General features: G+C 38.3%; 2 protein-coding genes across 3 annotated transcripts; one reads left to right on the top strand and one right to left on the bottom strand.

The window, feature by feature from the left end:
• Positions 1 to 1,223: 1,223 nt before the first annotated feature.
• Positions 1,224 to 16,372, bottom strand: ELMOD2 (ELMO domain containing 2). 2 transcript variants are annotated; one of them, XM_016206937.2, is made up of 9 exons: positions 16,236 to 16,372; positions 15,040 to 15,188; positions 13,115 to 13,143; positions 10,716 to 10,810; positions 8,978 to 9,107; positions 6,893 to 7,026; positions 5,396 to 5,464; positions 4,250 to 4,383; positions 1,224 to 2,261 (listed from the first exon to the last, which is right to left on the bottom strand). In XM_016206937.2, the coding sequence occupies exons 2-9, from the start codon at positions 15,179 to 15,181 to the stop codon at positions 2,116 to 2,118; spliced, it is 879 nt and encodes a 292-aa protein (XP_016062423.1). In that variant the 5' UTR covers positions 15,182 to 15,188; positions 16,236 to 16,372; the 3' UTR covers positions 1,224 to 2,115. The 2 variants fall into 2 exon arrangements, with proteins under 2 accessions (XP_016062423.1, XP_016062425.1); XM_016206939.2 differs by lacking the exon at positions 16,236 to 16,372 and adding an exon at positions 15,269 to 15,773.
• A 9,226-nt stretch (positions 16,373 to 25,598) lies between these two features.
• On the top strand, positions 25,599 to 51,186 carry MGAT4D (MGAT4 family member D). The gene is made up of 11 exons (XM_087816492.1): positions 25,599 to 25,747; positions 30,181 to 30,339; positions 32,925 to 33,062; positions 34,252 to 34,385; positions 37,023 to 37,069; positions 38,023 to 38,136; positions 39,839 to 39,914; positions 41,223 to 41,337; positions 43,546 to 43,676; positions 45,574 to 45,681; positions 51,020 to 51,186. Exons 1-11 carry the CDS (start codon positions 25,654 to 25,656, stop codon positions 51,032 to 51,034), a joined length of 1,131 nt encoding a protein of 376 aa, XP_087672618.1. The 5' UTR covers positions 25,599 to 25,653; the 3' UTR covers positions 51,035 to 51,186.
• Positions 51,187 to 60,309: the final 9,123 nt, after the last annotated feature.

The following is a 60,309-nucleotide window of genomic DNA, read 5'->3' as shown; positions in this document are numbered from 1 at the left end:
CTTGGAATCTGTTGGTGGCTTAGACCAGTTCACTACAGAGCTATCTGAAATGGTTACTGATTAGTTTAAGCAAAACAGAACAATATCTATGCTATACAAAAAGAGGTGGATTTAAAGAACATAGTATTGAGCAAACTTTTTAATGACATTTAAAAAATATTATCAAAAATATTTTTTTCCCTAGAAAGGAAAAAAATTATTTAAGAAGTTTCCCCTTCCATACTTGAGTCATTCTTTCATAAAGATACTGACAAAGGTTTAAATCAGTTCAAGACCTCAGCTGTTGAAAGATTAAAACATAAAGGTAAGTATTTTCAGCACAAATATTCAAAGACTAACAGAATTGCTTTCCATGCAATAGTAAACACAGTGATAACAAGGACTTAAATGGTTAACACTTGATCCCTATCAGGATTCTGCTACATCTCAGAAATCTAGTTGGATGATAAAGCATTAAAAACATGTAAAAAAAAGTAAGATACTCCCAAGGTTGAGTCCCCTACCAGAAACTGATTTTTAAACCCCTGTAATACTGAATAGCTAAACTGCCACGATTATAATAAAATGAACTCAGTTTTTTAAATAGCTTTATCTTGTTGAGAAAATCATAATTTTAATGCATGTGCTTTTAATGTGCTATAACACCACCTCTGTTATTTTCCAATCAAATATTTTTTACCACTCTTCTCTTTGGCAAGTTTGAAGAGAGGTTTGTTAATAAGCATAAACAAACACTTGAAAGTCTCAGGTCTTGATGAATCACATAAGAACCAGTTCTTAAACACTGGATATAGACCACGTTAGAGGATGTACCAACTGTCATCGTGTTTTAGATTAAATTATGTCGTTAACAGGCTGGTTTCTGTAGGATTTAAGGAGAACTTAGTAATCACTTGAACCTATCTACAAACTCTTTCAGTTTTGCTACAAGAACTAATGTCTAAAACACACAAAGAAGAAACCATTCTCATTAGAATCTCATCATTATGTAATCTTAACATGCTTGCTGCTCTCCTGAGATTTTAGGAGGATAAAGCTATACAAAATGCACAATCATCATCCTCAGGCTACTTTAGGATCCCACAGATTGTTAACTCAAAGAATATCCATACAGCCCATACGTCATCATCTAGAAACACTATGGAGTAAAGCAAAGAAGCAAAAGTTAACAGTAAGTAAAATAAACCAATGATGTTTAGCTGAGATTTTAAATAAACTTTAAGTTTTCTTAAGTTCAAAGACAGCTTTATTAAAACAGCAACTGCCCTTTGAATACAATCAAGATATTCTGAGCAAATACATCTCTTTTCATAAACACACATAGGTAGAGAAGCCCCATAAAAGGCTCTCACACCAGGTACTAAGGTTCTTTTCTACAAATGACAAAAACCAAAGACTGAAGATGAGAAAACATCTTAAAGATGTTGAAAGCTTTAAGTTTCAAAATAACATTGTAATATTTTAAAGTGTGTGTTTAAAGTCAAAAAAGCTAGTCACCAATACTGTCATTCTCTCATTATCTGTTATGCTAAATAGGCAACCCCAAAAGGAGGCCAAGAGTGTTCCCCTTCTCTGACATACCGATGCTCTTGGTGCTACTAATGAGGCAACACATGGGAGTGAGAGTCCTACAAAAAAACCACGAAGAACCCCTCTCCCTCCTAATTAACCTACAAATAAAATAAGAGAAAGAAAATAAAGAGCAATATTTCCAAACTCAAAAACAAAAAATTTTAAGAACTCTACAAAGATACCAACTTGATGGCTACAACACATAAAAGTGAAAACTGATATTTATACATTATAATTAACCAATTTAATACAAATACCTGATCTGTACTTTTATAGTAAATGGGCTAAGTCCCAAGTTCCAAACTGCAGTTGCCATGACTCCATAGAGGGATCTTTGGAAGGATAAGGTACCTTTGGAGGACAGTGTATAAACAACTGTAAACATACACTGATTGTCCACTAGCTTTCTTAAATAGAATTTCTGAAATATTTCTGTAGGAAATTATATATATGCAGTGTAATTAATCAGATCATTTCTATTACAACATATAAATTCTGTTGTGTGTGCAAAATGTGGTAGAAATAGAAGATACTAGAAATGATTCATATTTTTAAAGTAAGTGATACGTTATAATCCAGTAAGAGTCCTTTAATCTTTTCATGAAACTTCTCTCTATATATGTTGAAATACATAATGCTTTCTGGCTTTTCTTCAAACCAAAACTTGTCAAATTCATAGACAAGATAACCTGTAGGCAAAAAACAAACATATAGTACTTAATAATGATGTCACATCCAAACCATCTCATTTTGAAAGTATATAACCATCCATTAAATTCCATCATATAATAATCAGAAATCATCTTAAACTAGAAGAAATCTGAGGAATTTTATAAGAAATATTTTTGTATGTTCAAAATAAACAGCAATTTCAGCAAAATGCCTCAATTTTAGGAGCTATAATATTGTCAAAAGATACCTTGAGAATAGGGGAGAAAAGTTATCCCCAGAGACCCCTGAAACACAAAAATGAAAGTAACAAGAAAATGTTGGACATGGAAAAATTACAGGAAAGCTGTTTTCTATTTGATTTCTAAATCTCAGAGATATTTCTACTTTTTCCAATGAATCAGCAACCTTTTTAAAAAGAATACATAACTCTAAATAGGTTTAATATTTTTATTTTTCTATATCCTCATTACAGTAGCCAATTTAACCCTGAAAATGTTAAAAGTGTTTAATGAGACTAAATATTAAAATAGATATATTTATAACAAAAAGTGTGAATTTAAAACTACTCCTAAACCCTATTTAGACTGAACCTATAATGACTTTTTTTTTACCCCAGATATTTCTTTGATGCTCATCCTAGACAGGAGCCAAACAAGATGCTGGTGTTGAGGGCACTGGGGTCGACAGTAGCCAAAGATGCTCAAGTTAGCCATCTTTATGGAAAGATGAATAGAGAAATGGATAACTGAAGGAAAAGAGTCTCTGATAAGACTTCCCAGGGAAGGTCACATCTAACTGAGATTTGAAAGATGAGTAGACAACACATGGAAAGAATGGAGGAAGCAGGAACAGTGTTCCAGGCTGGGTGAAAAGTCCAGAATCAGAAGACAGCATGATATATTTGTGCAACTGACAGAGGACGTGTGCCTAAATTTTAGGCTGCAGGGAGCTGGTGTGGGGTAGAAGATGAGTCTGGAGAGGTGACCAGGTGGGTTATGCAGGGCCTTGTCATGGGTCCTTTTGGAAAATTGTAGGCAGTGGAGTAAAATGACTAGATTTCCATTTTAAATAACTATACCCTCAATGTGGAGAAGAACCAGGAGAAGGTCTTCACAGAAAGACTGGTGAAAAGGTGATTACAGTGACTCAGTAAGAAAGGCCTGAGGTCATCCAGTTACAAGGGGGATGGGAAAGAGTGGACGAACACAAGAGACATTTAGGGAATACAAGAGAAATTCAGAAACTATACAAACCTGGAATTAAGGATTAAGTAAAGATGGGGAGGTTATGGGGAAAAGAGGCCTGAATGACACCTTCAACCACTGATTTGAAGAAGTTATGATTTGGCCATTTATACGTAAATAGTTTCCTATATCCTGCAGACATGCAAATGACATTCTAAAGACACAAAAAGATCAAGAAAAGTAGAGCATAAAAGCTAAGCTGGATTTGAATTCTTTGCTTCTGAGCAGTATCTTCTGAAGATGGGGTTCATGCAATTAAATCTTCAGTGTTCAAATGTCATCAGAATAAAAGTTAATGGGACAGTGGTAATATGACTGCTTGAGGAAAAGTTATTAAGTAGCCCCAATGATGACCTAGACTTGAAATAAGAAAGGGAGGGGGGCTGAAATTTTTTAAATTAAATTTTCTTACAAGAGTAACAAAATAATCTGCAAATGGTCTGTCCTTGATCAACAGCATTGATTAACCAGTATTCAAGAGGGAAAATTCATTTTATAGTTGATTGAAAAATGGATACCTACAGAAAACTGGGTAAACACTACATTTGTATACATGTGAAAAAACTGCCTCACTGAATATTTTTAATCAGCTAATATAGAAATTGAAATACAAAATACTTCAGTGAACCCATCTTCTCTTACTTTCCATTTTTCCAAAAATCCTAAATAACAAAGTGATAGAGGTTATTATACATTATACCTTCCCAATTATTAAAAAATTCTCTTTGAAATATCTAGTTTTAACTCCTTTTAATACTCACAATAAAACTGATGAAAGTGTTCCATTGTTGGTACACCAGGAACAAAGTTGTAGAGATGAAATTTCAAAGCTTCACTCTTCAGCAAGCTATAAGCCATCTCTGTTAGATTGATTCCAACTATTGCATAAGAATACCTACGTCAGAAACATTACTAGTTATACCAACTAGCCAAATAGTTCATAAAATAAATTTGAAATTATGCAAGAAAGTAGTATGTTATTTTGATCCATTTCTAACACAGTACTGACTTTACAATAATCTCTACATATTAAGAAAAATAACCAGAATAGATTTAAAAATTTTGTTCTTTAGAGGCTGTTGACTTTCTGGATATAATCTAAGAAATAAAAATAAAGCTCTGGTTACATGAATACCTAAAACCAAAATCCTTAAAAAACCTAAAAGGACCACAATATATATATGTATATTATTTTCTCATTGATTTCTAAAATACACTGAGTAATCTGACATTTTCTCTTCCATTATCAAGGTATTTATTTTTTTATTTAATTTTATTATTATTTTTTAAATATGTTTTTATTGACTTCAGAGAAAGAAAGGGAAAGGGAGAGATAGAAACATCAATGATGACAGAGTCATTGGTCGGTTGCCTCCTGCATGCTCCCCACTGGGGACTGAGCCCACAACCCGGGCATGTGCCCTGACCGGGAATCATACCTTGATCTCCTAGATCATAGGTCGATGCTCAACCTCTGAGCCACACCGGCTGGGTAGGGTATTTATTTTTAAGATGTAATATTGTTATAATGATTTTTCAAAGCTAGGTATCATTGGAATATAAAAATGGAATAATATTATATGATAAAACTAATAATATGATCTCAATTTGCATTTCATGTCAGAGTTCTCAAAGCTATTTCTCATATTCCTAAAAAAATCTTTATAAAGGCCTTATCCCATTTTACAGATAAATTATATCTTGTGATAAAAAAAACAGTGAAATACATATAAAATTGGTTTATGACCATAGGCAGCCTTAAAAATAATGTATCATGCAATATCCTTTAAAGTTCTTATCAATTAAAATAATCTCATTTCTAAAATACCTTGAAATACTTTCAAATCCAGATGATCTAATCAACTTAAATCCAAGAGCTTACAGTTTCTTTAACACATCTGGCTTACCCTAATTTTGGATGATTTGAACGGGAAAGAATCTGATGTGCTTCCCTGGTGTAATTTTCACTAAAATACCTAAAAAAATTTAAGAAAATAATGAAATTAACATGAGTCATTCAAACTGAAGCTGTCCAGAAGCAATTTTAAAAGTTGCTGTCAAAATGATACCCACAATCATCCCGATTAATCTCCACCTCAAATCATCTCAGTGACTCAGAAATGCTTTTGAATCAATCAGAATTTAATTCTGAGCTATCAGGTCTATCTAGCATGGGACATGGGCCCTTGGCAAGGCTTTAAGGTATTTTAACAAATAAGTGATCTACCTACCTTAAAAAACAAACAAACTAGAGTTCTTTTGTTTGTTCAACTTAAGTCTGTACTGTTTAATGTCACCAGTGCAATCAGAAGAAAGTTAATAAACTCCATTTTGCACTAAAAAAACCTCCTTGATATGTGGCATCACTAAAATACTGGCCATAAAACAGAAGTATGAGGAGAAATAGATACAGCTATCTATTTGTAGGCTCATCTATCCTGTTGGCTTGCACTCATGCAATCTCTGAGTTCTTAAAGATAGAGACCAAATCTGTTCAACCTTTGGATCTCCTCACGATGCACTAGGAGTCATACACACGTACGTATATGATGATTGACTGGATATTGATGTGAGAATAGGAAGTAAAATAAAAGTGAATTTACATGTTTTATTTAAATTTTAGACAGCAAATCACTGAAATTTTCGTAAAGCAAACAAATTTCTAACCAGATTTCCCTTCTCTACTTTTTCTCAATAGTAACAGAATATAGCCCAATTTCAGGCCTAATTTCTTTACAGTAACTATCTAAACCTTGTTAACGGTCAGGGTTCCCATTCCAGGTATTTTGCGGTCTATAAATCACAATTCAAGGACAGACCCCCACACTAGAATCTCTTCATCTGCATATCCTTAAAGGAGAAAAGTAATCTTCCAGTTTACTTTCTAGAATAGTTTTGGCTATCAATTGTGTTTTTAGTTCCATATTTTGCAATTTCACATATATGCCCAAGAATAAGTATTAAAGAAGAAAAGGAGACAGAGTCCACATAGGCTCTGGAAAGCCTGGGATTTAGATCACTTGTGACATATGGCAAAGAGTAAGTGTGAAGAGACTTCATTATCATCTTATCTGGTTACGTTTCCCCAAATGGAATCAGAAAGCCAAGACAGAAGAGGCAAGAGGATTAAAAATAGCAATATAACAGTGTAAAAAAGCAATATAAGAGTGTAAGTGGTATCAGAAGGGAGGTCAGGAAGAGAAAGGAAGAGGAAGGTATTGGTACGTAAAGAAATCACACACACACATACACAAGTACATTTCCAAATGTCTTCCTATTGTTGCCAACACATTCGTAAATACTTCTAGCACTGCAGCTATTAAAGTTCAGAAAGAGTAGGAAACTAAATTGGAGATTACATGTAATTTCATTTAGAGAAGAAAAGACAGTTTATTTTCACTTACACAAGGTTGATTAATCCGAGTATGCCCATGCCTCTGAAGTCTGTTTTGGGATCATCACCCTGGAAACCAATGTCAGCCCACTGCTTGGAGATTCTAGCCTTCAACTTTTTTGTGGGCATTAGAAGGTTCCAAAGCTGTACAAACATGCTTCCATGTTACAAATAATAGTGATGTTCTTAAGTTACAAAGATTTTTTTCCTTCTCATAGCTGATACAACTAGTAAGTTGAATGCTTTCAATTAAACAACTTTTGTAGACAAATTATAGGTTCAACAAAGACTGTTTTGAGAACTTTTTAATTATCGTAAAAAATTTAGCATGTTTATTCCAATTTAAAAGACTTATATAAAGAATAGATTTTGAAACAATACACAGAAATCTAAAATAATGAGATGTCTGTATTTACTAATACATATGTATTATATACCAGAATTGGTAAACTATTTCCTTGAGAATAGTGTTATGTACTTGGCCCTTGCTTCTGACACTATACTTAAGTAAGCTCTATTCTAAGAGTGGGTGATTTGTCCCTAATCAGAAGAAGGAAAATAGGTCTGAATTGGGGAGGGGATCATGAAGAAATAATACAGACAGTATTCCAAATCATATGATTATTATTTTATAAATTTTCATAGTTTTCATTTTTTTGTGGGACCTCTTCCTTAAAGCTAATATATTACTACTAAAGACTGTTAATAATTTTTTTAGCATTCTTAGTGCCAGATCTGAACTCTCATGTTTTTTACTTTAAGATATTTTTCTAGGCACTCATAATTGTAAAATGTTTCATTTCTTCTATGTTCCCTTTGGTCTTTCTTAGTTCAGTTAAATGGAATTGCCTATGGTCTTTCCTGTAATCCTGTTTCTTGATGGTCAATATCTTAATTTTATTCTCTCAATAATCTCAGTTAAGGTATAGAAACCTGAATACTCTAGACTTTTCCAGTAGAACCACTTGACTTGAATATTCGAACCATTTAAACAAAAAACAAAGGTGAAATATTTAGTGTCAATACATTTTTTGGTTTATATGATTTGTTTAATTAATGAGGTTTGGAACTCCTTATTCAACTATCTTGCCCCCAAATGGGGAGGTTTACTACTTAGTTGCAAGTAAACTACTGTGTGTTTTTTCCCCTTGATCTTTTTTTTTTACTTATTTTTTCAGTTGAATTTATTGGGGTGACATTTGTTAATAAAATTATAAAGGTTTCAGGTGTACAATTCCATAATATATCATTTATATATTGTATGTTCACCACCCCAAGTCAAGTCTCCTTCCATCTCCATTTATCTCCCCTTTTCCCTCTTCTATCCCTTCTACCCCTTCTTGCCCTCTGGTAATCACCATACTGTTGTCTGTGTCTACGAGGCTTTTTTTTTGCTTTAAAAGAAAAAAATAATATAATGGCTTTAACTGAATATATTCCTTAAGACTGAGATAAAATATCAGACAGCTATCATAACATAAGACAGCTATCAAGTGTTAGATAGCAACAAACTAATTAATGCAAAATAAATTTTAAAATATTTAACCATTTTCTAAATTTGACATATGTCATCAAATGAGAGACTCACAAAAGTTGTTAAGTTTATGAAAATCTGCAGAACAGAAATACTTGGACTTTTTTTTCTGTTTCACTACCATTTCAGGCATTGTTGAGTAAAGGGACTCATAATAAAAGGCGTATCCCGCTATCCCAAAATAAAATTCGAAGACCTGTGGCCCTGCTTTAAAACAGTCAAGACTCTGCTGGCTCTGAAGCTAAATGAATGATTAGGCTGGGTTTTAACTGGTCCTTTTAAAAATTACTAACAGATTTCCCTTTATATGTTTAAAATCTATTTCAGAATTAAAAGCATTTCAAATAAAATTTATTTGAATATATTTTAATGATACTTACCAGAAAATTATAAAAAGAGTTAACTAAAACTCTTTCACCAACAGAACAAAATTCTCTAAGGGGCAATGAAACTGGATGGCTGTATAAGCCTCCAGAATTTGCACAAAGACCTTACTAGCTCAAGCCTGGTTTATATTTTTCCAGTGTTCAGTTAACTCCAAATGCAGAAAACAAAACTTACCTTGAGAAGCAGCTTTTCATGTTGCTGGTTATCAGAATCATACGGTCTTTTTCTCACACTTTCTACATCCAAATAGAGCTGTTTATAACCAGATATCTGAAGTAAGCATGCCTTCATGCAGATTTTAAAACTGAAAATGACAAAATTATTATTTTAAAAAATCATTCCTCCTTATCACAATAAAGTAATGCCTCCATAGCTTGTGATTCATATGTCTATTTAGTTTACTAAACTCCTAGTTTTCAGTTTAATACAATAAGCACCAATAACCTCTTTAAACATAAAACTTTATATGACATATCAGGAAGGATATATCAGGGTCTAGAAAGAGGACACGACATGGTAGGAAGGGCAAACTTTGCAACTGTTTCTTCTTTTCATGTTTTCCCTGGGCAATCTCATACATTCCCAAATCTTTATGGCCAGTTATCACCAACAGACTTAAATTTTCCAAGAATATATACATAACAAACAGGTCCAGGACAAGGTTATCTCAGTTCTCCCAAGTACAACAGCTTATCTTCCCTGAGGAAACATGCTTTTTCTTAATACACCCCTAAACCTATAATGGCATCATTAATCATTAGTTCCCCAAGCTAGAACCCTCCCAGTTGTGATTTTCCTCTCACCAAATACATCAAAAGATCCCCAAGCCCGCATCCTTTTTATCTCTGAAATGTCCCTCAAAGCAATCATCATATATTCATTTATGCTGATATACTTATGGCTTTGTCATCTCTTGCCTGAGTGACTCAGTTTTCTAACTGTCCTGTCTTTATCCCTTCTGCCAGCCTCCCACATCCCCAAATTTACCCTCCATCATCCATTTTCTTTAAAATACCTATCTGGTAATATAGCTTGTTTGCTTAAAAAAAAAAGAAGAAACCCAAAGGAAAACACCTGTGTGTCTGTGTGACAGCAGTCTAACACTCCATGCACTTCTCCAACCAGGGCTCTGCACGAGCTCAGTGCCCCAGCCACAGGCTCCCCGACACTCCCCGATGCTGCTCCACTTTGTGCCCTGTTGGCATTCTTCCTCTGCAGGGCAGGTCCTCCCTACTCACTCAACAAGGTCCAGCTCACATGCCACCTCTTCTGTGGAACTATCCTCATAGTTCTCTCCTGTCCCATTCCCTATTCCACCCAAAATAAACGGCGCCTTCCCCTACACTTACACAGAAAATGCTAAAGATCGAACAAATTGCTGAACCCTTACAGGCCCAGGTACTGGTCCTGAGAACTCAAAAATGGAGTAAGTCAAGTCCTTCTCTTATGGAACTTAACACTTGTTAGGGGAAGAACAAGAGAAAATCAACGACGACAGTACAACGGGTTGTGCTATGTGAAGCGCTCTGTGACAGGACAGAGCAAGGGCCCCTAACTCAGACTACGGGACCTAGGGAGGACCTCCCCGGAGAAGGGCAGAGGAACTGAATTTTGAAGGACAGGAAGGACATAGTAACTGAAGTTATTTAACTTTGGGAAGGTAATGGTAAGTTACCTTAAAAAAGGCAGAAGGTAAACTGGCAATAGCACTGGGCTGGGAACCAAGAGACACAGGCTCTAGATCTGCCCCATCACTTGCCTCTCTGGGCCCCAATTCCTCACACACCAAAATGAGCAGGTGGAGTCACACCATCTCCACAACGCCTTCGGCTCTAAAGCTTCTGACGGTGTGTGATCTCCACCATCACAGGATGTACGCACAGAATGAAAAAGAAGCCTGCAAACGGCATACCTGACATCCTTCTCAGCGCTGATACGCTTTTCTCTCATTATATCTTCTACGCACTTGTCCACTTCACTCTGAACAACTGTCGCTTTCTGTAAAACCTATTGATGTGACAAAAAGCTGATTGAGAAAAATCCCTTATTGCTGAAAAGAACAATAAGTTTTGAGATATTTAGTCAACTCTACAATGCCAATATTAAAATGCAAAATGAAACCAAATTTGTTTCCAATTTTCAGTTGGGCTTAGATCACTCAAGCAATTATTTAATTAACTGAGAGAGCGGTAACACATTCAGATAAAAGCTTCCTTAACTGAGAATCGAGAGGTTCTCTTAGTGAATGAGCTAACACCATAGTGCGCTTATGAAGTACAGACTTTTTATAAAATTCAAAAATGACATAATAAAAACATGTGCAAAAAATTTTAATGCAGAAGTAAAAAAACTTTTAAATGAAGAAGAGCATAAAGAATAAAACACGAATAATCTTATAATCTTACCACCAGTGACAGGCACTGTAATAGATCAGCATATATGCTTGGGGTCTTTGTTTTATGCATACAAAACAGATTTCTTAAATAATGCATCCTATATATGTCCACTGGATCCTTCCTTCCATCAAACAAGCACATGCAGGCCTTCCTTATCCTTGAAGTTTCTTTAACTCTTGTCCCTCTCTGGTATCCTTTATACTCCAGACGAAATACTCCAGTCATTTCTCTGCTTACCCTGTGCTTTCATATGCAATGCTCCTTTCCTTGGTCTAGAAACTTATCAGTCCTTCCCATTTTTAAGCTAGCTCACATACCAGGTCCAGGAAGCACTCCCTCATTCTATTCAAGTGGAAGTAACCTCTCCTCTCTTGGAATCCCCATAATAACTTATCTGGAATCTCTGTATGATCACAACCAGCATTAAACAACAACGAAAGGAAAAGAGAAAATAATTGGAAAACACCACTTTCTGTATTATATATTAAATGGGAAACTCTTTGAGGACAGACTGTTATCTAGCTTATCTTTTCATATGCTGCTTATAAGAGATAACTGACAAATATACACATACATTTGTGTTAGTATATTCACAGAGTGTGAATGCTTCATTTTTTCATAGGTCACTTTCTAGAACATAACTGATATGCCCGCAATATTCAACAAGGTCCACTGTGTTTGTGGCATGAATCAGTAATGCATATCAGTATCACTAGACAGTAGCAAGTCAATATTTTTTTATCCATATTTTATTTATTTTTGATCCCATATTTTTGACTCACGCTATATACCATGACCAAGTACACACATTCATAGGGATATCTAAAATATACAGATGCACATACAGATAGCTAAAATGAAAATTCCATAAAATAATATTTAACCTTACTATGACCAATGTTTCCAATTATTTCCTATTCTGTTCCTTTCATTGTTGTTTAATGCTGGCTGTGATCTACAATGGGATTTCAAAAAATGGTCTAGGTGGCCCATGCTCTACCTTTGCCACACTACATGTATACATAGAAAAAAATGTGTACTACTGTTAGGGAAGTACAGCATGTAACTGACTGAATTATTGGTCCTCATTTCTCACCCCCCTGTAATTGAATTATATGCCCCATATGCCTACCATGGCCTTATGGTGGGCATAGCGTATTTCTCTATCTTGACTTGGGCTTGGCAGCATAACTTACTTTAGCCGATGGAATGGTAATGGATATGACACCAGGGAACTTAAAATATGTCTGTGTGGTTAGGGCTTCAATGGTCCACAGTGAGAACATTCCCCAGGTACTCACTAACTTTCCAACCTGGGTCCCAGAATGAGACAACTGCAACAGACCTGACCTTGGCACCAGCTTGAAGAATCATCTCTCCAGCTGGCCAGCACACACATGAGCAAGAATTTAAATAACATATTGTTATATGCCCTGAAATTTTATGTTTGTTATACAGCAGAAGCAGACTAATAATAACATGAGGTCTGACTTATTTTGGATCAAAAGGTACGTGACCCAGGGTGTTCTATAACTATTCAAAAATTGCTTGATTTTTTTTCTCAAGAAAGAATCTATCCTAAGGACACAGGTGTAAAAGAAGGTTTCCCCCCAAGACCCTGCTTCCCCCAAAACTATTGAGCCTTGAGGCAAAATAAACAAGCAAAACCTCAGAACAGGACAAATTATTCAAATACCTTCTTTGTGCATGAATAGCGTGTGCACAGATGCACACAGAAAATATTTTAAAAATTAAATATTACTTCTAAAGTGGAAAATTTTCACTTAATACTTTTTACAACAAAGACTCCTCTGGTAAGATATTAATAATTAATTCTAAAATAGAAGCATCCTTTTAAAGAAAAAGTTATCTCCCGGTTAAATTTTCTGGAATTATCACCTTGATATGATCCTACCTTATTCTTGGAGTACATCAAGGAATTTTCTGAAATGAAAAAGAATGTTATCACTTAAATGCTGTTTGTGAATTACTCCATAATCAAAGAGTATAAATATCAAGCCAATAATAAATTATTTTCATAGTTCTAGAAGGTATTTTTGCTTGAATAACATAGCAAACGTTTTAAAATTTTTCCTTACAGTATAGAGAACTAGAGATGATTTCAAAATACTCAACCCAACCCAACACACCACAGTCAAAGAGGTAAAGTCAACCTAATTTCCCCAGAGTCATCTGTTTCTAGCAGACCCTGAGTGGCTACTAACCACTGCAAATTCATACGTGACCACCTCGGAACAGCTGGTGTCCCAGAAACTCAACCTAAGACTACAGTGAGAGTGCTTTCTACTACATTTTCTTCATTTGTTAGCCTTTAGGAGTAAGCATTTCAATTTCATGAGCTAGCAACTGAATTATACAACATCAGAGGGGCAAAATTGAAAAGACTTGAGATAATTTGCCTAACCATCCTCGAACCAGACAAATAGCAAAAGAGCTTCTCCATTCTTGTCTTCTGTTTCAAGAATGACTAACATTTTTAATAGTTTATTAAAAAAAATTTTCTGGCACATCTGACCAGTCTTTTTCTCAGCAATTTGAAAAATTCGAGAAAAATGCTTTCGCAACAAAGTAAGGCCTTAACGTTGTTTCCCCCACATACACGCTATAAAACACCAAGACTGCCAAGATTTCTTATCAAGAGGTACTTTGTTCTTCTCAGAACAGTTAAAACGGCAAATCAAAAGAGCAGGCAATAATTTAAGTCAGCCACAAAGTTGTGAGAAAAGTAGGGAAGTAATTAAACTTCAATCATCCAGCTGTCCTGAGCATTACTCTCTCCTCAAGTCTGTCATCCTTTCAGTTGCCTTGGATACCAACACCCACTCCCCAAGTCCGACAGGGGGTGGATTTCTTAGTTGAAGCATGCTTGTTCAATACAAAAAGAAGGCCTGGTTAAGTCATGGTTTTTCATTTAACACAGTGAGCATGAACTGCAGCTGATCCTTGGTCTTCTTTACCCTGGCCTAAAAGAAATGACCTCCACCATATTTGTCACTCATCTGTGTTCTAATTTAAAGCAATATTTTCAATTATGCATTGAAAGCTGATAAGTTTCAGACGGTAATAGAGCGGTATTGTTCAACAGAAATATAATGCAAGCCAAAATGTGAGCCACATGTGTACTTTAAAATTTTCCAGAGTAGCCACATTAGAGTAAAAGAAACAGATAAAACTAATTTTACTATTTTAAACCAACATATCCAAAGATATTTTACATCCTTTGTTTATATGAAGTCTTTGAAACCCAGTGCATATTTTATACTTCTGCACATCTTGATTCATACTAATCACATTTCAAGTGCTCAACAGCCACATGTGGCTACTGGCTAGAGTACTGGATAGTCCATATTTTAAGTCTAATAATGTTTCCTAGGGATCACTGGATATCTAGTACTGTCCTTTCATGAATTACACAAGAGACTAAAAGATTGATGAAGGATGCTGAGTATAAAAATGGATCAAAATCTTTCTCATCACTTGGGTGAAAATTTCAAAGGGCTTAGAAAAGTATAGAGATTTTTCTCTAGAATATAGGTTATAATTATAATCTAAGGAACAACCGATGAATTTCAGGAGCCAGAGAAAATAACTGTTTGCACAGACGGGAAATTCAATAATAATTTTTTTCTTTTTCTGCAAGATCATACAGTTTTAGAGCTGGAAGGACTTAATGCTAGATTTCAAAGATTATGAAAATGAGTTTAAGCAACCTGATCAGGATACACAATGAGTGCATCTGTCACTGAGTAATGAGAAAAAATATTCATTCAGAGTTAAAATTTCATTAGTTTTTAATTATTCTTTTTCAAATAACATTACCTATTCTGTGTGTCCTTTGGGCACCTACATAGGTATCAAAAATTCGCTGCAATTCACACTTTCCAGTCATCTGTCGCAAGAGCCATTTCATCCAAAATCGAAAAAAGTGCCCATAGAAGAAGTCCCACAAATAAATAAACATTTTTTTCCTGGAGAAAGAAATATATGACAGATTTAATGACTTTAAATTGGATTTTAAAATGGAAAAAAATTAGTTTATCCAACTCACCAAATCTCAAATTATATTAATATCTATTATGCTGTTCCACTGTAGCAGTGTTTAAGGAATCTAAGAAAACAATGAGAGGTGTAATATATACTATTTAGATGAAATGATAGCTGTTCAAATGGCCAATTTATCACTTTTTAAAAATTAAAATCAAAGAGACTTACTTAAAACTCTCAGTTCCCTATTTTAATTTTCCATTCTTTGAGAATTGGGGCTCAACAGTTCACGAACAAAAGGAACTCAACTAAACAACAATGAAATCAAATATACCACGTACCACAATTGTTATTATATAAGCTCTTAATCCCTTATGGATGATACCAGTTACATCTATCCCACAGTCCGGGGATGCCGGCAAATAAAAACACTACATAAGGCTTACAAGTTGAAGTATACAAGTTGAACACTGAGTAGATCGCATCCTGGCTAAGTCTTTCTTTTCCATTCAACAGGTGAAGGGCTGAAATACTAAAGAGGGCAACGAACTATACACCCTCAATAAAACTGAATCCTAAGAAAAACCTTCAGCTCCTACATGGTGCGCGGCGGGGGTGATGCAACAGAGTAATTACTTAAAAACAAACAAAATGCTCGTCTCCTTCATGCCATAAGCATCCCCACCTATATACATCATCTCTAGAGCGGGGCCGGAGAGGTTGTCAATTTCGAAATCCCCGCAGGTCGGTGCAGAAACGCTGCACTTCAGAGACGGGCTGAACGGTAACGTGAGAATGAACCCGTCTACTCCGCGCTCATCGCCACAAAAGAACCGCCAAGCGGAGGGAGAGCCAGCCTCGCGGCGCCCGAGCTCCCCAGGCCTCCGGGCGTCGCTGCGCCCAGTCCCCGTTTCGGAGCCCGGCTGAGCCCGGCTCGGGCGCTGCCCGCGAGCGCGACGGAACCGTCGCACAAAGCCCCGCCGGCCCCGGCGCCCCGCGGATCTGCCGTGGGACACGCGTGGCTCACGCACCGGCGCGGAAGCAGCACGGGGCCAGAGGAAGAGAAACTGCGGCCACCTCACACGAGCGGAAGAACTAGGGGGTGGTGCTGGAGTCTGCCTCGGTTTCCCCAACTGCGAACAGCCGGCAACGGAAACGACGTTACTCCTACAGCGCTTTCCGCGGGCACCGTGACCCGGAAGTCGGGGAGCGAAGAGGCGGGAACGCCCGTTCCCGAGACACCGCCCGCCCCCCCCTCGGCCTCCTCCGATTGGCCCGCGCTCCACCAATTGCTTACGCAGAGAGAAGGTCGAGCGCGGTTGCTTTGGGCGCGTGCTCGGATTCTAGGGACGCCGGGCGGTTTCCCTAGCAACGGCTACCCGGAGGCGCGCCCCGCGCCAACGCGGGTCTCGCCCAGCGCTCCGCGCGACGCGTCTCTCGCGGTCTTTGGCGCAAGTTGACACCTTGGAGGCTTCTGCACTCCAGACGCGGAAGAAGTGGGGTGCTTTTGGTAACTATTATTGCGCTTTCACCTACGTTTAATCTTAAGTCGGTGTATTTTCCTCCCGTCCTTGATAATTCACTTAAATTATACGCGGATTTTCTACTGTATGTTGGACCCCAACCCCGCGTTCAAAGGTCAGAGGTAATTATTGACGGTCCCACTTCATGGAGGAGGAAACAGGGCGTTTAAGGACCTGCTCGTGGCTAATCAGTGGCCGATAAGGAGAGCCTTACGTGTTGAGGAAAGAAGTTTGGACTTAGTTCGATAATAATAAACATCCAAGAGTTAAGTCATCAAATATTTATTCCTTAACTGGTGGTTTTTCTTGAAAAAAGAAACGTATGTACTGATTTTTTAAAAGTCTCATCTCAGACAGTCCATTCGTTAATTCAAGTATTTGTTGTTTGCCTGTTAGGTACCAGTCAGGGTTCCAAAAGGTAGCCTTACAGTGAACAAACACAAATATTTATTGCCAGGGGGCCCTAAAATGAGGCGTATGGGGAGGGGGAGTTTTTACACCCAGGCAGTCAGGGGAGTCTCTGTGTTCAGGTGACATCTGAGCAGCGTCCGGGTGCAGCAAGGCCCTGAACCTCAGGAGTGTGTGGGGAAGAGGAGTGTGTCCAGGCGCCAGGACGGCAAGTTCAAGGGCCTTGAATCGGGAGCATCGGTCATAGACTGGAGGGAGAGCAAGAAGCCAGGGTGGCCGGAGGAGCAAGAGCAAGGGAGAGCAGGATGTGAGTTCAAAGGGCTATTTACAGGGGAAAATAACTCCCCCGCCCCCACCCCCACCCAAGACTCCTAGTCCTCGGGCCCCCTTACTCGAAAGCAACCAGTAGTAGTTTCTGGTTTATACCTCCTGCAATATTCTATGCGTGTGTGTGTGTGTGTGTGTGTGTGTATGTGTATGTGTATATATATATATATTTTTTCCCCTCCATCCCCTTGTTAACACAAATTGAAGCAGCAAAACACACTTGTTTTTAAAGGTATTAATTGTAAAACGATAGACATGCGAAGGTTGCATAAGTCATAATCCCTGCCCCACAGAAGCAACCCACGGTCAATTTGGCAATGAAACATGGACATATAATAAGAAGATCATAGAGTCTTAGATCTTGAAGGGAACTTAAAGATCATTGAATATTTTTTATTGCACATAAGAAGATCCAGAAAGGCAAAGTGCACAGTCAATTTGGCAAATGAAGAAGTAGAAACTAACTTCTATTTCAGGGGTCTCTCCATTAGTTCACAAGAGCTTCATAAAATAGAGAGTGAGATCATCCTGTAGGACAATGGTAGAATCCTTTTACCTTTTCATTGCGCTGTACTCACGGTAGGCAGTGCAGAGAGCTCTTCCCCTTGTCTTCGTGCTGACTTTTGGCCAACTTCAATCATGTTTTTCTCCAAGAGGAGAGAATGCTGGCCTGTTTGGTCAGAACCTGAGAAGTGAATTGAACTGCACTTACTGGAAGCAGGGTCCCTGTACATTAAAATGTCATGTGCATGTGACTGCCTCTTTTCTTTTCCACTAATTCATTTGCGCGTAACTGGCAGGTATATTAGACCAGATCTGTCCCTTGGGGAAGATAGACTTCTTTCTCTCTTATTCTCTGATTTCCATTTTTCATGTGGCTGGCTCAATGGTGGCTAAATCCCAAGATTAGAATTATGGCTTCAAGAAGAAGTTGGGACCTACGTAGGTCTCTGAACTAAGCTGTGTTCTTTTACCTGGAAAACAGAGGTTATAACATAATGGAGTTTGGTTATATTTTTGAGTAGTATTGAGAAGTCTCTTCTTTCTTGGATTTTCAGGCTAAACAACTAAGACACTGATTTTAGAAACTGTTTAATGGAAAGAGTGGGTTAGTATGACTGTTAATCAACAACTTGTTTCAGTGTTCAGCATTTGATCCATAGAGAACCCAAGTTAAATATTAAAGGCCCCTTTCAGAGTGTGTAAAGTCGGGAATGAAGTGAATTTATATTGAGAAGGAAAATTGTGTAGTCCTTTTACTAAGAAGGAAATAGGTTACCTCTGTGGAAGCATTAAAAATATTAAGGACAGTGGCAACCCTCATTACTTTATGCTGATTTGTGTTGCACTTCCCTGAAACTGTGTTAGGCACTGATTAGGGGGAACTCCTCATCTTTAGGTATGATTCTTTTAATGGGAGATCGGTGAAATATACAAAATGCCAAGGAAGATTTGTTCTCACAGCTACTGGTAATGGGCTTTAACAATGAAAAGAGAATTTAAGCTATTCATAATTAAGTTATGGGCTGGGATGGAAATGGTAACCAGAACAAAGAAAATAAACATTGAACCGGGTAGAACTATTTATGTGATTGTGTGTGTTTTTTAAGGCAGGGGATAAAGGGGAACAGAGAAGCAGGAAAATTCACAGGACCCATACAAAGGGTTTGGTTGCACATTAACTATAGCTGAGATAAGGGAAACCCACTCTAGCTCCTGCATCCACCTCACCTAAGTTAACCTATCAGATCTGTTCCAGTTATCCCATCCTGGATGAATTTAAAGCTAGCGATGCTGTGTTTAGCTCAGGATAGTGATTTTAATTCATCTATTAATGTTCTGGGAGAAAAGGACAATCAACTTGAGGGTCAAGAAATCTTTATTTGACCCCAGGTAAGAGGTCTAAGATTGTATGATATAGTCAATGTTGAGTGGCAGAGGACAGTGGAAAACCTCTTTGGGATTATTGAATGATGATGTGAAATGTACCATAATACCAGCAGGGTAATGGAAAGGCAACATTAACGTCTGAAAATTGAAGCTTGGGGCATATGAAAATGTTATGGTAGGTTACACCAGAATCACTCTGAAGCTGAAGCTGGAGAAATAAGAAAGACTGAGTTTTTGCCTTGCCCTGAATATGTAATTAAAATGGATGTGATGAGATGAGTGATAGAGCTAACCCTTATCTGTAAGTTTTGAATTTATATTTTTTCTTCCCATGTACAAAACCATTTTTTTTGCTACAAAAATAAATAAATTAATTAATTTTTTAAAAAATGGATGTGATGAAGGTCCTTGTCACTACCAATTTGAAGCAAAATGTCTTTAAGAGACAGAGTAGTCTGCCCTTCACATAGTTTTCACTGGACTTGCAAAACGGAAGCCCTGAGAATTGTTCAGACCTTCCTTTGAAGTAAATGTCAGACAGCGTCAGACTGTGGAAGGACACGTGAAATCTCATCTTGCGTTAGGAAACGGGGAACAGAAGTGCTAATTCCCCTCTGTCAGTCCCCTGTTGCCCAGGAGAAAAAGAGAAGGCTCTTAGAAAGAGCTGTTAACCTTCATGCTTTAACAGGTAGTTGCCGTGACTTAAACAGGTGCCTGTTCCAGGAGTGGTAAAAACTCTGGAAGAGGTTTGACAAGGTGGCTGTGACTGGGAGTTTTTTGTGATAGATTCAGCAGATGCTGTCGTCTTGATCTTGTGCAGAGAGAAGTACAGTTTGCTTGTACATGAGAAGGAATGTATTGTATGTTAATGGTCCTTCCACAAGGATGTCTTGGACCGCTCCAAGTCACTTCCACAATTTGGTGAGATTGGATTTAGACACGATCAACATCAAAATTAAGTTGATTTGTTGTATTGATGACATTTTGATCCTTTCCCCTTGGAGGGAGACACTCAAAAGATAAGAGAGCTGTAGTTGTACATATGATATTCTCATGGTTAGTCAGTCCAGCTAGGAGTCAGAACTTAGCACAATCAGTGATATTTTAAAAATAACTTTGGGTCACCATAGGTATTCTATAAACAGTGAATAATAAATTACTCTCCCCCAGAACCCCGCCAATGAAAGGGAGGCACAGCACTTTGAAGGACTATTTGGCAAGCTATAAAGAGTCTGTAATGGGCAGTGGCGCGCGTGTGCTGTTGAGACCCTACCATTTGAACACATTCACACATAATTTTAGAAGTTTCTGACACCAGAACACAAGCAAACTGGAGGCTTTGAACGAAGCATAATACTGCCACCTTGTGGCGACCACTGGGATTTTGGGACTCGAAAAGTCCCTGATGATGGCGCTGGAGAGCTAGTTTGCCAGCATGTTGTTAGGTGCTAATGAATACATTCCCGTAAGTTAAGAATGGCAAATTATATCAAGATCTGAACTACCTATGATATGATATGGAAGATATCAGAAGGAGGTTGTGATAAAGAGGAAGCTGCACAACAAAATTCTCAAGTAAAATGGAATTCGTGTCATGAGAGGTATCTCTGAGGTATTATAACACACACATAAGTAGGTAGCATCTCTGCTTTAGAGCTAATTCGCAGTTGACTTCTGTTGCTGAATGGTCTAAACCTCATGACTCTCCACTAAAATAAAACACACGCCTTGGTTTATCTGTGAGCCGTGGTGTATAATAGAATCTCCATGAACAAAGTCACCTACCCTTTGCTCTCTGGGCAGTAAAAATCCAGTCAAATAAGTTGATGCAATGGGCCAAGTTGAGAGCAATATACATGACGGTGGAGGAAGAACTTAGTTCTGTGCCTCAGAGTCACAGGCAGTAACCAATATGAGAATATTGGTGATTGAACATCAAGAATAGCCCCAGTGTAGGGGATGCAATTGTGGAAAGCCCTAAGGAACTTCCAGTGAAGGGTTATAGTGTGTCACAGAGATGCCCGCATCGATGATTGAGTTGGTTCAAGAGGGGGAGTGAAATGTCAGGCTCATGCCCTGCCATTCCCTGGAAGTAGCCAACTAGGTAATTTTAGTGAGTACAGTGGTGCCCAAGCCATGTGATAGTGGTGAAATAATGATGTATAATCATCTGTCTCTTACCTAAGTCATGAATGTGGTAAGAGACTGTTGAATGATAACAACAACAGAGTAGCCATTTGAAGGTGGCATTGGGAAAAGTCTCCTGGGTACAGGGATCCAAGCCCATAAACCAGTAAACTATGTAGGATTACTGTTTGCAGCCCCTATAGGATTCAAATGGGTTTGACATTTATTCTATCTTGGGCTAAAGCCCAAACCCTGTCAAGGACTACCTGGTTCCCTGTTATATATTTCTCTAGACCAAAGAATGCATTCTACGCTCTAGTGGGCAGAAATAGTCCCCCCCCCCCATCCCAATGTGACATGGACATAGTATATTCCTTACCATCTGTAAAGTAGTTGTTAACTTGATACTAGAACTGGTAACTGAAACATTATTGAAAATACAGTGTGAAGACATGGAGGGCCAGCTGGATCACTCAGGTGAATGTGTGGTTTTCTTCAAATATAAGAGGAAGTAAAGGGGGAACAGTTTTTAAAAAGGTCTTAGGGTGATGGAAAACAATAACTTGTTATTTCTTGTGATTCTTTAGGTTGTCTGGCTTCAGCTGGGCAGTTCTGCTGGTTTCACATGGGGTCCCCACACCGCTGTGCTCATTTGGAGCAGCCTGCACAGAAGAAAGAATTGGTGAAGTACCACAGTTCCCCTAAAGAAAACTGACGTGCTGTTACCATGGGAAGGACAATCAAGAAAAAAAGACCATTCAGCCCTTGTTGATCCGCGTTGGACCCTCTGCTGCTTACTACTTGTCTGTACCATGTTCCTGTGTCTGTTCACCTGGTTGTTGGACTGCACGCTGTGCTCACTGGACTGGACACCCTTTATGTCTGCAGCAGGCCTTTCCATTCAGGGGACAATTCTAGAAGCTTGGTAGCTCTTTTTCCACTAATCAGGCCAGTCTTGGTACATTCATGAATATTAAAGACAGTTTTTTTAATTGAATTTTTTTTCTTTATTTTATTTAGAGGGTATAGGGAGCATAAATGGTGATGGAAAAAAATAAGAGACACATTTTTGTACCTATTGTTAACTTCTAGAATATAATGGCCAAGGGGCATAATGGATTCCCCTTTGCTGGTGGCGGAGGATGTGGCATCTTTGTTAAATAAGTAACTTGGGATGGTTTGGGCATTTTTCTAAGTCTAACCTATGATTCTATGGTGTGCTATTATGCAGTGATTCTCAAAGTGTGGTTCATGGGTGGATGCGGGGTGGAGGGGGTCAATGAGGGGAAAAGGGGACATCTGTAATACTTCCAACAATAAAGATAAACTTAAAAAACAAAGTGTAGTTCCTTGGACCCGTAGCATCAGTATCACCTGGGGACTTGTCAGAAATTCAAAATTTGGGGTCCCAGCATTAACCTACTGAATTAGAAACTCTGAGGGTGGGCCCAGCAATCTGTGTTTAACAAGGTTCCCAGATGATCCTTGTGCATGCTAAAATTTAGCAACGGCGGTCATAGATGGTCCCTAAAAGCCCCTTTCCGTACTGTCACTTTCCTGAATTGTGCTCAACAGATGGCACCCACTCAGTACAGATGGCTTATTTCTAAGTAAATTGAAACAGAAATAGGGGCCAAGACAACTGACATTTTATCAACAGTCATTACCTTTCAGATTGTTTTCACCTTCAGGATCCTGCCTATATATGATGAAACTAGAAAAATCTGTCCCCACTGTTTACTTATCTGTGCTAATAACAGTTATGAGACCAGTGTTTAGACCCGGGTTAACCAAAGAGGGATTGATGCTGGTCATATCCCCAGAAGCCACTCTTCCCATTCCTATTATTTGAGCAAATATTTATCTTTAGCCTGGTAATTCTCTACTTCCCATGGTCTGAATGTGACACTAAAAAGCAAGTCACCAAAGGGAAGTCTGAGGGTCTTTGAAACTGTTCTCTAGATGCTGGATTTCCTGGAGTGATAGTTATCGTTGGCTTCAATGGGACTGGGTAGTGACTGCTGGTGATTTGTTGTGACTATAGCTTAGTTGTACCACAGGCTTTTGTTTCAGTCAGTACCACTGAAATGCACAGTGGGGCATGTGATATAAAAATGTGTATAAGACATGCTCTTTCTCTTCTAAGGGTTTGTCACATGGCAGAGGAAATAAAATATGTGCATAACAATGAAATATGATGCAGATTGATGCCCTGAGAGAGGATCTGAGTGTTACAAGAGTTCATAGAAGACAGAGATTCCTTTGTGGATGGAGACCAATGAAGGGTTCGTGGAGGAAGTGGCATTTCAGCTGAATCTTGACTACCTTTGATAGGCAGGAATATGAGTTGGAGGTGGGGGGGATGCAGTTCATGTCTGAGCATCAAGGAGAAGGTGGAGCCAAGAACCAGCAGGTGACTATTTGTATCTCCAGCACCTATTCAGTGAAAGGCACACAGTAGGTGCTCAATAAATATCGTGTTCTGGCTGACTCATAGGCAGAGCCATTGGCTGACTAACAGGTTTTGGTTTTTCCTTTCTTTGGAAAAGAGACAAAAGAAGAAGATATCATTTCATAAAATGTAAAAATCAATTGGAAGACATACTGACTTCAGAAATGTTAAGGTGTGAGAGCAAAGTGCTTTTTTTGATTCTCAAAGACAGCTGAAAATGCGAAACGAGCTCAAGTAGGAAAACAACGCAATATTGATTTTGGAGATAACTTTGTGCTGAATAGCTTCCTTTCCCCACCTCAATCTAGCCTATATCTTTCTCTATTCCGCTCCATAGCCCAGGAGGCAGGTCTGTATGCTCTAGCAGTACATCATGCTGGATTTCCTTGCTTTCTGGCTTCCCGCAGAGCTTAGCCAAAGTGAAGACTGTCAAGAGTCTGATGGGATGAAGGAGAAAAAATTTGATATATTTATTTCTCTCGGGTCCCTGTTTGGGGAGCTGGCTGGGTCACTGCTCAGCTGAAGGCCACAACTCCTGGCCATTAGCTCATGAGAAAATAGCTTGTAATGACATCCTCAGGCTGGCAGACGTTCAAATCTTTCTCCCTCAAAGGGCCCGAAACCAGCCCGGTGGGTGGAGCAATGCTGGTTTGAAGTAGAATCCGTTTTACCAGGCACTGCTGGTGAGCCTCACCTAACAGTAGAGTGATCAGAGTGGGGAACCCAAATAGAAAACCACGTTTAAGGAGACGAGAGAGACTCTCGCCCTATTGAAGGCCACCTAGTATTTCCCAGCCTTGGCTGAAGGTCTGAGGAACAGGTACCCTGAACCTGGCAAAGCTCAGCAAACCTCCCTAGGGCGCTGGTCATCCTATACATAATTTTCTCTCTCACAAATGTTGACTCCCTGCTCCTTTCCTGGAGAGGAGATACCAACAAATAAAAGAACTGAAAGGTGAGGGGATTAAACGGAAGGTCTGGGGTTGGTCAGCTCCCACACAGAAATCTAAGCAGTTTAAGTCATTTTGACGCCTGACGGCTACCACTTAAGGCTAACAATCTGAAAGTCAAGATACATATTTTCTGTTGGAATTTTTTTTCTGCTTTTAAATCTATGTAGAAGATTTGAGGTACCGTTTCCAGCTCTGCAACCTGAGGCAACTTGCTGATTTCACAATGGCTCAGTTTTATTTTTTCAAGGTAAAATGGAGATATTAATACCATATTAGTAGATAATATTGTTATCTTCTTTTTATACTTAAAAAAAAAAAATTGGGATGTATTGAGGACTTAGAGAGATCATGGAAGGAAACTGTTTAGCCTAGATCCTGGCACATGCCTGGTGGAGGGGACCAATGGGGGGATTAAGAGGGAGATCTGCAATATTTTCAACAATAAAATTAAAAAAAAAAAAAAAAAAGTCACTACTGCAGGAAAAGAGCTCCCGCCCCCACCCCGCGCGCCAGGCAGCGGGCGCCCTCCCGCAGCGCGCGTCCTTTAACCGCCAGCGGCGCCGCCGCGCTTTGGGCTGTAAGCGCCGAGGCGCACACGGGGCGAGGGGCGCCCGATCTCTCGGGCGAGGGCGCCCCAAGCGGCGGCGGGGTCGCAGGGGCGCCGTGGGGAGGGGCGCAGGCGCTCGCGTGCTGCGCGCTGCCCGGCGCCCTGGGCCCTGCGCGCCGCTTCCTCCGGGCGCGCCGCCCGCTGCGCCCCGCGGCCGGCCCCATGGCGGCCAAGCGGGTGAACTTGCTGTTGGCGCTCGTCGCGGCCACGCTCTTCGGCTTCTCTTGTTTCTGCATCTCCAAGATGACTCAAACCAGTAAGCGCCGGGGTCAGGGGGGCGGGGGGTGCTTCTCCCTCCCACTTTCGGGGCCTCCTTGGCTTGGGGGGCCTCTGGATTGCTTGGCTGCTGGGGGGTCGGAGAGAAGGGGTGCTGGCGACGTAGGGCCCTGGCGGGGCCTCCCGCGCTCCTGGTAGGGTCCGTAGAGATGTAGCCGCCGCGCCCGCATCCAGCCGCCCGTTGGGCTGTAACGGACGCTGCGGGCGGTCCCCGCGCCCGTGACCGCCGGGCGCACGCGCTACCGCAGCGGCCGCGGGGCTCGGGCTCTGCTGGGCGCCGCGTCTGCCTTTTCCCGCCATAGGTTCCAGGGCCCGGTCTGTGCCCAGCTGCCCCCCACCCCACCCCCACCCCAAATCCAAAATTTCCAGAACCCTGAACGCCGGACTCCCAAGAACTCCCACCAGGCGGCCAACACCTTGCCTCGTTGGGGCGCGGCTCCCGCGCGTGGTTCCTGGGGAGCTGGACTGGGACGGGACCTGGGGAGACCCGGCCGGCACTGAGAGCACTGGTTTGGCATCTGGACTTTCCCACACGGACCATCCGGCTGGCGTTTACCACTTTGAAACACACCAAGGTTTTAGTGTGTGGTCCATGGGGTTGCCAATTTAGTCAATAAACGCAGCGGTTGCCCAGTTAAACTTGAATTTCAGACAAACGGTAAGCTTTTCGTGTAAAAATTGCATGGGATACCATGGGATACTGAAAAACTGTTTACCTGCGATTTAGATTTAACTTTGGTTTCCTGGGTTCTATCTTTCAAAAAGATGGGAAATAAGTGTTGGTGAGGACTTGGAGTAAAGGATGACCACCGATGGTGGGAATGCAAGTTGGTGCAGCCGCTGTGAAAAACAGTATGGGGGTTCCTGGAAAACTTAGTTATAGAACTACCACGGGGTCCAGCAATCCCACTTTTCTGACTGTGGGAAGGAAACAAAAGCACCGTTCTTTTGAGCCACAGTGAACAGCATCTCGGCCCCTCACGGTTGCATACCTGCAGGCTGCCTCGAAGACTTCCTTTGGACTTAGTAATTTCTCTCCCTCTCTCCTGCCCCTTTGCATCTGGCAGCATGAGACACTTTGTAGGCCCAGCACCTCAGCAATTTTCAGGGCAGAGATGTTACCCAGCCCCAGAGAGAGTGCTCATCTGGGGGCACCCAAACTTTATGAGTGAATTTTTGGGGGTCTCTGTCTTTATTTCCTTGGTGGAGGGAAAGCACCCTCCTCCCCATCCAAGTTGGGGACCATATATAATCACCAAGGTATCTGACCCTGTGGGAATGTGCCTACAACGTACCCTGGAGCAGAACTGGTGAAGAGAGAGCTCCCAGGTATAGTCAGCAGAGCCCGGGATCCAAGGGCTAGTGGGCTCTTCACCATTCCTGTCTGCCTTTGCCTGTGCGCTTTGAGGATAATTCCACTTTGACAATTCTGTTATACTTAGCTGTTCAAATTTATGCTCCTTTCCCTCATCCCTTGCCAGCCTGATTGTTAGTTAATATAGAGCACGAACCTGACTTTATCCATGTTTGTTTACCTATCACATAGCACAGTGAGTGGCACATGATACATATTCAGTGGAAGAAAGAATTGAATATCTCAGCATGCTTCTCCTTACTGGAGGTGTTTAGTGAATGAAATAAGGTGGAAAAGTTAGGGCATGGCCATATTGTATAGGACATTGAATACTAAGGCAAGTCCGTTGGACTTTACTCAGCCAACATTTAGGGAACCTTTTAAAGTCCTTGAGCAGAGTTTCCAGAAGATTAATTGTGGATTGGAGGTGAGAGACCAATTAAGAGGCAGTTATAATAATAGTGCAGTGAGAGGCATTAAAGACCTGAACTATATAGTAAAGTCAATGATGAGAAAGATGAAACTATTAAAGGTCTATTAACAGTGCTTCTCAAATTTTAACACACATCCCAGTCTCCTGTGAATCTTATTAAAACGCAGATCCTGACTCAGTAGGTTCCCCGGTGAGGCCTGAGATACTGCATTTTTAACACGCTTACAGCTGGTGTCATAGACCTGTGCTGTCTAGTATGGTGGCTCCTCCTCGGGTGGCTACTGAGCACTTGAAGTATAGTGTGTGCAACCAAGGAACTGAATTTTAATCTATTTTAAGTTTATCTAAATTTACATTTAAAAATGAAAGCAGTGCAAAATAGTTCTCCATTAAGCAAAATGTTATTGTTTTGATAGGAATACATCTTGCTACATTTTACTATAACTGTTAATTTAGCATCTGAATTAAGATGTTCTATAAGTGTAAAATACACACAGGATTTAAAATACTTAGCACACACCCTGGCCGGTGTGGCTTGTTTGTTGGTTGAGCATCTTTCCATGCACCCAGAGGTCCCTGTTCCATTCCTGGTCAGGACACATGCCCGGGTTGTGGGCTCGATCCCCAGTAGGGGGTGTGCAGGGGGCACCTGATCAATGTTTCTCTCTTTCATAGATGTTTCTCTCCCTCTCCCTTACTATTGCTCTAAAATCAATTAAAAACATATAAAAATAATTTTAAAAAATAGAGACCACATTCTTAATTTAAAAATAAAGATAAAATTCTTAGTACAAAAAAAGAATGTAAACTGTTTCATTAATTACTTTTTATGTTGATTACATATTGGAAAAATATTTTAGATATATTGTATTAAGTTAAATATATTATTAATTACTCTCACTTGTTTCTTTTTACCTTTTTTAATGTGGCTTGTAGAAAATGTATACTTACAAATTTGGCTTGCATTTTATTTCTACTGGTCCCTTGCTGTGAGAAGCAAAGGTCCATGGTTCTCAGGACCTCACCTTGTTTATGGGTGGAAGTCACATTGGCCCATTGTGCAGGTGGACTAGTGTTTGTTTTCACAATTTCATCACAACTGACTCAAAACATCAAAGTGTCATTTATTTCGAACTCTGCTATATAGTTTATAACACTTCATCCTCACAAAATACCTGTGTGAATATGCAAGTAATATAAATAATTTAAATAGAATATTGATGAGTTGAATTATTGAGTAAGAATGTATAAGAAGCAGATCTAAGACTAGAGATTATGTCCTTTAACATTTCTGTATGGTTGTTTCTGCAAATACTACTTCCTCTAGAGAAAACACTTTCTTTTCATGTTTACCAAAGTGATTCCTCGGGGGCTGACTTACATTGGCCCAGATACATTGCATCACCCTAGATATATCAGCTCCAAACACGTGATACATTTTGCAAAGAGAGTGTTACCCTGGGAACCACGGTAACGTAAGGTTATACTGGTTAAAATACATCCCCATTTAAGTTTGTGAGTATCCCCAACTAGTATCTACTATGTGGATATTCAAGATTTATCTGGAGTGGTTGCAGTTCTTTTGATGAAGCATAGTTCTGTTTTAGAATCTCTTAAATCAGCTCCTGTGCTGGCAAGTCCATTCATTCAATAATGCACCCTGCTGGATTTCAAAGACTGAACCCTCTGCCCAAGGCTAAGGCTGGTGAGCCAAGGCAGGGATGAAGTAAACATCCCCAGGTAAGACTGGACACTAGTCTATCACTATGTTGTCTTGCCCCTTTTATAAGTGCATTGCAAGACTTTTGCTCTCAAATCTATAATATCAGCCCTAATTGCTCCCTTGAACTTCAAAGTCATATAGCCAAATGTTTGCCTTGTATTTGGAAACCTCATAAGCATCACAGTTGCTTTTATGTTGTTAAATATTTTTCATAGCTGCATAGTATTCCATTGATAAATGAATAAAGAATAGTCCATCAGTAAACAATATTTATTAGACATTTGCCAAAGCAGTTTTGATGTGCTTTGCCACGTGATTTGCATGCATTATCAAATTGCATCTTTACAACAACTCTGAGGCAGGGGGTCTGATATATGAAGAAACAAAGGCCCATAAAAATTATACCTCTTGCCCAAGCCACACAAACAGTCCGTGGCAAAACCGAGATTCAGTTATACGTGATTTAACGCCAGAGCCACCAGAACTGTAACCCATTTAGCACATTTCCATTGTTAGATACTTAGGTTGTTTCTGATTTTCTTGAAATGATAAATAATGCTGCCTATGTTGAGCGTCCTTAGAGCCAAATCTGTACATGTTTCTGGTCATTTTCTTTAGATAATTTCTTAGAAGTGAATTTTCTGGCTCAATTGGTTCTTCCCTCTCATTACAAATCTGATAATGCACCTTCCAGATATTACTATGTTTAACATTTCATTCTTTTTTCCAGTCTTTTATGAACATATAAACACAATATGTATATAGCACTATGTATACTACACACATTTGGTGCTAGATATATAGCTACATTGAAGCATATATTTTACATTTTTGTTTTATATTATGAAAATTGTATGATACCATTACTACATATATAAACAAATACATATGTTTTCTTTGCAGATAACCAGTTAATTAATTGTAGAAACCATATTGTGGAGTTTAAAGAAAATATTCTAAGTTTAAAAAACAAAATTGAAAGAAATCGCCAAGAGCTGAGAGATGCCTTGAGTAAAATGAAGGATGACTTTAGAAAGAGAGGCAATGCACCTGTAAAACTAGGTTTGTGTTGCTTTTGTTTTGTGGTGGTTTGTTTCATGTTTTGTGTTTGGGAATTTAGATTTTATGCGTTCTGATTTTAGGACATTTCTCCCCAATAAATATAATTAAGTCAGTACTCGTTCTTTTATTGTCAGACATGGAAAAACATCATGGTAAGAGACACCACTGATCCACTGCCTCTCGTCTTTACCTGGAAGATGGTTTTTCTGTGTTTCTAATCTCTGTGAAGTGTACCACCATCCGCGATGCATGCAGCAGACGCACCCAGAAACCTGCGCATCATCTCTGACTCCTTGCTTTTCCTCCCAGATTCATACTTCCATGTCAGTCAGTGAGCAGCCCCGTTGATGCATAACCCTATATACCTCACCAGTCTGTCCCTATCTTCCCGTCACCGTCTCTACTGCCCAGGTCAGGCCACCTTCATGCTTCATCTGAATGACTGCTCACATGCTCCTATTTTTCTCTCTCTCTCCAGTCATGTCCCCACCTGCCTAGCCTCACTGTAGGAAAAGCGAAGACTGTCCCATCTCATATATCAGCCTTCAGTGGTTCCCCTTTATTTCAGGATGAAAAGCCCTGCCGTGTGCTTCTCCCTTTGTAGTTTTCCGTTTTCCCAGATGCTGCACAAATGGAATCGCACGCTGTGTAACCCTTTGAGACTGGCCTCTTTCACTGAGTGTAGATTCATCCAAGCGTCGTGTGACCAGTTGTTTGCTGCTTTTTTATCGCTGAGCAGCATTCCGTTGTATGGGTGTGTGATGGACAGTTCATCTCACCAGCTGAGGGACGTTTGGGTTGGTTTTTTGTGTCCAGGTTTTTTGTTTGAATTTTTATTTCTTTAGGATAAATACCTAGAATTAATGGGCATAGGGTCAGTATATGTTTAACTTTGTAAGAATCTGCCAACCTGTTTTCCGGAGTGGCTGTGCCGCTTTGCATTCCTTGCAGCAATTGTGGGAGAGTTCCAGTCCCTCCCGTTTATTACAGCCATTCTGATGTCACGGTGTCATCATCATAGTGTGATGATGGCGAACATTTTTATGTGCGTATTTTCCATCCATATATCTTCTTTGTAAAATGTCTGATCAAATTTTTTGCACATTTAAAGAAAAATTGGGTGGTTTGTTTTCTTTTTGTAGAGTTTTGAGAGTTTTTCATATATCCTGGATATATATCGGATGGATATATGATTTAGAAATACTTTCTCCCAGTCTGTGGCTTGCCTTTTCACCTCCTAATGGTGTCCTTCAGAAAGCAAATATTTTAATTTTGATGAAGTCCAGTTTATTAAATTTTTAAATATATTATGCATTTGATGTTGTATCTAAGAACTCCTGAAGAGTCACGAGGATTTTCTTTCATGTGTGTTTTTATTTTCTTTCATGTGTGTTTTTACATTTTAGGTCTATGAAACCTTTGAGTTGATTTTTATAAATGGTGTGAAGTATAGGTTAAGGCTCAGTCTTTTTTCTGTGGATGTCCAAGTGTTCTTGCACCATTTGTCAAAAAAGCTGTCCTTTCCGCATTGAATTGCCTTTGCACCATTTAAAAAAAAATCAATCTACCGTATTTGTGTGGATCTATTTTTAGACTTTTCTAGTCTGTTCCATTTGTCTATGTATCTATTTTTTTCTATAATACCACACTGCCTTGATGAACATATTATGTATTATGAATTTAAATTAGGTACGGTGAGTCCTCCAATTTTGTTCATTTTCAAAATTGTAGAGGTAAATTTAAATGAATGGTATGAATGGAGTCATAAATATTGAGGGGGTTACAAAATAAATGATAAGGATACAAACTTTAATGATATGATTTAATCAAAGTAGCAAAACATTGGGATATGTGATTTGGAAATATTTTCAGTTATATTTCTTTATAGTATGTTTCAGTTATAATTCCTTCATTGGGAATTGACAGTTCTATTAGCCTCTGGTTGTGTAGCTCATAGTGCTGGATTTAAATTAAATACCGGAAGCTCTCACTTAACGTCACCTGTAGGTTCTAGGACTTCAAGGTAAATGATGCCTAAGGAAACCAATTTTACCATATGCTAATTGATATAAGCAAGAGTGAAGCCCAGCCGGGTGTGGCTCAGCGGCTGATTGTCAACCTAGGATCCAAGAGATCGGGGTTCAGTCCCCAGTCAGGGCACATGCCCGGGTTGCAGGCTCCATCCCCAGTCGGGGGGCGTGCAGGAGGCAGCCGATCAATGACTCTCTCATCATTGATGTTTCTTTCTCTCTTTCCCTCTCCCTTCCTCTCTCTGAAATCAATGAAGATATAATAAATAAATAAACAAACAAGAGTTAAGTTCCTATGGCATCGCAAAAAAGTTAACGAAAGGACATGAACATGACGTTATTGGAGGACCTGCTGTGTTACTTTTTAAATAAATATGAATCAATTTTTGAGTTATATTTTGTAGATTTATGATAATTTAAATTTATTAGTATTTTGCATGTGAATACTAATTTAATCTGTGAATTAATTTATTAACCCTCTTTTTAAAAAACTGTACCAGAGAGAGAAAGACCTCTATAGTCATGAGCTCAGAAGCCCTATTTTCTCTCTCTTAGTTGAGAAGAAAGCGAGTACACTGGATCAGAATGAAACAGTGCCTAATACATTCGAAGTCTTAAAGTTCTTTTTCCCTCATCTAAGGAAAGTAGGCAGAATTTATCCTGATGTGATCATTGGCAAAGAGAAAACAGGCGGTAAGAAAATTAGAATTGGAAAATCAAATACAGATATTTTGATCTTTGGGGACATGCTTTTAAGTTTTAAAATGTAATCCATTAAAATGATGCTCAGCTTTATATTTAAGTCACCAGCCCGTCTGGCACCAATTTGGATCACCAGAAATCAGTGTATTGTCTGGCAGAAAAAGTTGTTTAATAAATATTTGGTGACTTGAATTCAAATTCAGTTTTAATACCAATGCTTTGAAAATAAGTCAGTACAAGTCAAACATATGTTAATCATCTGCTCAGTACTTGGTAACTCTTTTTCTCCCTTGGTTTTGATAAAGCTATTCTCATCTGCTTATCTTCTTATTTCCCATCTTTATGGGGACCAACGTCTGCAAAAGCTTTATAGAAGTGACAACTGAGCTAAGCCTTGAGGGGTGAGTTCACGCTCACCAGGCACAGAAGAAGAGAAAAAGCATTTGAGTTAGAAGAGGGACGTTAGCCGACTCTCAGAAGCTTGCCTTTCTCACAAACCTCAATTATTCCAAGGAGTGAGTCCCTCTGGCCCAGGGGTCAGCAAACCATAGCCTCCAGGCTGAACCTGCCTGTTTCAGGTATGGTTTTGTTGGACCACAGCCGTGTTCATCTCTCACTCGCTGTCTGTGGCTGCCTTGGGCAGAGAATCCTGGTATCTATTTAGGATGACATGTCTGTTCTCCCAGTGCTTCTGTCATCACTGGGCAATAAAAGTCACTTAGGAACATGGAGTTATTCCATCAGATCATTTGGAAATTCACGCATTTTTTTACAAATGAAATTATTTCATAGTATTTTTCCTAATTGGGGTTCTAGTGTCTCCTTAGGAAGAAAAGTAGAGACGCAGCCAATGTGTTGTGTACCCAGTTGGATGACACTATAATTAATGGAGAGCGGTTCGTTTTCTTTCCCACTGCACTGCCACTGTCCACCATGGGAGCGCCTGGGATCCATTTAATGCTTTTCCTAACCACCTGCTGCAAATAGGTATTTCCCTAAGCAGAAAATGGAATATGATAAAAATCTAACAGTGGTTCGGATTACTTCTGTAATACGGTTTCCAGCACTATTTCTGTGACCGCACAACTAACCCAAACCTGGAAGTAAACATAGATATTAATACTAAATTGTATTTTTCTCCATGGTTTGAAATGGCGATTGCATGCTCGGGGGTCTGCAGTGTCTTTCGCGCTGGGCATTTCCACCGTGAAGAGACAGAACAATAGCTACCTGAAGCAGACGCTGACCTCGCTGCTGTCCAGGATGACCGTCTCCGAGGAGAAGGACTCTGTGGTGATCGTCTCCGTCGCCGATGTACGTACGAGGGACGCCTCGCCCTCCGGGCTCCCATGCTAATCACTGTGTCATTGCACATTTGTTTTCTTAAATTTAAAAAAGTAATTCACAGATGCCCTTTAGTGGATAGCAGACAATGTATTTAATACTTTTTTGACACTATCGAAAAGGAATTAAATATGCCAATCTATGTAATATTTTGAACAATAAAAAATGTTAATCTAAATATCATATTTCCATGTGGAGAAATAAGGTTGCATTGTTAAATATGTAACTAGGAGCCCTGCATACTATGTGGTATGGAAATTATATTTACGAACAGAACATTAAAATTGATGTTATAGTACTAAAACCTGCCCAGTAAAAGGTTGGTATACGAATCAAGAGATAATTTATATTACATAATAACTACTAATTGTGGGACTCCTTCCTATATTTGAAGGATTGTGGACAATTTTTATACACATTATTTATAACCTGCATTACATCTCTGTAAAGGAGGTAGTACTCTCCTGATTTTACAGATGAAGAAATGAGTTTAAGTAACTTGTCTAGTGATTAATAGAGCAGATTCATCTCTCTAATGGCCCCCAAGTTTTCTGTCTTGTGGTGCTATATAAAATGATAATGTACTGTCTAAATATTAGCACTAAATGCCTTTGGGAGGGGAATTTGGCGACATGCATAAAATTTAAAATGTATATATCTTTTGTCTCAGAAATCTCAATTCTTGGAAGTTATCCTAAGAAGGTAGTTGGGCAAGAATTTCAAAATGATAAAACTATGGCAAACTGGTATGGTAGTTGAGAACACAGGCTCTGGATCTAGATTGCCAGCGTTCAAATGCCGGCTTCTTTGCTTCCTGGCTGGTGAACTTGAACTAGTTACTTCTCTGTGCTTCACTTTTCTTACCGGTAAAATAGTGATGATAATATTACCTTAGTCACACACAGGGCTGTTTTGGCAATTACATTAGCTAATTTATTTAAAATCTTTAGAATGATGTGTGGGACATAGTTTAAGTGTTCAATAAGTAATTATTTCAAGGATTTTTAGTGATATAAAACCAAAATATTGGAAATAACCCAAATATCTCTAAGTGGCAGATTGAGTATTCATGTCTGCACTGCAGTGATCTGTAGCCATTGAAAGAATGAATATCATTCACTGACATAAAACAATGTCCAAATCATATTGTTGAGTGCAAAAAGTTATAAAGCATCCTGCTTAACATATTATTTGTGCAAATTATGATGAAGGAAGGAAGGAAGGAAGGAAGGAAGGAAGGAAGGAAGGAAGGAAGGAAGGAAGGAAGGAAGGAAGGAAGGAAGGAAATACAATTCTATGAAATGCAAAAAGAAAAAAAGAGAATAAATCTTGGAATGATATGATGGTTTATATTTAAAAATTAGTCATATACAAAAACTATATATAAATAAATATAAGTTTATATTTACAAGTAATTATAAAATATAATAGTTATCTCTGGATGTTGGGAATTAAAGGGATCTTTGTTGTCCTCTGTTCTTTTCTCTTATTTTTTAAGTTTTTTATGATAAATGTGTCTTTGAATACAGAAAACTATAAACAAAACAAGCAACAGAAGAACTAATGGGAAAACATAAATAAAAGATTAAGCAATCCTTCTCCCCAAATTCAGTATCTTAGTATTGGAAGCATATACTTGATCTCTGAAATGTTTTGTCTCTTTTTTTGTGTTACATATTACAATCTTTGTTTATTTGCTGCTGACACAATGCACCTCTGCCTAAAATGTTTAGACCAGTAATAAAACACGGGGCAAATTTTAAAATGGAATATAGAATGCTTAAGAAGTGTAACTTCAGTAGTATGTTTAAAGTACAATATGCTTCAGCATGAAACAAATAGCTGGTGATTCCATTTATGGTTGTCATAAGAACCTTAAGTACTATGATAGCATTATTTGCATCATGACTGCTATTTTTAACAAACAACCTAACTGTATACATTCAGAATTGCTTTCCGGAGAACTCAGATTTGACACTAGAACTGTCATTATTCAAAATATTTTCAGAATTGTATATTGGGAATGCTTATGGGCCCCAAGGCTACATCTTGTAAATGCCATTAGATATGTTAAAAAGTCCTCTGAGAAAGCACACCACCGAAAGCTGTTTACAAATGAGCCTGTCATCTAACCTAAGCCCAATGTTCAATTAAGAGTAGGTACACAAAGTTTGTTGATGGAAGAAAATTTGGGACTTAAGCTGAGTAATACTGTCTGGAAAAATGTGGAATGATTTTGAAATAAGCTTATTATCATATAATACTCATATAAAATGAAGATATCTTCAAAAACAGCAGCTCTTTGAAATAGGCCATCTGATTTTTAGGGCAAAACTGTCTAAGACACATAGCTTTTGTATACCACTAATTTTTAAGTGTAAATAGCATGTAGTGATATTTCATATTGTGAAAAGGGAGAATGAAATATTTTCCGGATTCAAGTCAGATCTTTTAGACACATGGATATTTTAAATTCTTATATAGAAAGTGAAAACATGAGAAATGATTAGGACATAATGACATGAACTAGATTTATATGTAGCAAGCCTGTATCAGTAAAAGTATGAGGCATACTTAGTTTCAGTAAAATATTTTTCTCATTTTTAGAGTAATGAAGATTATTTGAAATCTGTTGTTGACATGATTACAAAAACGTAAGTACTGTCGGATACGTTGTCAACGGGCTGTTCTGTACTTTTTCTCTCCTATTTTTTCTGCCAGTCGTTTTATTGTGATTTGTGTTCTTTCTAATGTGCACCTGGCAGAAAGAACCTATAGTTTCTTCTGAGCATGGTGCAGTACAGTTTATAATTTCCTCCAATTGTGTAGGTTATCTAGCTATTGAAATCCGTATTTTTCAAATTGTTGAAAAAAATCTACTCCCGATGGAATCCATTGTCCGTGTGAGAAGCCACTGGCTTATCTTTGAAACATTCTTGTGTTTTTTACCGTGTGAAGCTACTCTCGCTGCTTCCGCTTACAATCTGCTGTATGCAGCCCGGGAGATGCGAGCACTGCTGAGCCAGTGGGAAGCTATGTATCGAGCAGGGCGCTGCCGAGTGGGCCGCGCCTTCCAACCTCTGTGGTCCAGTGGGCAGTAAAACTGGCAAGAACCAAGTCACCAGGGCTTAGCGTTACTGTGGTGGGGGCCAGGGCAATATGAAAACATACAGAGTAGGGCGCATTTTACTTTACCTGCAGATGTCAAGAACCGCTTTCTTGAGAAGGTAACAACTGAGCGAGTCTAAGGGTGTAAGTAGATATTCTTCAGGCAGACAAAAGGGGGAAGGGAATGCTTGGCAAATAGATTGCCTGGGAAGGCAGAAAGGCCAAAAGGGGAGCATCTGGATTTTTGGAAATATAAGTAATTCCCGGAATGTGGGATTTGTGTATTTTAATTTTTCAATATGTCTGTTTCTAATTTATAAAAGAAATACTTTGGCTAAACAGTATTAGTTTTATGACATTGATATCATGTATCAACATGTGAAGTAATTCAAATTGAAATATTATGTGGACATGCATAAGGAAATTCTTTTTAAATATTTCATTTTATTTTGGTATATCAAATATTCAATTACAAGCCTCCATTTACTTCTATTTGTAGATTCAAAAGGCAAGTGAAGTCTGGATCCTTAGAGGTCATTTCAATACCTGCCTTTTTTTATCCAGACATATTACATGCCAAGCAATCAACTGAGGACTCAAAAAAACTGGATAGGTATGACATTTAGAAAACTGTATCCTTAAACAACTAACTTCATTTGATGAAGTGTTGGAATCAGCATCTAATAGATCCTATTTCAAATACAGCCAGCTCCTATTGACTTGCAAGAGCTGACTATGTGCATCATTTCCCAACTCTCTGTTCAGTGACATCAGTCAGTAACATGAAATCAGGAGAGCATTTACACCACAGAAATGGGCAAAAACTACAAATCAGAGCTCACTCCCTCTCCCACACAGAGAGACAGTTGTTAAACACCACCAGCACATCACTGACTCTATGTTCATGTTTACAGGCAGTCATTAGCAAAAGCATAACGAAGGGGGGAAAAGCCTAGGGTTATAAATCATTACACCTCGATTCTAGACCCAGTTTTTCTATTTACTGATCATTCTAGGTTCCTCGGCAGGTAATCTAGCTCCCCCCTTTTTTTCCTTGGCTTCCTCAACTTTCTAGTGTGTATCATAAAATCTACATTACATATTTGGAAAAGTCATTGTAAGAATAAAATACAGGATTTATGCAAAAATTTTGAAAAATTAAAAGTTCTGGATATAAAGGATTATTATTGTTTGGTTATAAATGTGGTAGCTATTATAAGAAATGTAACAATTGAGTTCTTTAAAACCTATTAGAGCAAAAGACATGTCAGAATTCAGAAAGAGATCTTATCCCAGTAAACTTATTCTGTTTTGTTTTAAAATAATAAATGGTATTTCAGAATCTAGAAATCTTTTAAGGGTTTTGTTTGCTTTAAATTAATGGCCCACATTATGCCCAGTTTTTAGAGTCCCTCTGGATTGTTTTTCCTTTGCCCTTTATGTCTTTATCATCACTTCTCTTTTTAAATCTCTCTCCGCATTATCCCTCTCATCCCCATTTCTCTGCCTCGGACTTAGTTCAGGCCATTCCAGATCTGTTTGCTCACCCTAACCCTAGCCTAGCCTAACCTTTCCTCCAATTCATTTTCCACACTGTAGGCAGAAGAGTCTTTTCATATGAGATCCCGTGCAGTTTCCTGCATGTCATGAAAGATCCTTCCTGAGCTGGTTTCTGCCAAATTTCCCATCATTAGCTTCTCTTCCATCAGCTCTCTGTGCCCTCTACCCAAGGGGCCTGCTGTTTCACACAGTCTGTGCCTTTGCAGGACTGTCCTCTACACGGAACGCCCTACAACCTTCTGATCCTCTCTCCCCGTCTTACTGTAAATCATCGTGGTCATATCTCTATATAGCTCTTTTATAGTTCTAATTTTATTATTTTTCTATCTTTCTTGCTAGATTGTGGGACTCAGAAGGGCAAGAACAGCATTGTGTATTCCCTTTGTACCTGCAGGACCTGGCCTAGTACCAGCTTAGTATTACGTCAGAATAAAGTTTCTTCATACTTCCATTTGAACAAGACTTAAGAAAGAATGCTAACTATCATATAGATCAAAATTTAACAAACCCAAATGTTAAATTAATAGAGTATGCTTCTCCTAGTTTAGCAATGGCAGACTTTGTCCACTGAATAAAGATGGGAAACTTTTGAGTATAACTTTTTAGATAACATCTTCAATTTTATTTAATGTAGATTGTGCTCTATATTAGCAAAGTGAAAAAAAAAGTTTATGTATTTTTAATCACTGAAGTGCACTTATAAGCAAAAATTAAATAATAATACAAAATTAACAGATTTTACTACTTATCTTTAGTTGGCGAATCAAACAAGTATTGGATTTTTGTTTTTTGATGCTGTACGCCCAACCCAAGGCCATGTATTATTTACAGGTATGACCTTGGTATAAATATAATTTAAAGTAGAAGTATTATGTTCTTCTTCTCTCCTTTTATTCTTTCCTTCCTCATTGTATTCCTTCACCTTACTTTGTACTCAGAAAATAGAAAATACTCACTATATTAATATATAAGTAGCTGGCCTCACAGGCAAGTTATGGCTCAAAGTAGCTGGTCAGCAAGGTGTTAAAATACCAAAAGGAAGCTTAAAACTGATTATATATTATATATCAGTCTTCTTGCTTGGATCACTATTAACAGAAGAAATTATAGTTACCTGAAGCAAACAGAAAAGAATTTAATACCAAATTAGAAAAAAGTAGAAGTTGTTCTGCCTACATTTCTCTGCCCACAAGTTTACTGAGTTAAATAAACATAATTTGAGCACGTATTATATGTCAGTGTGTGCTTATCACTGCTGCCCTACATTGCCCCAGATTTATTAGTATAGTTCTGCAGTGCTTATGCTGTGTTTATGAAATATATTGTTTGTACCCCCAGAGTTCCTGCATATTGTTATGTTTCCCAACAGTAAGTGTATACTCATTACATGAGACACTGCAGTTATGAGGAGAGCTTGAAGAATATCATTGGAGAACAGAGAGAGTTAGAAGAAGGCCTGAAGCAATGCCTTCTCTTTTATTGGAAGAAAATAAAAACCCTTTTTGATTCCTAGTTAGTGACGATTAAATTGAAACGTGACATCCAGCCTGTGTTCTCTTAGAAACAACACAGTTCTATTTTGTGCTCTGGTGATGTGCCTGAGGACTTCCACATTCTTCTGTTAAATCATTCAGGAGGCCCTCTGAGCCGGGAGGTTTTGCATAATATGTATTAAATTTAAAAAGAAAAATCTAGTCCTCCCTCCCCCCATGGAGAACTGTTTTGGGGCTTGCTTACTGGCCGTCACCCTAAGCAGCGGTTGTAGATGAGAGCACACGGCCCTTCCGTCATCTCCCTGCATGGCAGCAAGAGCCAGTCAGCCTTGAGCTAGAGACTGAAGTATTTGTGAGGCTAAAACCGGATTCAGATAAGTAAACTCCTCCAAAGAGGACTTAGAGTGAATGTTACAAGTTAGTATTTAGGAAAGAAATAGATAATCCCTGGTCTTGGAATCAGAAAATGAAAATTGACTAACAGTAAATACCCTCGGTGAACTGAACTAAAAACAAAAGTATTACCTCATAAAAACATTTTTCAGTGTAGTCTATTGAAAGTATTTTCAGTTTTCAAGATAATATAAATTATTCAATGGAAGCATCAAAGGTACTAATGCCTTTTTGGTTTTGTTTTTTTTTCCAGCTAGAAGATGATATCATAGCTAAAAAGATGTACTTTACCAAAATCACAGATTTCGTACATAGTGTCACTCAAAATAGTTGGTTTTATATTGAGTTTTCAGTTCTTGGATTCATAGGTAAGCAATGGATCAATTTTGTGGGGTCCAGCTTTTTAGTACATGATAACCTTAAAAATTCTTAAGAACTTATCAAAGAGTTTGCTACTAAATGGAAAGGAATGACATGATTTCTACAAAGATCCAATTACTTTAACAGTAAAATCAGATTCAAGGATCTGAATTTCCAAAAACATATTTTTAAACCAAATTTGTTTCTGGATGGACAATATAAATAAGCCTATTGATATATATGCTCACGTGTTATAAAAACATAAGGTAGCTACCCCTGGTTAAATGCTTGCTGTGGGTCTGGCACCCACTCTAGCTCAGTGACTAAGATGAACTTACCTTGATTTTACATAGACAAATACTGAAACACAAAGAAAAACAGTTGTAGATAAAAGAATTTTAACTTAGGACTATTGTACTCCAAAGTTCCTGCAATTTCCCATATCCCAAAGCTGACATATTATAAAAATAATAAAAATATGTGAATTAGACCCACTACAGAGAAGTTCCTAAAATTGTGCTCACGATGGGATTTTTTTTGTTTTACAACTTTTCTATAGACCTTTCCTTTCTTCCCTCCCTCCCTCCCTCTACCCCTCCCTTCCTTCTGCTAGGGGGCAAGTTGAATCACCAAGCTCTTTGTAGCACCTGCTTCCATTGTTTCAAGCAGGAGCCCTCTCATTTTATTTTTTTGTTTTATGCCCAATCCCTACTCCCACTTCCTCCCACTCCTCTAATAAATTTTCACTCTAATATGTTCAAAATATCATAAACATACATATATCCATGTACAATATTTGGTGTTGATTGTGTTTGTACCTGTTTAAAATTTACATAAGTGGTAATGTGATAAGCCTCTTCCTGTTCCTTACATTTTTGTCCTCAAAACTAGAGGTTAAAACTGTCAGCACCTTGCTTTCTGTTCATTTAGTTCATTGCTTCTTCCTGCTGCATAAGCAAGCGCTACATAACAGAAGTTAAGGAAAACGTAAATACTAAATCAGCTCTTTCCATCAGTAAATCCCTTGCTTTGGTTACTATATAATACTTAGCTGCATTTGACTTTGTGACCCAGATAGACTCGAGTGCTAGTGCAAAACGCGCCGGCTCACATCTGCTATCACGCTTACTAAATGGTTAGCTGTATGACACTATTGACTCTAAAGGGGGTGTTTCCCTGAATCTTATACTTTCAACTTCATTTTAAAATTAAAATGCAATGCATTAGGAAAAAGTAGTTGGATATAATGAAATCATACTTTAAAATATAGCAAGTTTTTAAGAATCATAAGTATAAAAGAATAATAACATTCTTATAAAACAATGCTCAAATATTAAAATACTGTCTATTGATCAAAATTAAGTACTACAAGTACAAAACCGTGGTAGACTGATAAAGTTTATAAAAGTCAGGTTACAAATCACAGTTTCTGGCCAATTAAGTAAAATTATAGCTCCTGTACTTTCAGTTTTACTTACTTAGCTTTCACTTGATTTAGACAGTTGATTTTGTTTTGTTGTTTTTTTTGTTTGTTTTTTTAAATATATCTTTATTGATTTCAGAGAAAGGAAGGGAGAGGGAGAGAGATAGAAACGTCAATGATGAGTCCTTGGTCGGCTGCCTCCTGCACGCCCGCAGCCTGAGCTTGTGCCCTGACTGGGAATTGAACGGAGATCTCCTGGATCAAAGGTCGACACAACCACTGAGCAACACTGGCCAGGCAGACAGTTGATTCTTTAATTAGTTATCAATGTTGGTTTTCCGAGAGTATTCACCATTCTAAACCTGTTTCACACCTTTCCCTGCCCCTAAGAAGTGGCAAACCTTAATATTTAGGCTGATAGATTTTTTTCCTTTATTGTCCTCCAACTATATTAATGCTTAAATTTTATTTTTAAGGAATAAGATATGTTAATTTTTTAAAAATCCTCACCTGAGGGTATGCTTAGAGAGAGAAAGGGAGAGAGAAAGCAGGGGGGAGAGAGAAACATGGGTTGGTTGCCTCCCAATGTGCCAAACCAGGGACCAAACCCACAGCCTTTCGGTGTGTGAGATGATGCTTCACCCTGCTGAGCCACCCAGCCAGGGCATAAGATAGGTTCATTTTAAATAATTTTTTGCTTTTCCCCCCAAGCTAATAGAATGAACTATATACAAAGGTTATATAAGTATAAATATCCAAGAGTTATTTGGATTTGTTCATTTTCTCTCCTCAGGAAAGCTGTTTAAATCGGAGGACTTAACTGACTTCATACGTTTTTTTTTAATGTTCTACAAAGACAAACCCATAGACTTGCTCTTGGGGGACATTTTTCAGGTGAAGATGTGTAACCCAGGAGAAACTCCTGTGAGTATGTCTTTACTTTGTAAATACCAAATATTTTAGAAAAATACCATCTGTCTAATAATTACCTAAAATTCATTTACCAAACCAAATCTGACTAGTGCATCAATTTTTAAATTCTAATATTATAAATTTTTACTGACAGTTCTACCTAGTAAATAAAGTAATGAGAGGCTAAAGTGGATGAGTGGAAACAGAGACAGTAAACGGTGAACAAACAGAAAAACCTCCATAATGCAATGATAGACAGTTGTAGACAGTGGTAGACAATACAATTGATGTAAATACACATATCAATATTTACATCAAATAAATATAAATAGTCAAGATGTACCAATTAAGAGACAGTTTATCAGAATGGATTAAAAAAACACTATGCAGTTAATTGCTGTGTATACTCAGTTCAAATATAATGCTATAGATAGGTTAAAGATGGAAACGGATATTCCATGCAGACACCAATAAAAGGAAACCTGTAGCAGCTATATTAGTATCAAAGTAGACTTCAGAGCAAAAAAAAAAATTAACCAGGGATCAAGAAAGATACTATATACTGATAAAAGGGTCAAATCACTGAGATGATGTAACCATCCTAAAAGTGTGCATCTAACAACAGAGCTGCAAAATACATGAAGAAAAAGATGACAGAACTGGAAGGAGAGATTAGTCTACCTGTCAGTACTGAGTGGAAATGCATTTAAGTAAGCCTGCAATTTTAAAAATTATTATGTATATAAATTGGAGATGTATTTTAATGAATTTTCTATAGGTACAGTATATAAAATAATTTTCAGATAGCAATCAGAATAATTTCAAATGTTTATTTTTAATAGGAGTGATGCCACAGGTCATCTTATTTTTATTTTTAAGGAGATTTTCCAAATCATTTTTCATTAAGTATAATATCGGCTCTTTGTTTTAATCTTACACTTTTTACTGTTTAAGAAGAGATGAGACTGGTGTAATTTAGCATAGGAATGAATGAATACGGGAAGAGAGAGAGTAATGTAGACCGAGGAAAATAGGTAGATAAGAAAATGCTGAAAAGTTTATTTACATTTTGAATAAAGAGAAAGGGAGAGGAAAATTATACAGTGTCCCCCTCCCTTATTTGTGGTTTTAATTTTCACAGTTTTAGTTATCCAAGGTCAACCACAGTCTAAAAATACTAAATGGAAAATTCCAAAAATAACCAATTCATAAGTCTTAAATTGCACGCTGTTCTGGGTAGTGTGATGAAATCTTGCGCCATCCAGATCCGTCCCGCCCAGGACACGCGTCATCCCTTTGTCCAGCATCTCCACGCTGCGTATACCTCCTTCCCATTGCTCACGTGGGAGCCCGCTCAGTTACGAGATCAGCTGCCACAGTATTGTGTTCCAGTACCCCTTATTTTACTTGATAATGCCACATCCACGTAGCTCTTATTCCAGTATATAGTTATAATTGTTCTATTTTATTATTAGTTATTGTTGTTAATCTCTTACTGTACCTAATTTATAAATAAAACTTTATCATAGGTATGTATGTATAGGAATAAACACTATATATACAGGGTTTAGTGCTATCCGTGGTTTCAGGCACCCACTGGGGATCTTGGAACATAGTTCATGCAGATGGGGGGAAGGGGTGGATACCTGGTACAACAGTAGCCTAGTTTTCTAGGCAGAGTTCATGAAAATACTTGCTTTAATTAAAGTCATTTTATAGCTCAACTCTTTTGTTCTATTATTCCTATGAGCAAAAAGCTAAGAATTAAATGTTTTGTTTAAATTTTAAAATACTAATATAGACCACTGGCTAAAACTAACATAATAATAAAAAATTTTGCCATTAGTAAATGCAATAAAAAGGAATATTTGGGTTTTAACCAAAGATTGTTGTTTCTCTTTTTCCCCAGGAGGAATGTGTAGAACGAAATAAGCAAATTTGTATTCGATATAAACCTTCTCTTTTCCAGCATGTGGGCATACAATCATCACATCCTGGAAGAGAACAATATTTAAAAGTAAGATTTTGAAATGTAATTTGAGAAAGAAACAATGTTTCATGTACATATAAAATATTTTTAGAAAAGAAGTGATAAGAACATGAGAGAGATGTAAAATATGGTTGTTTAGACACAATTCATCTTATGCCACACCTGTATGTTGTGAAGTCCAGTCATCTTTACAAGACCTAAGTTATCTATTGTGGTTGGAAAAACCCAGCCTACGTAAACTTCTTTGCCTCACTGTTTCCAGCTGTGCAATTCAAAGAGTAAGACTAATGCCTAGCCAGCATGGCTCAGTGGTTGAGCACTGACCCCTGAACTAGGAGGTCATGATTCGATTCCCCGTCCGGGCACATGCCTGGGTTTCGGGCTTAATCCCCGGTAAGGGGCTTGCAGGAGGCAGCTGATCAATGACTCTCTCATCACTGATGTTTCTATCTCTCTCTCCCTCTTCCTTCCTCTCTCTGAAATCGATAAAATACGCGCGCACACACACACACACACACACACACACACACACACAAACACAAAGAATTAAGACTAATAAGTGTTTTGGAAATCATAATAAAATTAATTATTTTATTATTTTTATTGATTGAATATTCAAAATTATACAAGAATATTTCAAAAATAAAATGCCCCTATTACTGAATTCAAATGTATTTTCATTCTTATTTCAGGCTGCTATTTACCAGATGAACAAAAATTCAGCAGTTTTGTTTTCAATCATTCTTAAATTTTCCTTCACTTTTGGAAACAATATTATTTACAATTGACTTGGCATCTTGGTAGAAGTAGCAAAAACTTCAGATTCAAAGCACCTCATTTTTACTTAGGATAGCCTATGTTCATGGTGTTGGCCAAGGCCTACCACTCCTCTGAGCTCTCTTCACCTATAAAACAAGGAGTTTAAATTAGATGATCCTTCAGATTTCTTGTCTTTCAAATACTGTTGACCTGTCTGCACACAGCAAAGGGAATGGTTGCTTTAATCCTCCGTCAGCTGAATTGAGAGGAAAGCACATCTGTATCCTGCCATCATTTCATCCATCATTTCTGACCTGCCCTGTCTCCACCTTTTCTTCTCTTTCTCTGTGTTTATTGTACGGTGCTCTCTGGGACAGTGCCTGGAACGTAGTGTGAACTCAGTAAAGGTCAGCTATTAGCTCTCAGGCAGGGTGGAATTCAGCATAAAAAGTGTTTGTTCAACAAGACAAGTGTTTCAGATAGTGAACATTTAACTGTTATGAATCTTTAATGCAAAAAGTAAAACCATCAAAAAACATGAAACAGCCACAGATGATGCAGAAAGAAATTCATCTATACCATTCTATTTGTTGGTACTATTAAAATGGGATATTTTTCTATTTATATATATATTTGCCAGATATGATATTTTAACCTTACCTTTATAAATTCACAGCAGATTAAGTAGAATATACATCTAATCACTCATTTTTTGATGTCATAATCTTAGCTTTTTCCTTTTTATACTCCATACCACATAAAATAGATAGGAATAAATAACAGTCTAATCATGTCAAATGTGATTATATTTAAATTATTTTTTAAATTTCTAACAGGATATGTACTATTAGGAGTTACATAATTATTACACCTTCTTTTAAAATGATCAGAATCTATGACGAGACTATATAATATTTTTAAAAAGTTAAATCTTCAATAATAAACTGGTAAGTATAAAAATTGATGTAAATATATAGAAAATTATCAGATATTGGCTAATCTTATTTTATATCCTTCTGTGTATTTTTTAGTTTTGTGCACATAACTTTCTGATACATACTATAATATTCTGTTTTAGAAGAATCAGTTTTTCTTTTTCCTTTTTTGCTGTGTACTGTAGATGTAGATGTACAATGAATTTGGAGACAATAGATCTGAGTTTGAGGTGTCATTTTATCAATAGCTATAACAATATGGATGAATCTCTAACACATTAAGCTAAGTGAAAAAAGCCAGATGCAAAAGACTTTGCATAAAATTCTAGAAAAAGCAGGTCCTAGTGTCTCATTATGATTTTAATTTGCATTTCTTTAATGACCAGTGATGTTGAGCATCTTTTCATGTGCTTGTTATAGATATACACATATATTTAAGATATACACCTAAATATAATGAAATATATATTTTAATAAAATATGTGTTTATGAAATTGTATTTGTGAACTGTATATTCAGATATTTGCCCATTTAAAAAATTGGTTTGTTTGCCTTTTTCATTTTGAATTGTAATATTCCTGTATATAGTCTGACCACAATTCTCAGCTATGGCTGCCCTTTCATTTTCTTAACAGTGTTTGCTTGTTTATTTTTATCTTTCTCTGTCATGTTACATGCTTTCTAAAATATTTAGTGATTCATGGTTGTCTGAGTTGTAATGAGCTTACAGAAAATGTTGATATTGGTCAGTTTTGAGTGGTGGCAATATGGGTAAATTTTCTTCCCTTCCCCTGTCCCTCACACTGCACTTAAACTCATATTTATTAATAAAAATGTAAAGAATGAAGGAGGCTTCGTGGGAGGTTTTGGTACATGGGTAGAATTTGTTGGTTTGCAAACTATTTATGCTTTAGAATATTTGAGTGGCTAGGTTGCTGCTATTTTGTGTTTTGTGTTTGTTTCCCCAGTGGTTTGATAGAAAGGACACCAACATGCCAGGATACAGAGAAGTTTGTCCTGGGCCCAGGTGACACACTGCCTGCCCTGGTTATGTTAGATGGCTCATTCAGCTTTGGTTAGAGGGGACTAGGTGTGTGTGTGCTGCCTGGGCCATAAAGTCCTGGCTGCTCAGGTGCGGGCGGTGGGTGCTCCTGACACAGACGCTCATTCCATTCTCCAGGGTTTGCCCCAGTTAGCTCCCCTCTTTCACCGAATCTGCCATCTTCCACCGAGTCGGCATGTCCATTGGAGCCCCGTCCATGTGTCTAGGTGCAGATTTCTCTCCCCGTCTCTGTCAGGCCTTCTTCTTCCATTAGATTTCTCTCTCTCAGAAATCTGATGAAACGTCTCCTAGGCTGAGAGCCCCCCTGTATTCATTACGCTGTTTGGAGTTTCACCTTTGCTATGCATTTACTGTCATTTCAATGAGGCCTGACCACCCACGACCTTGAACCAAGAGTTTGGATATTTCAGTTTTTAAAACTTTTCATCTATTTATGTAAACTAAGATTTGCTTACATGGCCCAGGAGAGATCAAGGCCTTTTTTTCCCCTTATGCAGAACCATCACTTTTATTGCTATGTTTTCCTTAATACTCATTTCTTTCAGTCTTTTTAAAAAACTTTTATGTAAAATGTATTTCCTAGCCAGTTAGATTATGCGACACTTCTCGTAAAACTTCCTTTTAAATGTAAGATAGTCTATTAAGCAGGAAAAAAATTAGCTTATTTCTATTCGTCTACCTTGTAGTTCAAATATAATTTAATAAAACAAAATTCACCTTAGTGGTCATTTTTTTGTTTCTGAAATTTTAAAATTTTGCCTATTTTCAATTTAAATGTTCTTTATCATTTTATGTTCTATGTCTATAAATAAACTTTCAAAAATTTCTTTTAGAAACAACTAAAATATTTCAGTATTAATAATTTCTGAAAACTCAAATAAAATATAATAAAATTCCAAAATATAATAAAATTCCATTAGCTGATAAGCAGTGGAATCTGTATAATTTGCCTGTGCTTCCTCATACATGAAAAGTCATTTTCCTTTTACTGCAGTGCACTGGGCATAGGGCAGAGTATTTGAATGTGTTGGAGGTAGGGGTGCCACATAAAATAACGGGCTTTCAGTTAATTTTGAATTTCAGTTAAGTCATGACTTCTGTGCCTGTGACACATTTGTTTTGTTGTTGTTGCTCAATGTGATAAGCATAGTTGGAGGTGATGGAGGGAGCAGGAGTAGAAGGTTACTTCCCATCAAAGTGCTTTAACTGAATTAGCTAAGTTTTTCCCCTTGACTTGTATTAAAGAATGATCTATAGAATGTTTGCATTTTCTTCAAAACTGTTAAAAGTTTTTATGTGTCTCTCTTATGTAAAGTTACATATGACAATTTTCTCCTAGACTCTAGAGTTAGAAAAAAGATATTCTTTGCCAGAGAATTATCAGGATTCCTTTTGCCTGTAGTGATTTTGTTTTTTCCCTTTGATGAACATAAAATTCAAAACTAATTTTATATGCAGTGTGGTACCTATATTAAGTTATATTTGCAGCATAATTTCTCCAGTCCTCACTTTATATTTAGTCCCTAATTTTCTTTCCTATATTACTGTTAAAAGTTTATTGCATTTTCATGTTGTTACCCTAAATCTTTTCTTTATATTTTAAATTATAAAAATAAAATGGGAGTTTAAAGTATTTGTATCTTATTTACAGCAGTTTGTTGGCTATAATGACAATCCAACAATACAGATTTCCCAGTGATGAAAATCTGCTTTCAATAATTTTAACACCATGACGATATTAAAACTGACATTGTCTCATACATCTTAAGAATTATATCTTTTGCCAATATAAAGTTATCTTCTCTATTTAACAAGTGGAGATGGTGTCAAAAGGACAGAATAATGAAAGGATATTATCAAGTAATTGTCATAAAATAATTACATCTTTGTGAATTAATATTTTATTTCTAGATGTTAGTTTTATAATTTGTTTAATTTTAAATTTTTTAAAATTACAGTTTACATTCAATATTATTTTGTATTAGTTTCAGGTGTACAACATAATGGTTAGACAATCATATACTTTACAAAGTGTCCCCCCGATATTTCCAGTACCCACCTGGCACTGTACATATTATGATGATGTTATTGACTGTATTTCCAATGCTGTACTTTACATCCCCATGACTGTTCTGTAACTACCAATCTGCACTTCTCAGTCCCTTTACCTTTTTCACTCAGTCCCCCAACGCCCCTCCCCTCTGGCAACCATCAGTCTGTTCTCTGTATCTGTGAGTGTGTTTCTGTTTTGTTTGTTCATTTAGATTGTTCTTTAGATGCCACAAGTACTGTAGGTGAAATCGTATGTCTTTGTCTCTCTCTGACTGACTTATTTCTCTCTAGGCACATTCATGCTGTCACAAAGGGCGCAGTGTAGTTCTTTTTTTAAATTTATCTTTATTGTTGAAAATATTACAGATGTCCCCTTTTAAGGTGGTGTTCTTGTTTATGGCCGAATAAACCCCATTGTATATATGTACCACAGCTTCACAGCTTTTTTTAATCCACTTGTCTGTTGATGGGCACTTGGATTGCTTCTATTTGAAAGAATATATGCACACCTATGTTCACTGCAATGTTATTTACAGATTTATGATTCTTATTTCAGGAAATACCAAGCTAATAACCATAACAAGAAGAAACTCTGTAATACCTTGGAACCTCAGAAACCCTGCTTTCTAACGGCATCTTTCAGACATTGTAATAATGAAAGTATATAGAAAAAACGGCGAACAAACTAGTGAACTTGAAAGTATTAAATTAGAAAATTAGGACATTTTATGTCAAGAAAAATTAGGACATTTTATTTATGATGTTTGTACCCTTACTATTATAATGTAATATAAAAATAGCAAAGACAAAGGAGCTTTTAAATATTGAGAAATGTATTTTGTTGACTTCGATAGTGATGCTATATATAACCTGAACAACAGCTAAAAGTTCAGAAACTTGACATTGTCATGGACAGGTTCTTTGTGAAGTGGTGTGTATCTTATCCATTTTGTTAAGACATCTGAAGAAACAGAGAGCACAAGTTGAAGCAAGCCAGGGTCTCACAGTACCATAATATCTTCTTGTCTTTTAAGTAAGTGCATTTAAAACTATAAACTTACCCCTAAATGCCATTTGATCTGACTACCAAACATCTTGATGTATGTGTATATTCTGGCTGTCATTCAGTTCTAAAGAGTTCATATTTTCTGTTATTATTGCCTTTTTAACTCATGGATTATCTGGGAATGTGCATGGGTTTTTAAAAATATACTGGTTTTGCCATCTTTTACTGTTGATTATTTAATTACATTGTTGTTAGAGAACTTTGTGTAATAAAATTTAATAACTTATGAATTCTTATGTTTCATGCAAATTTGAAAAGAATGTATAGTCTCTATATGCATTTTAAAATATATTGCATTCATTTGTTTTTATGCATTTATACATAATGTTTTTACTCATGTTAGTATTGTGCTTTAAAAATGTTTTCTTAAAATATTCCTATTTATTGGGTACAGGGCTATCTTATATCAGGCTTTAAAACTTACTTGTTCAAGTCTTTTAAGTCCTTACCAATTTTTTCTTCCTGATCCATCCATCAGTTTCTTATAGGAGTCTATTAAGATCTGTTGTTCTTCCTGTTATTCTATTGAGTTTTAGTTTATTTGGAGAAACAATGAGAAATTTCCTCTTTTTTATCCTTTGTCAAGTATAAAAATCTTAATTCATGCTGCTCTTTTATCCTTGAGTGCCAAAATTTCATGCATCACCTCAGAATGAAGTGTATTACATGCCAGTGGATGAATGTATCATCCACTCCTTTCACAGGAAAAGAAGCTGTATCTCAAAGCTGGGGGGGGGGGGGGGAGAAGACATTATATGTATGTTACAAAAAATTTAATTTGACTTAAATTGTGAATTTTTAAAATTAAATTTGCCAGAGCATATTCCAAGCTAATACGAAAAATTAAAGCTAAGTCCAGGTACAGCATGTCTTGAAGAGATGGCAACATTCCTTGAAAAGGTGCCTACTTGGACTTCTTAGCCTACCATCCAAGACTCAAACAAAACACCTGAAGGGGTGAGACCATAAAGTGGAACAGTACTAAGGATGCTGTCCGACATACCACCAACTGTTACTGAAAAGCAGAGCTGATTCCAAGGGAATGCTGCTCTGGTGCTCAGCAAGAGGCCTTCGGATCCTGACTGAAATACTCTGAGAATGGCAGATGGTAGAAGGAAAAAAAGTTAAAAGACAGCCTTAAAGATTCACAACCCCATAGCTGCTGTTCTTAATGAAATGATTGCAGAATAAGAGTTTGGGTAGTCAGCACAAAGCATTTCTAGAAAATGTTCCAAATGTCACCAGGAGAGATGTCCCCGGCTTCCGTCCCCTTCCCCACTGTTCCCAAATGCTGGGTGTTTGGAGGGTCTCACTCACCCACCATGGTCTCGGGTCTGAGGTCAGAGGAAGGGGAGATTTGGAGAACCTTGGACACTCACCTAGGGTATAGCAGAGCAAATAATGCTCACTGGCTGGGCACTTGTTTTATAGCACTCATACTGATTTTGCTTTTTAAAACATCACTTTTTCTTCAAACATTTATATGAAGGCAAATGATGTGTTTAAGCCTCTGACTCAATATAGCAGATAAATTTGTAGAAACCACATTCAGACCAGATTTAGTGAAATCAACACCTGTTTTCAAGTGAAAAGAAGCTCTGCAAACATTGAGACATAAGTGAAATTCTCTCTGTTGCTAAAATGTCTCTCAGGTATTGAGATGAGCCACTAACACCTGCACTATTTACTATTGAAGTAAATAGTAATATGGTAATATTACTAATAGTAGTAGTAGTAGTAAATGTGGCCACACTGGTGGGTAGAAGGGAAAGAGAGACCCTCTGCTAACCTGGGTATGTAAAAATCTCTTGGGGTTCCTTGTGTACTCTTTTTTTAAAAAAATAAATATATTTTTATTGATTTCAGAGAGAGGAAGGGAGACAGAGAAACATCAATGATGAGAGAGTCATTGATTGCCTGCCTCCTACACGCCCCCCCACTGGGGATTGAGCGAAACCCAGTAATACGCCCCGACCAGGAATGGAACTGAGATCTCCTGGATTATAGGTTGATGCTCTACTGCTGAGCCACACCAGCCGGGCATGTTGTGTACTCTTATATGGACCTTCCACCCTCTGCCAGAATTGCAACAATTATGAACAAATAATAGGAGCTAAATCTGGGCAGGCATTTCCCCATGGAAACCATCTTCTTATGTTCTTTTTTTCCCCCCTTAATTACCTTGGCATACATTTTTAGATAGTGTGTTGATATTAATAGTCAGTCAAAGGCAATGAATTATGAAGTTTATATGAGTTGATAGGTTTTTGTCTTGCTGATATTAGTTTTCTTTCTAAAAACCCAGATAAAATGAGTGATTTCTTAGGAAAATGCAATTTACCCAAATTGATACAAGTAGAGACAGAAAGCTTAAACTAATCAATATTCATAGAAGAAATAAAGTTTTTGAGAAATAACAAAAAAAGCACAAAGAGGTACCAGCTTAGATCACTGTACAGGGAGACTCAAGTACACTTTTAGAAACTTGGTAGCCCCAATATTTTAAATTTATTTCAGAATATAGCAAAGAAAGACAAATTTACAAATTATTTTAATAAGTATAACATGAACACCTAATCCTGATGATAGCACAAAAAGCCACAGACCTATATCATGACGATTGATACAAAAATCCTAAATGCAATATTAGAAGTAGATTCCCAAGCCACTAAGAAAAGAACACACCATAACCTGGTAGTGTATTTTTATACCAGGAGTGCAAGAATCAGGTTAGGATTTTGTTAGGAAATTTGTTAATAGAGCACACAATACTAATGGGTCCAAGGAGAAAAATATGATTACCTTCACAGATGCTGAAAAGGCCTTTAAAAAAATTCAACAGCTATTTCCTTTAAGACACAAAATTGCAATGAATGGATATTTCCTTAACATGATAAAATTAAGATTGCCCAATAAATTACACAAATGGAAAATGTATGCACTAAAAAATTATTTGTTGCCCCGCTGGCATGGCTCAGCAGTTGAGCATCGACGTATAATTCTATGATCCAGGAGATGGAGGTTTGATTCCTGGTCAGGGCACATGCCCAGGATTGCGGGCTTGATCCCCAGTACGGGGCGTGCAGGAGGCAGCTGATCAGTGACTCTCATCATTTATGTTTTTCTCTCTCCCCCCTTCTCCTTTCCTCTCTCTGAAATCAATATATATTTTTAAAAATATTTTTGATAGGAAATTAGAATCTCACTGGGTGTCCTGTATTTTAATTTGCTAAATCTGGCAATCGTGGATAAAGTGTACATGCCTTAATCCTAACGATGGTTCTTACTTAATGGAGAAATACTAGAGGCATTTGCATGGTGGTCAGAAATAAGGCAAGAATTTTTAGTTTTCAGCTGCTTCATTGCAAACTGAATATATCCTTAGAAATCCTTGGGAAGACTGAAGAAATATTACCACAAAGTACCTCAAATTAAAAAAAAAAAAAAAAAGTTTAAGCCACTAAACACTATTCAAACACGCTTCAGAAGGTGACGGCATCAAAAGTCTAGAGTTGGTGACCGTTTTACTGATGCCGTGTGAAAAATGTTCAGTGATCTTGACGTCTAGCCAGTAATGACATGTTGTGTATGGATCGTCCTCAGTGTCGTAGTCTGAGACTCTTTGACAGGGGTATCACAAGTCAATATTTTATTCTTCCAATAAAATTGAATTTAGAAAATTTAAAGTCAAGATTTCCTATAAAACACAAGTAGTAAAATCTGCATGATCCAGCATCTGGAGTGGGGTGGGGTGGCGAGCGCTGTGGTTCAGTAGTACATTGGCGTTGTATTTTCACTTTTAGCGTGCTTGGCTAACACTGCAGCTTCTGAAAGGGGCCTGGATTTCAACCCTGTTTCCACATTCACTAGTCAAAGGCCCTGGCAAGTGATTCTCTTCCGTTTCTTTCCGTGGTTGTGAAGGTAAATAAGAGAATGTAATATCCTTAAGAGTACAGCGAGCACAATAAATGCTGGCAATTCTTCAGAGTATTTCGGAAGAAAACAACGTATTTACTGTGTTAACACTTAGTATGTCTATATTCATCCCACACGCACGAAACAGGCGGCCCTGCAGCCGACCACACGGCCCCGACCTGACAGACCGGAGGAAAGGCCCCGGGCACTAACCGGACGCAGCTCATACAATTTACATAGAAGTCAAGATCCCACAGTGTGCGCCAGGAGGCAGAGCCCCACTGTTTGCAGAGTCGGCGGGCGCTCGGCGGGCGGGAGAAGTCGCGGGGCTGATCAAGAATCCCTGCCCCGCAGCCCGGGGGGCGCTGCCCCGGGCGGGGTCCGCGGCCGTTGGTCCCGAGGCTCAGGTGCGCGCGGCTCGCGCCTCCCGCCGCCGGCGCCTCCCGCCGCGCCGCACGCGCATGCGCAGTTAGCAGTCGCCGCTGGACTGCCGCGGGCGGGATCGGTCTGGGGAGACGCCGGGACCAAGTGGCAGCGACTCGGACATATGCGCTGCCACTGCTGAAAACGGGCCGGCAAGACAGGTGCGTGGGCAGTAAGCCACCTTCCCGCTGCCCTTTGCGCTCCCGCTGGGGTGAGGAATCGGAATCATTGCCGCTTGCCCCAGGGCGGGGGTTCCCGGGACGCACCCCTTTCTTTGGCGACCCGCCGGGGTAACAGGTTGGGGCCAGGTGAGGGGGCGGCCGTTGAGATCCGGGAGGGGAGCCGCGGTGAGGTCTCGGGCGGGCTCTCCCGGCCCTGGGAGGAGGACGGTCGCCCCGGCGGCGGGAGTTGAAGCTACCTCGGGTCCGTTGGGTCCTCGGGAAGGGCCGGGTCCACCTGCTGCTCCGGGGCTGGGGGGGCGCGGGGAAGGCCAGGTGCCCGCCCCGCCCGGCTGCCCCGAGGGCTCAGGGCCGAGTCCGTTATTCCAGCGGTTGGAGTCTCCGCCACGTTCCACGCTCGAGCCGCTCCCGCGGGGGTGGAGGGGAGGGGGCGGGGCGGGGGCGTCGCGACGCTGCTCGTCCCACCGGCAACTTCTCCCAGGAACGTGAACGAAACCGACATCGGCTCAGCCTACGCGGTCCCCGCCTCAGAAAAGGCGAAAGGGGCGCAGCCGTCCCCGCGGCGGTGGCCGGCGGCTCCCCGCTACTCCCTAGACGCGCTGCCTGGGGCCCGGCGCACGCCGCTGGGGCCCGGCGCACGCCGCTGGGGACCGCGCGACAGAGTCGGTGACATCCAAAGAAGCCCTAATTACTAGAGACTCATTATCGCCTGAAGCCTGTTTATGATCAGTCAGACGCTTTAGCTGATTTTATTTATAACATTTCCCCGAGTAACAAGGAGGCGTTTGCTTGGGATTTAAAAGCAAATGACGACAAAGCTCAGAAGGGGGGGAGAGAGAGAAAGTAACTCGAATGGCCACGGAGAGAAGTCTCAAATTAGAAAAGAGTTAATTTATATTGAAACGTTTTGATGCGTAAGAGCCATTAAAACCCTGGTCTAGCCTTAAGACTTTGCTTGCTTTAACATTTTTACATCACCCTAGGTCATTTCATCACCCTGGGTAGCCCTCCTTTTGGTAGGTTGTAAGTTTGATTTCTTTTCAGTTGGCCCAGTTTTACCTTCACGTCTAATTAGTTCGGTGTTCCAGTCACACACCTTATCCCTAAATCCTTAGAACAAGGTATTCTATATTCTTTATTTATCTAGTCGATAAAGTTAATTATTGTGTGTGTGAATGGTGTATGTTAATGGATCTGTAGAAATTGAACATTGCTGTAAATTAGGCTTCTTGCGTATTTCCAGTACCTAATAGGTTTCAGTGCTCTTGAATGGAAAGCTAGAATTGTTAACTGTGAAGGACTGTTTGATGGTCTAGTTTAACCCTTTTACATGACAAATGATAAAACAGGCCCAGAGCAGTTTTATCCCCTTGCCTTTTTATAAATAGGACTAGAAACTTGGTGCCATGGTGTCAAGTTCAGCATATTTTCTATTATCTCATTCTGTAGTTGAGTTCCTGAAACTGCATGACAACTAAAACTTCAATAGTGATTTTTCAAACCCTGTTTTGAGGCACACTAGTGTTGGATGAATCCTCAGTTGGCCATTGTACCCAAATAGCAAAAAGGCATCTCAGTTATGAGAATAGCATATAGGGAAGCATGACGGTGTTAAATCGGTGAGTGTTGAAGAGAGTGTTCCTAAGGAGTGGGCGGCTATGGTAGTTAATTGTATGTATCGACTGAACCACAGAGTGCCCAGGTATTTGATCAAACATTATTCTAGGTGTGTCTGCGAGGGCATCTTTTGGAAGAGATTACATTTGAATGGTAGACTGAGTAAAGCAGATGGCCCTTCCCCAATGTGGGTGGACTTCATCTAATCAGTTGAAGGCCTGACTACAACAACAAAAACAACAAAAAAACAGAACCCTTCCTGCCTGATTATTGAGCTGGGACTTCAGTCTTTTCCTGCCTTTGGACTCTAGTTGAAACATTGGCTCCTAGGGTCTTAAGCCTGCAGGCTTTCAGACTGGAATTTATACCATTGGTCTCCTGGCTCTCAGGCTTTCAGACTCAGAGTAGAAATGCATCACAGGCTTTCCTGGGTCTCCCATAACTCTGCTTCACCTGAGTCACACCTAACTCCAAGGAAAATATAGTCTAGTCTTGTCCCCTGGGTGACCAGAGAGCAATCTCTCACACACTTTACAACAAATATTGAGTACCCTGTGGTTGTCTTATTTTTAGTGCTCTAGCTACCTCTGCTGTGGAATTTGGCATTACTTCAGTACAAATAAATGAACTGCACTTTATAATTCTTGATTTGGGGCTGGCAGTGGAGATTCAGTAGGGCTTTTAGGTGATGTTGGTGAAATTCTTTGAGGTAGATTTTAGCTGCTTGGTTTTGGTTTCTTAAATGCACATGGAAATTCTCTAAGATGTAAGGCCACAAAACATGTCAATAAATTTTTAAAAACTGAAATCATACAAAGCACCCTTTTCAATTACAGTGTAATGAAACCAGAAATCAGTAGCAGAAGGAAAACAAGAAAATCCACAAATATGTGGAAATTAAACAACACACTCTTGAACAACCAAAAGGTCAAAAAGGAAGTCACAAGGAAATAATAAAATATCTTGAGATAAATGAAAACAAAAACACAGCATGCCACAAATTATCAGGTACAGCAAAAGCATTGCCAGCAGGGAAATTCATAGCTATAGATGCTTACATTAAAAAGAAATCTCAAATTAACAAACTAACTTTGTACCTTAAGAAACTAGAAAAACAAAAGCTAGCAGCAGGACGGAAATAATAAATATTATATGAGAAATAAATTGAATAGAGCATAGGTAAACAACAGAGAAAATCAGTGAAACCAAGAGTTGGTTCTCTGAAAAGATCAACACAAATGACTAACCTTTAGCTAGATTGAATTTTAAAAAAAGAAAGACTTAAATAGCTAAAATCAGAAATGAAAGAGAATATATTACAACAGATTCTATAGATTTAAAGAGAATATTATGGACAATTATATGCCAACAAACTGGATAACCTAAATTAAATGGACAAGTTCCTAGAAACATATAATCTATTAAGATTAAATCATGATGAAATAGAAAATCTGAACAGATCTATAACTAGTAAGGAGATTGTATCAGTGATCAGCAACCTCCCAACAAATAAAAGCCCAGGAGAGGATGGCTTCACTGGTGAATTCTGTCAAGCATTGAAAGAAAAATTAATACCAGTACTCTTCAAATTCTTCCAAAAAGTTGAAGAGGAAGGAACACTTCAAAACTCACTCTATGAGTGCAGCAATAGCTTGATACCTGAGTCAGACAAACTACAAGGAAACTACAGACCAATATCCCTAGTAAACAGTGATGCAAAAATTGTTATCAACTAAAATAGTTACACACATGACCAAGTGGGATTTATTCCTGGAATGCAGTGATGGTTCAGCATATGAAAATCAGTCAACATAAGACACCACATTACCAGAATGGAGACAAAAAACCCACATGATTATCAACAAATGTAGAAACAGCATTTGACAAGATTCAGCACCCTTTTATTAAAAATACTCAACAAACTATGAATAGAAAGAAACTATCTCAAAATCATAAGGGTCATATATGAAAAGCTATCACCGTACTCGGTGGTGAACACTGAAAGCTTTTCTTCTAACATCTGGAACAAAATGAGGATGCCTGCTTTTGTAACTTCTAGTCAACATAGTACAGATTTCTCCCACTATCTGAGAGCATATTACTCCTGTGAAACCTTTCACAAATCAAAATGGTGTAAAGCAAAGGGTATCCCCCACTTTAAGTACTGGAAGTCCTAGCCAGATCAATTAGACAAGAAAAAAAATGAAAAGACATTCAAATTGAAAATGAAGAAGTAAAGTGATCTCTATTAACAGAGAGTATGACCTTACATGTAGAAAAACCTAGAGGTTCCACCAAAAAATACTTGTTAGGACTAATAAAGGAATTGTGGTTGCCAGAGACTTAGGAGAAGGGGAAATGTGGGATATTGGATGGGTACAGTTTTAGTTTTGCAAGATGGAAAGAATTCTGCAGATTAGTTGTATAACAGTGTGAGTGTACTTAACACTACTAAACTGAACAGTTAAAATTGGTTTAAATGGTAATTTGTATATTATGTGTATTCTACCACAATTAAAAAATTTTTTAAACTGCACAAATTAGTTACTTCAAAGCTCCAATGCAGGCCTGGCAATATCTTATTTCTTTTAAAAAACAATGTGTGACAAACCTCATAGTTTTGTTTGGAGCTTGATGGCATGTTGG

The sequence above is a fragment of the Miniopterus natalensis genome, chromosome 4 (assembly GCF_054644295.1).
Source record: "Miniopterus natalensis isolate mMinNat1 chromosome 4, mMinNat1.hap1, whole genome shotgun sequence".
Classification (NCBI taxonomy): Eukaryota; Metazoa; Chordata; class Mammalia; order Chiroptera; family Miniopteridae; genus Miniopterus; species Miniopterus natalensis.
The sequence above is the reverse complement of the archived record's forward strand: the minus strand, read 5'-3'. Positions and strand labels throughout refer to the sequence as shown.

Excerpts from the sequence above, each read along its gene's own strand:
- ELMOD2 (XM_016206937.2), bottom strand. The coding sequence starts at position 15,181 with ATGTTTATTTATTTGTGGGACTTCTTCTATGGGCACTTTTTTCGATTT. Across the intron at positions 5,465-6,892 it reads CTCGGATTAATCAACCTTGT|GTATTTTAGTGAAAATTACA; the intron begins GTAAGTGAAAAT and ends AAATTTTTTTAG. Across the intron at positions 4,384-5,395 it reads TCAAATCATCCAAAATTAGG|GTATTCTTATGCAATAGTTG; the intron begins GTAAGCCAGATG and ends TTTCTGACGTAG.
- MGAT4D (XM_087816492.1), top strand. The coding sequence starts at position 25,654 with ATGGCGGCCAAGCGGGTGAACTTGCTGTTGGCGCTCGTCGCGGCCACG. Across the intron at positions 30,340-32,924 it reads CAATGCACCTGTAAAACTAG|TTGAGAAGAAAGCGAGTACA; the intron begins GTTTGTGTTGCT and ends TCTCTCTCTTAG. Across the intron at positions 43,677-45,573 it reads GTAACCCAGGAGAAACTCCT|GAGGAATGTGTAGAACGAAA; the intron begins GTGAGTATGTCT and ends CTTTTTCCCCAG.